We start from the raw sequence: 71553 nt of genomic DNA, 5'->3' as shown, positions 1-71553 counted from the left end.
GAAAGGAGAAAGTAAAGAAACAGTACTGTTGAGAAGGGGACATACATGGGCTTCTCATAGTCACGATAACTGCCAGCACCAACGACGCTTTCAATGTGCTTAAGATTGAGCTGTTGTTATCGTCTGTTTTGGATTCGTTTTCTTTCTCGGTAACGGTAGAGTAGTGGTGCTTTTGGTTCTGGTACTTGCAGTTGTTGTGGGAACTGGAACTGGAAGAGGCTTCGGATCAGTGTTGGATGGTGGAGATGGAGAGTTGTCATTGGAGGGAAGAAAAGCAAACACTCAAAGTGTTTTGGTCATGGAGTGGCAGGATAAGCAAGCCATGCCCATGCATTTTTGTGTCTCTGGCTGTTTTTCTCGTTTTTCTGTTAGAGATCAACAAAAAATTCTAAATAATTTTTTTAGTTATTTTTAATGTCATGATCATGCTACTTTAACATCTTCAGCTGTGCGTGCATTTAAATCATTTTCTACCTAAAACTTTCTTTATTTGTTTCTCTTACTCTTAATTTTTCTTTTATTTATTTGAACTTCAATAATACGTGATGATTAGTTCTTGTAGGGCTGCGGGCATGTCCATTTCTTTTTTCACTACAGTGTATATATCTTTCCATAAGCGAATATATCTTCTCCGGATAGAAATAAAAAGCTGAAGCACCAGATTTTATGTAAAGGTAAGCTGCAAAATTATGGCAGACCAGGAATGACAACGTGTGGAGAGACATTTAAAAATGGGAGTATAAGGTAATCAAGATACAGCTGTACTACGAATAAAGGCATAAAATCACCAAGGCCCAGCAAGCCGTTTAAGAAATCTTATCTTTGTAGATTCATAAATTTCATTAGGTGATTCTCTAAAGGGGTAAAATTTTATCAGCATTCATGTATACATTCATACAACTCTTGGCACCTGTCTCCAGGTAACTACTGACTTCAAGATTTTGCCTAATCATGTAGGTAAATTCCTCAGCAAACGCAAAGCTCGTTTCCATTGTGATCTTTCTGACAGGATAATTCTCCTCAGAGCTGGCACCGCCCCAGCAGCTAGAATTGCAGCATGATTTTCATTATCCATGCTTAGATTATATAGGATACATATGGCTGCTTCGACCGCCCTCTCACTTCCTCCCTCTATTAGCTTCACCAATGGAAATATTCCACCATCAGAAGCAACAGCTCGAGTGGCATCTACCATTCCCTCAGAAATTATCCTGTTGAGTTCTAAAACTGCAGTTTCTTGTGCGTCTAAAGAGAAAGAGGATCTCATTTGGTCTATTAGTCTTGGTATCTTCTCGTAAAGGGTAACTTCCATGTTGATTGGATTCTCAAATTCAAGGATGGGAGTAGGACCGTAGAGAGAGCCGAGTTTAACAAGGCAAGCAGCAGTCCAATCTTTGTACTGAAGAGGAATGTTTGATTTCAGGATTTTACGAAGCAACTTAGTGAAAAGGGAGGGGTTTATATTGTGTCGAAACAGTTCCAAATCAAGAAGCTTCGTGAGTAACCGGGAAGCTGAAGATATAGCAAGACCAACCTCTTCAACTTGAACGGCATGTATTTCTGTCTGCTGACTGTCATCATCAGATTCCAGTTCTGCCAAAAATATAAAAAACAGAAAAATAATCACATCTGAAACAGTACAATCAATAACAAATTATACTGCATACGGCAAAATAAAATACGAAATGTGATCCATAACAAAGACAATTCATCAATATAGAAAAAAATTTCAATTAAACACATTTTTTGTCACTAAAGAAATCAAGTTCGTTTTGTAAACTCCCCACAGCAGCCAAATTGTTAAGATCGGACAAAATTTGGAATGTTTCTGACATTATTTAAAAAAAGAAAGAAAGAAAGAAAAACAATTGAAGGTACATACAAGTTGTTCAAATACTTTTACAGTGATAAAAAAAAAACATTATTTTCAATGTCTCATTTGTGCCTAAAGCTAGAATTTGTGAAAAGTAGGCCATTTACATGCATGTAGTCACTAGTACTTCAGCAAATAGCAGTTAATTGTCAAAATGTTTTTAAAAACCTGCTAATATTTACGAAACTTTAAAATCAACAGAACACGATAAGAATAAAATTAATCAATAGTCAGTAATATAAAAATCGCATAGGTTGTATGGAGTTGCCTGGTGGATAAAAGCATTAAAACAAAAGCAACAGCCAACAACCAAAAGATGTTAAATTCAGTTTTAATATCTTGGAAAGTTTCAATCAAAGCAAGATACTAATTTACAAAGTTCCAACCATTGTTTAAGCACAAAAACATATCTCAAGATAACTTCATTTATTAAAAAAAAATTCTGTAGAGGCAATCATCTCACATACCGTTCAATTCTATTTGTTGGAAAATAGCAAGCAGACCAGATTCGATATTCGCTGAGATGACTGTGTCCATGCTTGAGTCACTAATTGCTACAAACTCAAGGACAGAAGCTGCTTTTCTTTGTAGCTCTGGGGATGGGTGCTTTAGCATATCAACTAGGCGAGCAACGACATCCAGGTCCAACACGTCTCGTCTGTGAGATTTGAAGGTCAACACAAGTGTCAGTAAAATGATTTGTCATGCATGTAGTTTCATAATCACATGATAGATCACTACACTTGGTTCAACAAATGCATAAATGGTAAATCATTCACAGAAATCAAAATCCTATTTCAAGATAACTAAAAAAAACTTATTTCCAGTTGGCATCCTGTCTAAATATCTCTAAGGCTGACCCATTATATAATCTGCCCATTTCTGTTAAATTGCCCTGGACAGATAAGGTGGCCCTGGGTATAAATAATTGAAAGGGATGCTCTTTTTTTTTGTAGGAGCTCCACCAAAGCATAGCTGTCAAGGACCATTATGGCCATTATACTATCAAACAACAATGCACTAAGTCAAGCATTTCAGGAGGCTGGAAATCATAATAATATGGGGCATTTTGTAAGGCATGGGGCTAGAGTTTTATAACTTCCCACAGAGAATGCCTGTGGATGGAAAAAAATTACAAGATCAATCTTATGACCACTTCAGGTTATAAAGAATGTTTTAATAACAATCTAGAACTTTTTTCCTTCTCAAGAATATTTTGTCAAGCAAGAAAAACATTAGAGTAAATTTCAACCAAAAAAGTTTTCATGTAGAACTAATATTTTCCAAAATCACTTGACAATGACTAAAGAGGAAAAGCTTGGATTTTGCATGCCACTTCCACCGAGAAATTTTTATACCAAGACACAAACTTCAATGACAACCATTACAACTTTGGGTACTCTGCATCAACAATCAGTGTTCAACACCTGAGTAAAACATTTTGTGTAAAGAGAAGAAAGAAATGAATGGTGAAGAAAAGACAAATCTGATTTTGGGAAGAAGAGAAAAAGAATTTTAAAAAAAGAGGATTACCTGGTATTTGTTTTTGACTTCAGCATTTCATCAACTTTTCTACTTAATCCAGTAGAAGCATCATCACCTCTTGCTGCATCCAATTCCTTTTTAAATCCATTAACCGGTCCATCATAAAACTGTAATGCATTAGAAAACCTGGTAAGCATATGGAGAATTCTAAGCTTTCACAATATGTTGCAAGAAGCAGGCAACTGACCTTCAATTTCATTTCCCTATTAGGGTCTAAGATTCGAGACAGTAAATTCAAGGCCTGCATTACATCATTTTTTTCAACCTCATAAGCAATTCATCATGATAAACAACAAATTTGATGGCAATATATAAGATTAATATATAACTACCTTTTCCATCATGCTTTCAGACATCTCTGAGTTCTTTAAGATGTTGATCAAGGGAGCCATAACACCTTCAGCTTCAATTGTCTCACAAACTGCATTGCTGAATCAAAAAGATGCATATTAAAAAAATACTAATGAGAAGTGCCATACATCAAGAATACGGCAACAGCATAAAAGGTATGGTATGAAAAAGAGAATAAAATTCGAACATGAAGTTGACGATTCACGACTCTCTCTCACTCTCTCTCCAGCAGCTTGAGAGTTACTTCCACCCAAAAGAGAGTTTGCTATGACCTCCTAATGCTTTTAGAAGGTAGTTATCCCATAAAAAGCAAGAGTATTAAACACCAGACTAGACTGGATGACCATGTTGTTCAGCCTAAACTGATCCTAATTATAGCTTTGTTGACCAACCTTTGGCATCAAGTTGTCTTACCAATTTTCAGTTTGGTCACATAAGTAAAATCGCTGTTTTCATTGTGATTCCAAAGAGCAGAAAACCCTAGTATGCGGCAACCTAACCAAGTGATTAGGGCATATCATGGTGTTAACATGTATTAAAGGCTTATAAAGATGGTTCAAAGAATATCTCAACTCTTTGGTTTCTTATGAAACAGCCACTGCCATATTCTCCCTGCCATAGTTTCAGATTCTTTCAAATGTGTAAGTTGCCCACATTCCTTCTATTTAATATACCTAGCACCAGAAATTTAGATGATAATGTCAAATCCAACAAGATATTGACCTTGCCACATGCAGAGACCTTTGACCTCATGATTCATATGGAGTGACCGCATTGCTAGAGAACAAAAGTGTTAGTTTCCAACGTTATCTGGGATGCAAAGACAGATTCAAAACAAGAAAGCTAAGAAACAGCACCTGATAGATAACTTCTCCAAAGCGCCAACAGCAGCAAGTCTGATAGCATCATTGTTATGGTCCAAGAGCTGAATTAAGTTCTTGACTGCTCCAGCTTCCTTAAATGAATTTCTCAAATGTTCATTGATAGATGCATCAGCAATTGACTCTGCAGCTCTGCAAATGGCTGACTCATCTTCAAGTTCAAGAATTAAAACCAATCTGGCCACCCCATCTATCCATGGCAAAACTGTAAATTGCCTAGTTTTAGATGATCCACTTTGAGACAATTTTGTGTCTTCCACTTCTATAGCCCCTGTACGAGCAAGGAATTGTTGCTTAGATCGTCCAATTATTGCTTTCATCTTAGCTTCCTCAAGGTTTGCATTCTTGTCATCAATATTTAATCCGAGGAGCAATTCAGAAGCACCAAACCTTGAAGGACCTTTAAAAGTATGTTCAATTTTTGAACCATCAGGTAGGCTTGGCCATGAATGCAAAGCTGGAATAAAGGACCTATATGCAGCTGCGCCGATTAATGGCACAAGAACTAGACCTTCCTCCATGACAAGGATTCTATAGTATTGATTCTTACAAAGTTCCACCAGAGCGTTTCTAGCTTCCTTCCTAATGACCTTGGATTCTTCATCAACCGCAGATTTTAAGAAATTCGCCTGCAGTCAATATCATAGGAGATTAGACTTCTTAATACTTAAAGCAAGCATCAAATGAAGCTCTTTTAAGGGTGGAAGTGCTCCGTAAAAGGCTTTATATTACAGGATTTCTTCATAAATTCACCCTTTACAGAAATAAGACACTAAATGCCAGATTGGGCAGCCCACTAATGCACATCAAACTTTGGAAAATTCAAATGTCTTCATTGCTGAAGGGAAAACAACTGCAACAGCAACATCAAACTTTTGACCAAAAGAAAATACATCAACTATTTCTTATTGTTGCCCCCTCCAACATCCATGTCGAGCCAAGAAAAAGAAAGGCATCAAAACCAATTGAGAAAGCCAGACACATCCATTTTCAGACTTTTTTCAGTCATAGAAGCTTTCCATTTAAAAAGTAAATCACCGCAAATCAATGACATTATCCTACACCAAATTCAACTTTCAAATTGCCTGGTTTTAAATGTAGACAGAACCCTCACCAACTTAGGAATAACCCCTGCTTCAACCATGATGTTGTGGTTGGAGTGGGTCAATGTCAAGTTTGCCAATACTCCTCCCGCTGCTTCCTTCACTCTAATGTCCTCATCTTTCAGGGACTTAATCAGTAAAGGTAGGACATCAGGGTTAGCAATTTTCACTCTGAGCTTCTCATCCACAGACAAGTTCCAAAGAATGCATATACTTTGCTCCATCACCTGAAATATGTTTACACTTTACTTCAACGAACCAATTTTCAACACCACAAGGTAAGAAGCGAATTTCATTTGATGAAATAATTTTCTATACCTGAGGAGTCAAAGAAGGTTGACTGAGCAAACGAGTTATCTCTTCAATCGCTCCACTTTCTGCTACTACATCTCTGTATACATTGACTGAAGATATTGATCGTAGGAGGCCAGCAGATGCTTCGCATGCAGAGCTCAACTCCGACTGAAGAAGGTTTACAATGAGATTGATGCATCCCTGAAACTGCATGATGTTATCAATGCACTTCTTTCCTCCAAGTGAATATTGCCACAGTGCCACTATTGCTTGTTCTCTATCAAGAGGATCGTTATCTAGCCCAAGCATCCGAACAAACAAGGCCACATAGTTATCACTGAAACTAGATGAGCTACATTTTGAGTCCTCAATATTCTGAAATTAGAGAAATGATGCATCAGTATTGAGCATAGAAAGAGGAACTTTTGCCATCGACAACAACATATATTGCATTAATAAGGAACCCTGAATTAGTATAGTTAAGTAGTAATTTATCACGTTCTCAATCTAGACCACAGGTTTCCTTAAGAAAATACAATAAAAACATAATATAAGAATTACTAATTCTAAAAAAATTACAAGAACCAAATTTAGCTTCTTCAAAAAACTTTAGCTGGTGAAAGGAATAGGTAAATGGCCAGCACTTTATCGGAAAACAATACTGATATGGGCTCCCTATTTTTTTCCCTTGGCTCCATGATTACACAAAACTGAGAGAATCAAAATGAAAAAAAAATAGAAATAGAAATTATAATTAAAAAATAAACACATAGAAACTTAAAAATTCTGGGCCAGAACTCAAAAGATACTGCCATCATTCATCGTAAACAAGAAAACCCATAAAGAGACACCATCAACATATCACCACATCATGAATCAAAATCAAGAAACCATTGCTTGGAAAATCATTTTCAATCATATATACATGTTACATTGGCAACAAGCAGACACCAAGAACCAAACTTGGAAAACAGCTAGCAGTTTAGGAATTACAGACTAGCCTTTTGTTGTGGATTGGCATCAACGGCACCACTTCCACCGCCATCAGCACTGGCCCTGGTAAGCACTGCGCTTTTGGAGCATAATTTGGGGTTGAAGTTGGAGTTTTTATTGTTAATATGAAAATGGGAAGAGGCTGATGGTTTTCTTCTTGTGGGTCTAATAACTTGCAAGAAGGTATTGCAGGGAGTGTATTGGAGAGAAGGGAGGTTGAGACTGGAGTGAGTTGGGATTGTTAAAGCCATCATTTCCTTTTAGCTAGAACTGTAAAAGAGAAAAGAAAAACAGAGAGAGATGATAGTTTTGGGAGAGGTTTAGGGGTTTATGGTGTCTGTATTATTTACTGGGTTTAGGGTTTCTCAAGTCGATCTTGAGAGAAGGAGGAGAATCTTGGGGGGTTTATCCTTTTTCTTCACAAAATTTTTGGGAATGTTTATTTATTTAATTGTGGATAACGGATATTTTAGATTAAGAAGTTGTTTTTCTAAATAAAAGGAAAAAAAAAAAAATTGTCCCAGGGCAGTATAGAGTGGCAAACAGATAAAAGAAAAACTGAAAGTGTTGTTCGTAGCTAAATCTTTGTCGTTGTGTTTTATGACTCTGTATGAACTATGAACAATAAATAAATTCCTATCAATGAGCTCATTTTCATGCGCTATTTTGGACTGTATTAAAAAAATTAACACAAAATAAATATTTAATTCTTGTTAATATTTTTTTAGTATAAAAAAAATAAAAATTGTACAGGGATTAATTCAATATAATTTGATCAACTTCAAGGATCTAAAAAACAACATTAGTAACCAATAAAAAATATAATTTGACTCAAAATAAATATTTAATATGATATTTTTTTATAAATATTAATACGAAAACATGTTAGATCAATTTAGTTCAACTCCGATTAATCTTTTAATCTGCATGTTAAGTCATAGGACTATAATAACCTTATAGAAAACAGATAAAACTAAATTATGATACTCAATTTTCAATAACTCGGTGTTAAATGATAAAAAAAAAAAGACAAGGAAGATAACATGAGTTAACTCGAGTTAACATGACAAACTCACGTCTTGAGTCATGAGACCGAGACAACCTTGTAGAAAGAAAATTAAAATAAATTGTGAAGTTTAATCCACAATCAATTCAGCGTTGATAGATAAAATTAAAAATAAATAAAAAAGATAAAAAAACAACTCGAATTAACCGAGGTTAATCCATCAAACTCGTGACAATATTGATGAAATGGTAATAACCTCAAAGAAAGTAAACCAGTCATAAATCATAATTCTCGATGAACTCAATGTTGAATGATTTAATTGAAAAAAAAAGATAAAAAAAGACCCGAGTCAAATCGGGCTAACCTAACAAACTTGCGACTCATGTTATGATACTATGATAATCTAATAGAAATTAAACTAAAATAAATTATAAAACTTAATTCACAATCAACACTGTGTTGAAATATGAAATTGAAAAACAAATCGATTAAAAATGACACGAAAAAATAACCTGAGTCAACCGGAGTTAATTCGTCAAACTCGCAACTCGAGTCATGAAACAAGAATAACCTTGTAAAAAAACAAATTAGAACAAATCATAAAGTTTAATTTTTAATCAACCCGGTAATGAAAGATAAAGTTGAGAGAAAAAAATTAATTAAGAAAAAAAACTAAAATTAACCGAGTTAGTTAATTAAACTTAAGGCATGAATCGGATAATTTTATAAAAATAAATTATGAATTTTAATTTTTAACAAACATAACGTTAAAGAGAAAAAATATATAAAAAGATATTATTAGGTGAAAGTGTTATGTGAGGAGGGGTTTAGTAAAACCCTTTTTTTGTTTTTTAAGTTAAATGATGAAATATAATTTTTTTTAAATTATAAATTATAAAAAAAACAAAAAAAAACATTATTATAACTAATTGTGTTTTATAAGGAGAGGCAAAGTAAAACCTTTTTATTTTTTAGTTTTTTTAAAAAAAAATTATGACAAGTTTAGAATGTAAAATTCCAGCCAAATCGTGCATGTGATGATTTTTAATATTCTATAGCATCACATTTAATTATTTATGAGATTGAAAAAAAATTGAGATGCTAAGCACTGTTATCTATAGATAAATCAATAAATTTTAAATTCGTACAAGTTTTACATGTTCCAAGATGATCTATTGCTTGCTAACTCAAAACGAAGAAAATCTGAGGTAACAACAAATTAAAAAAAATTAAATGTTTTTAATTTTTATATCAAGTTGTTTAGTATGTACTTCATTTTCAACAGTAATAACACAATAAATAAATTATATCAAAATAAATTATCAACAAACAATCGACTGACTAAAATAAATATTTCGGGTTTTATTCGTTTTTGTGCTATCGTATGTCAGTGTAATTGCAGCAGATGATAGCCCAGCTAGGAGTCCATTACTGGCCCAAACTCTAAAGACAGGATGTTCTTTCTTATTAGCCTGTTTGGATTAAAAGACTATACAGTGGAAGGACTAAATTGAAACAAAATTTAGAAAAAGAATCAAATGCATCGTTAACCCAACAAATGGCCTCTAATGATTTAGATGTTCAGGTCATTTGTACAACTTTGAATCATACATTATAATTTTGTATGAGTTTCAAATTTTAGTTATAAAAAAACTATAATTTATATTTTTTTCATCTATTTTTTCGAACTGCAATTACAAAAATTACTATAATCACAAACACATTATCAATCCTATCGCCAAGGCCAGATAACAGGCAAAGGGCCAACTACTATCTCAGTAGACGATCATAATCCAACTGAACTTCTTGTCGCCATGGATGAATAGAATACAGTACACTACTAATATTTGAAGTTGTGTCCGCTTGCTTTTTCTTTTTCTTGTTTTCTTGACTCCTTCTATCCCTGACTCCTCTAGGAGCCCCATGCATAGTATGCCATGACACTGGACGCTTAGAAAAGATAAGGAAACACGGATAGAGCTCTAATAGGAGCTGTTCCTTCAGCTTCCAAAGCTATAGGGCTTTGCCTACTCCCTCTCCTCGGTGCAAAAGAACTTCTCTCTGTATAGCCCAAGCACAAATCATTCCACAATGCCAGGCTTGATAATGTAGACGATATTCCTGGTCTTTTTTTCATATTTATATTTTTCACATCCACGTTTGAGATATTTCGTAGAAAACATGAAATATTGCACTTCTCCTTTGTCTGTAACAGAGAGCAACCAGCATTGGATGAAAGCCTGAAGACCACAATAAAGTAATGAAGTCTAGTTTGGCAACGCAGTTTGCTGCACTTTTAGCTGCTGGAAGCCTTTTCTGTTTAATTTTCTATATTTAGCCTTTTCCTTCCTTTTTTTATTGGTGAAGAAAACCCCATTTATATTTCGCGAGGTTGATTTCCACGAGAATAATTCCACCAGGTTGAGCAGACAGCATTTGCTGTTACTGGAGTGAATAATCCTGAAGATTTGACGTGGGTTCTTATACAATTGCTATTGTAACCTTTTAGTACTTTGTTTGATGCCAGTGAGTGAATCCCTCCATTTCCATGCTTTCCCTTGATCGATCTTATACTCTCTCCTTTTTTTTCCTGGGAATTGAATTATTAATTCTCATATTCTGATTTTCCTGCTTGGTGCCGAATAATATTGATGTGATTGTTTTTAATGGTAGATATATGGCAACCTATCATCTTGAATTGGGTTAGGATAAAGATGTACAGGAGAAAGCTCTTGGAGATGTATTTGCAATTCATGCCCATTTCATTTTCTTTCCAGGATTAGTTATAATTTTCTGTGTTAGGCTAGTACATTGTGGCAATTATCTAAATTTCAGTCATCTAGAATAATGTTTTTTTTTATTAATATGGGTGTCCGGGCCAACTTGCACGCATCTCGACTAATTCCACGAGCTCTGAAGTTAACGACCCTGTAAACCTCCAGTAACCTTGAAATTTATAAGACTTGAACCGGTGATCTTTAAGGAACAAACCTAGAACCTGATCAATTAAGTTACACCCTTCGTAGTTACATCTAGAATAATGTTAATTTGACACATGGGGCTCTTTTCTCCTATGTGCGAGATAAAACTTTGGGCACCATTTCTGAACTTCAGGAAATCCTCGGGATGCATCCTTGAAGTATCCATGGTGAAAACCTGAAGATCCTTCAAAAATAAAGAACGATTATCTTAAGCATCCTTGGGCTACACATGAAGATCATGATTGAAAATCTCAGAAACTTGTCGACTTAGGCCCTTGGCAAGCTTGCTTGTACCATATACGCTACAGAGATCTGTTATTTGCACAACTTAGTACAAACATTTAAACTCCAGTTGTTGTAGTAAACTTTCTCCTCCGTCCTGCCAGTTTTCTTCTCTCCTTTGTGGGAATTGCAAGAAAAAGGAAGAACCGAAATAACCATTGAGCATTGTTGCTGTGAAGATTCATCAGTTTTATTTCGACACCATTGGCCAGTACCATAATGGCAACTGCATCAACTTTGTTGAAGCAGATGAAAGTGAATTTGGAAGACATGTTAAAAGCACGAGTCATAAGTTTAAAGAAAATTAAAAATCACAAGACAGTCAAAAAGTGGATAAGGGAATGAAAACATCTAGTTATGTTGTTATACACTAACAAATTGTACAAACATCGATAAAATTTGACGCCATGAGAAGCAATAGAATGATCTCTCACCACAAACCAGCTTTGCGATCTGTATTTTTCTTCTCTGCAAAGCATTTTCCAACCAGAGGATCGTTCAATGCAAAGCTATCCCGCTAGCTCCAAGTTCTAGCAGCTAACGTAATTGGATCTCTTCCAGATACATTAAGGCGACTGACAAAATGCTTCCTATTGGTTATTTACTTGTTTGAACCTCATTCTCTTCGAGAACTTCAAATATTCTCAACATGTAATATGATTTCGTTCACAAAACCTCAAAGTCAAAATATCAAATAAAACTGGTTTTGATCAACTTATTTGAAGGGAACGAGACCTTTCAAAAGGTCTCCCACCCTCGAGCCATTGTGCTTTTCTCGATACTGCAACAGCCCAAGTTCTCATGCTGTATGTGTACCACCAAAAAGGGATCCTAAATGTCATCGAAATTTTTGCCCTTTCTCTATTATCAAGAGTGCAAAATTGAGGAAAGCTGGTATCCTAAAAACAAATCGATGCTTTGCACCAATGTTGGTTGACAATCATACAGCATCCTCCTCAGAAAGAGAATTGAGAGCTAATAAATACAGGCAGTTCCTTCCAATCCCAGGATTCCAAGTTTGAGGACATGACGGCAGCACCAGCAGCCAATGCAACAATAGCAACGGCCATACCTTTAAGGCAACCATGGCCATGTGATAATTTTCCTGATAGCGCCTTGCTGTACTTGTCTGCATCCCTGAAGAGTGCTTGGCGAGCAGCATCAGCTTCAGTTTCCATTCCTTTCTCGTTCTATATGCAAAAATCGTAAACCAAGAATTAGGAAAATTACTTCGCATACCATGAATAGCACTTTCATAGGTAAGGATTCAGTTAGAACATGAAGGGGAACAGCTTTTACATTGAAATTGTATTACAATCGCCAAATAATTTGAAAATGCTAATAGAGAACAAATAATAGAAAAGAGCAAGATACTACCTTCTGTCTGAAGTTCTTGATGGTTTCCCTCAAAGGATCCAGAGGAGCCATTTTCACTGAAAGCTCCTTCCATTCCTCCATAAGTCTTTTAAGAATAGCTACACTAGATTCTAGATTATCCTGGTAAACCTTATCCTGTTTCTCCAGTTCATGACAAAATTAGACATGGGTGGTGACAAAACAAGGATAGCCAGCATCTATGAACATAAAACTCATTATGGAAAAAACAAAACAAAGAAAGTAACTTACCCATTGCTTGTAACAATCAGCATTTTCAGTCAAACACCAGATGGAAATTCCAGCTGCTTCCTTAGATAACTCTGGAATGCCTGTTAAAGACAGTACATATATCATGTTGAACTTTATGATCATTTTCCCTAGATGGCAAAAAGATTACGTAACTGAAAATGCAATCAAATCAAGCTCTCATACTTTCTCCAGCTGCCTTTAGAGCAAAGCTCAGTATCTGCTGTGATACTTGTTTCATTGCTTTGCTTCCAGAAGCGCCAGCAAGAGCCACCTCCTTTAGGGAGGGATAGATAGCTGCAAATCTTTCAGTAGCCTGCATGAACACCACATACAAAAGAAATTAAGAGCACTGAACCTATAATATCTTCGAGCACCGATACAACAGATGCCCAGATCAAAATACTCACCTTTATTCTAGCTGAAGATGGAGGGAAGGTAGCTCGTAACAGTATTTCAAGTGCAGAAGGTGGCATCAAGCGCTCCCCCTTTCTAACAGCACCACTTACCAATATTGATCTAGCCTTCGGAGCAGACAAAATTCTGCAACCGAATAGAACAAATTTTTAAAAAAATTTGAGTTCAAAGCAAAGGGAGGAGAGCTGTGTGTGCTGTGCGTGTGTGCGGGAGGTGGGGGAGAAGAATGGCAGATTACAAAGCGTACATACTTCTCCACTAGCTGCAAAATTATATCCCTGGACTGTGGGTTAGAACTTTTGCCACTCATTATAGGCAGAAGGTTATGTGCCCAAGAGTACAACCCTACTGCCAAATCACCATGAGAGGCCTACACAATAAAATTTGCAAAGTTAAGGTAAACAAAACAATGGATACAGGTGCCCATCTTGCAGACTACTGAAGTCATACAACTGTTTCGTTACCTGTGCTATCATCCATACAATAAACACAAGTTTGTCCTGTCCTTGATACTTTGAACCTTCCCTGAGTGTTGGCAGTACATTAACCAAAGCATCAGGTTTTCGTCGCAACACCAATGCCAGAACTACAAACATTGCGACCTGTCATTTCATTTATACATCAACACTTAGACAAAGTAAAAAGTTTTCACAAGCAAGTCTATCCATAGTAAAGCATTTAGAGAAAAACAAAAACACAAAACTCAGTTTGCTAGAACAGCTATTACCACCAAGGTATAGAGATTAAAGAGAAGCTGTAATTCAGAGAGTAAAAGGAAGCATCTGGATTGGACTAATCCGATTGTTAATAGATAGAAGGGAGAGAAAGAAAGAGTTATTACAAAGAAGAAACTAGAAAATGGATCCTGAGACCAACCATGGGTTCATCATTAGCCAAGACATTCTGAGTGCTCACAATTTGTAAATGTGCCCTTTCATTAAACAGATAGCCATGCCCAAAATTAAAAGCACCAGATTAAACAGGCCACAAATGTGTCTGGGGTCTGTAAGTGTTCCTTGTTATTAGTAAGCAAAAAAAAATTTAACATATCAGGCCTTCTGGATTGCTGAAACCAGAATTCAGTAACAAAAGCACCAGTTGTTAGCCGTAGCTCATAGCTAAACTTTAATAATCAATATTAAAAAAAAATGGAGCAACCTACAACATGTTGGCTTATAGATGCTTGAACAAAGAAAAAGCATGATCTGTTTATATTAAATAAATCATACAGCAAGTGTTCAAATCTCTCAAGAGCAACGCACATCAAAGCCTCATCGAGGAGGAAGAAAAAAAGCCAGACTATTATGGAAGAAAATCTGGATTTATTTACTCCAAAACCTATTTTTTGGCATCCAAGAAGTACACCTGAAGTTATATGTGATGTATCAAAATGCATTTTGTCAGAAAGTCACTCTCCTAAATTCTTACAGAAACCACCTCCCAAACATTTTTGTGTGAGATGATTCTAAATATGGACTTCCTTAAGCAACCTATCATTATAAAAAGAAACCCAAACTGTATAAATCAAATGATTGATGAATGCACTCTACATCCCAACTGACAGGATAACAACGTACCATGTATAAAAAAGGGTTGCATGGCTTACTCACTCCAAACAGAGCTTTTCCTGACGCTTCATGAAAATTTCATCTAAGGAACCTGATTAGACCAAAATGGCTTTGATATGCATGTTCCAGACAGCAGCATTGATGGAACACCTAAAGTTTCTAACATAGCAACTCAGAGGGGAAAGTCAAACCTGACGTTTACAGCTAAAATAAACAATCCCACATAAAATTTAGCAATCTAAGTTCTTGATTTTCAAACCTAAATTTGACCTCCTCCAATATTATTTCAGGAGAAATGGTGGTTATGGAACAACAGAATTGGTCACCCACAAGATGACGGCCCGAATTCACCAGTGTTTGGTTTACAAAAGAGTTTATAGTATTTGGATTTCAATATACTATTTCAAGTGTATTGATTATCAAAACAGTAATGGAATGCTGAAAGGACATGTGCCACTTAAAAGAAAGAAACTAATTGCAACTCAAATTGAAAAATAGGTTGATGTTTACAAGTTGAACTTGTAAGCATCATGAACCAGGCATGAAGTTAGCACAAGGCTCATGTAAGGCCAATGACTCTAGATGTGAGGCTTGCGCATCATGGTTAACACTCAGAGGTGAGGCCAAGCTATCTATAAGAATATAATAAACCCAATATATTTCCATTAGGAAGTTGAGATCAGTAGGGCTAAGGAGTTCATAGTCCTGAAGCCTATGCATGTCATTGAGTAATATGCAAGAGTTTGGGACTGGTAGTAAATACGATGGGGTCAGGGCAGGTTGGGATCCATCCAATGGCACACACTTACTCTTCAAAGACTATGTTCTCATAGATGCCACGTGAATTAATTCAATGTGTCAAGGTTTCATTTTTTGCATGTCTACTTGCTGTTACTTGCTGCTTTCTAATGAATATATACTTTTGTGTTAAGCACACACAAATTACTACCTGCATTTACAGGAAAAGATGAATTAATTGATAAAATCAAAATGCAAAAGTTCTTATGTATTTCCATCTACTCAATCCTCGATCATAACATGACAAATGTACAAGTGTCTGTACCATATGTTGTTTTATGTCAAAATATATGCTTCAAGAACATTTTGACCACCCTGCATGTTTAAAAGCTCAACGCATCAAAGACATGACACTATTCTAATAAAGATAGTACCAAATATTAATATATCTCCAAGTTGAACCGAAAACTTTCTAATACACACAAATTAAACTCTATATTCATGCACCTGAGGAAATTAGCCACAGTGTTGGGAACCACTAAACATTCATGCAAATCAGGAAAAACCACAACTCAACAGTGCCATGCATCAGACCAATGTGCAGGCAAGTGAAAAAAACACAGCAATGTTTCCAGCAACTTACCTGAGACTTCGACGATGCTTGCTGAGCGCCCTTTTTAGAACCTTTAGAACCACCTTGCTGGCTTGCCAAGTCTGCAAGAATGCTATCTAAAGACCAGAGTACAAATGAACCAAGCGCTACAATGGAGCGTTGGTTAATCCAGTCAGCAGATGTTTTATAAACAGCTTCAGAAATATGAGACAGTGGAATCTGTTGAAGCATACAACAGCCAAAAATTATTTCATGAAAAATGGAAGAAAAAAAACTTCCTAAAATATCAGCAATGTAGAGGACATGATAATCAAAAGAATGCATGTGAGACAAGCGGTGAATATAATAAAAAAACATAACTGTACATCAAGTCATACATGATGATGAAATCAATTTCATAAAAATGCTATAAGTTTACAAATAAATGGAATTGTTCTCTACAAACTAACATAACGACAATGCAGTGCAGGTAGACGAAAAAACAATGCATACATGACAACTTAAATTCAATCAAATTAAAGATTTGAAATTTTCTATGCTGAACCTATGACAGAATTTAACATAAAATCTCTAAATAAACCAAAACAAACGTTTAAATTAGAACTCACATCGGCAAGTCTGGCCACAGTATTCTCCCTGAACATCTTAACCCAAGGAAACTGCGACGAATTCACTGCCGAAAACGCCCTCCCAAAATAATCCGCAAATCGCATCAGCTGAATCTCTTGCTGCCCCTCATATGACCCCTACAAAAACCAAAAAACTACATGTCAAAAATCAACCATATCATTCAAAATTACAGAAATAAATATATAATACACCTACCGATATGTCAGAGAGAAAGGTAGCAAGATCGGCGGCATCAATTTTAGCGGCGGCTTCAGTTACAGTCACTTTAGGTTTCTTAGGTTTCTTCTGCTTCACTTTCTTCTCATCGGCCTAGGCATTCTCCTCGAGAGATCCAGTATCATCGCCATCATAATCATCACCTTCGTCGCCATCAGATCGGTGGTGCTTCGATCTCGATCGAGTATCAGCAACAGCGACGGCATTTGCGGCGACTCTCTGAGATTCAATAATTTTAAGGCGGCGGTCTTCAGACTGAAGCTCGAGAGATCGGAAGACATTGTTTGGTTCGTTGTTGTCATTGGAATTATTGGCGGCGGAATGAGCAGCGGGTTTCTGCTTTCGCTGGCGCTTGGCGTAAGTGACTTTTTGCCAGCCGTGATCGTTGGTGTTTGAGTGAGTGTTGATGTTGCCGGCGATTTGGTGATTTTCGTTTGATTCAAAGGAATCCATGCTGTTGTTGTTCTTCCTCTTCAAATATAGGAGTTTTTTTTTATAAACAAAAAAATGTCTCTCTTTTTGACGGAGAGATGTAAAGAGAAACGAGGGGAAGAAAAGGAAATTTTTGGCTGGAGAGACGATTTGAACGTGTTGACTTTTTTTAATTTGACCTATTACCGTGTTGCCTTTCCTATTAATTTTATGTGTTTTTTTTTTTCCTTCTAAATAGTTCATTATCCTTAATGATCTTCGATTAATGGCCACTTAATAGAAGCTTTCGGGAATGTTTGTTTTTTTACCTTTAAATATGTTAATATCTAAAAATAAAATAAAAATCTTAAAAAAAAATTACTTTTAAAAAATAGTCATTTTGTTGGTGAAAAATGTAACTTGGGCTTTGGAGGGCAACGGTCGGATGTTAAGCCAAATTATCTTAAACAAAAATGCAAGACAAATCAAAAGGCAAACCTGGATCGAAGGATAGCTATTTGCTGGAGTATTTTTGTTACAAGGCCAGAGAGGTTAAGAATTGACCTGCAGATGGGTGTAAGCTGTAACAACCCACTGGCGTCGTTTTCCATTTTTCCAGTTCTTAAAAGTTTTGTGTGTTTGGTATTGCGGTAGCTGTTGTGGTTGTGGTTTGAAAAAAGTTGTTTTATAAAAAGTACTTTTAGTTGAGGTTGGTTTGAAAAAATAGGTGTTTGGTTAAAACTGTGGTTGAAATTGAGGTTGAATAAAAAGTAGTTTTAATGTGTTTGGTTAAAAATGCTTTTGAAATTGAGGTTATAAAATAATTTTAAAATATATATATTAATATTTATGGTTTTTAATTTAAATATTATAGATTAACTATTGCTATTACATCATAAAATAAATAATACTTAAATATTTTTTATTGTTCCATTAAACTATCTACAATTCCATCACGTATGAAATACATCCGACAAGAACTACAGTTTTCACAAATTTCTTAAGAGTGCAACAACATCAGGTAAAATATAATCAGAAACAAAATTAGGATTGCGATCAAATTCTGCAAATGTTACGTTTTAACACTAGTTAATGTAGTGTCATTGAATAATATTTAACACTAGTTTTTCGAATAAAACACAATATCTGTGAAATTTTATTGGATTTTTTTTATTTTACTGGGTCACACCCGGTTCAATGCATTTAGATTTGGAACGGACCCGAGTCAATGTATTTAGGTTTGGATCGGACCCGGTCTGACCCATTAGCCCAGCCAGCCCAGCCCGGTCACTGGCCCAAGCCAGTGACCCGGCTGGGCAAAGCAACACGTGTGTACTAAATTCACGCGTGTTGCTACACTGTTCAAGTGAATTAAAAAAAATTTCCAATGTCATTACGTACAAAATTTATTCGACAAGAACTATAGTTTTCATATTTTTTGAGTATGCAATAAAATTAGGTAAAATATTATCAGGAATAAAATTAGAATTACAGTACGAGTAAATTTAATTCATCTTAAACTATTTTTTTAACAAAAAAAAATATTATCCATGTTCACATGAATAGTGTGAGTGAAATCAATTAATTGGACTAATTTTTTTTTTTTTAAAAAAAAAAACCTAAACTTTTAACAGTGTAGCACACTGGTTTTTCAAAATTTAAAAAAAAAAAAAAAAAAAAAAAAAAAAAAAAAAAAACGCTGCTTCTCACTTTACAGTGAACAGCTACAGTGGAGCATGGCTCCACTGTTCACTGAACAGTGGAGCCATGCTCCACTGTTAGATGAGAAGCAGCAAAATGCTGCTTCTCATGAAACTTCGGTTTCATGTGGGTCCTACCCACCAAAAGCAATTTTTTTTGGGTTACCAAACGTTAATTAACGTGGCTGCGGGTGAACCTCGCCCGCAGCCACGTTCCCAAACAGCCACTTAGCTTTAACAACCCCAATGGCGTCGTTATCCAAGAGCAATGAGTTGTCATTATCTTAACGCAGATCTTCGAGTGCTGCCTAAATTTACCTAGAAAGGCACACCTCCAAGTCTTCAATCACTTCGCAAAATATACCTCAACCCCTCTTGTGTACGATCTCCAACCACATCTCGCAGCAGGCAGGGCACCACTCAGGCGGATTTTCCTACTGTGCAAACACGAGTTTACTGGAATTAAGATTATGTAAGAAGTATTTGTACTAAAAATATGCATAAAATATGTAAAATAAAATAAAATATGAATAAAAAGGATCCGAGTTTTGCCCGCAGCTGGGCTACACTGAGACCATATCCAGATACCTGGGCTGACCCGGGCAAGCTGGATCAGGCCTTTTGGGAATTTTATCTTTTTGTTTTTGTTTTTTCTTCGGCACATCACTTAGAGAGTGTGAACTGTGAAACACCCTCCAGAGCAACAATTTTTAATTACTCAGATTTAAGATTGCAATAATTATTGTTAATAATAAATTAAAAGAGGTAGTCGAGTGGTTTGTTAGTAATAAATTAAAAGAGAGAGACGTTTTATTCTGCATCCACCTATTGTGTGAATTGCATTGTGCTGGTGCTGTTTTACCCTTCATGGCTAGAAAAGTACGCTTCGGTATCCATAGTTTTTATTTTTACAATAATCTGGTCCATATAATTTTAACTATTTATATTTTAGTCATGAGATTTTATTTTCCTTGCATTTTAATTCCTAGAGGTTGAGAGATGAGAGAGAAAGGTTTTGATTATGTAATAATTTTTAAGTAAGATTAAAGCATTTTATGATATTATTAAGTTATTTTCTTTTTTATTTAGATTTGTTTTTCAGATCATGATAAGTGTTTTTTTTAAAAAAAACATGTTTATATCATAACAAAGAAGAAATGCACGAATAAAAAAATGGAGTTTTTATTTAAAAAAATATTTTTTTATTAATTTAAATCATTGGGATTTTTATGAATAATTAAAAGGGATGAATAAGAAATAGGAATTTTGACTATAAACATATATTTTTCCTCTGAAATTTAAATACTTAGATTTCTTATGAATATTTATTTTAATTATCAAATAATTAAATAAAAAATTGAAAAAAAGAAGAAGTCACCTAACATCTCATCTCGTGGGCAAATTAGCTAGTAAATACAATATTTGACATTCAAGGACTAAACCGTGAATGTTTTTTCGATTAAGAGATTAAAAGTATTTTCCATTAACATACGAGGGCAGAATAAGGACCTATTCGTTAAAAAATAAAAAGTGGGACTAAGATAAGTTTTACCAAAAACTCAATGACAAAGTGGCCCTTAAAAGCCTCATGTGGTGGCATTTTAGTCCCTTTCATCCACAGAGACCCCAAATGCTAACCCGTGACTATTGTCGACGGACTGCATGGTCAAGGAATCAGGGCAGGTAGATATGAGAGGTCTTTTGTACGAGACTAGCCTTTGGGAAACACAGCAATCTTGGGAATTTGAGGTCCCTAGGGAAGGAAACCAGGATTGCTCTCTTCATAATCAAGGAGAGGTGAGCATGGAGAAATATATCTGGAAATTTTCAAGGATTTGATTTTTGAAGCAAGACAGGAATCCATGAACTATTCTTACGCAACAGTCGACAATCAGATATCAGGCTGCCCAAGAAAAGAACTCTTGGGCGCTTGGGCTTTGGTTTGATATGGATAAGAAACAAGATTCGGCCTTTCCACTTTACATTTCCAGCCTAATACACTTAGCGCAAAACATGTTGGGCCCTGTTGAGACTTCAAGCAGGGCTTTCTCATTGTCTTGGAAGCTGATTACATCTCTTCGGAAATTCAGCAACTTGGAATTCGGCTCTCTTTGAAAACGTAGTTAAAATTTTGTTTTCTTAAGATTTTTAAAAAAGTCTTTTTTTATTAAAAATTATTTTTTTATATTTTAAATTATTTTAATATACTCATCTTAAAAATAAAATAAAAAAATATTATTTTAATATATTTCTAAATAAAAAAACACTTTAAACCATAATTATTATCATACTAAATGTGCCTTGAGATCCAACTAAAATTACGTCCTTTCATGGAAGTTTCGTACTAGATTTTTCAATAATAGCTAGACCTGCACAATTGTCAAGAACTTTTACCGTGAATATTATAAAGTTTTTTGTCTTAAAAAAATTTCTGCAAGGGTGTCACGCGTTTCTTAACTATGAAGGTGTTTGAAATTGTGATGTGAAGTGAATTTTAAAATAGTTTTTATTTTAAAATATATTATAATAATTTATTTTTATTTTTAATATTAATGTTTTAAAACCATCATAAGATATTAAAAATATTAAATTATATTTTTTAAAACTAAAAATATTTTTAAAAATCATATAAAAGCAAAATCTGAAATTATATCAAACATTTAATGAATGAAACTCTTTCGATTTTCAATTTGTTAAAGACCAGTAAGTAGTAACAACACGTGTGAAAATAAGAATATTATTTATTTATTTTTAAAGAATGTGAGAGGGTAAGCGACTGAGATTGGTTTGAAGATTGTACAATACCGGATTAATTTTTCTATCTTTCCTTTCTTACAAGTTTACGGGGCTTAATTTTTCTAGAGAAAAAATCAGTTCACCCACAAAGATTTGTATATATAATAAAAAAAAATTAAACAAAAATATTTTACTATATTCAAAAATAAATATTTTAAAAAACAAATATTATCAAAAACATCCAACTCCCCTGACATTTTGACAGGGTGGCTAACAGCGCACGATTAATCACGCTAAATGCAACCGTTAAAAACATAATTCACACTGTGGACAGGTCACATCCGCTGCTGTAGGAAAAAGGATTCAGTTCAGATTACACCTAGGGCTTGAAATAGTAAAGGAAAAAAAAGGTTTCAAACAATAAATCACTGAGAAAATAATAGCTGAAAAATGTGAGGCAGGATACCAGAATCGGGCATGAGAATTGTGCGCAAATAAAAAGTAAAAGGATGGATAAAAAATAAATAAAACGAGTGGCCATTGACCAGGTCTTCCGGTCCAAAAACGTGGAAGCGTATTAGAGCAGAGAATTTCCTTTGCAAGGGGGAAATATAGACCGACCCCTCATGCTAAGGAGATGACGCACCTAGAAATTTCCCGGGGAGAGATCAGAGATGCAGGAGATGGAATATGTGAGTGATCCTCCTTGTGAGATTTGTCGTCTCTTTTTGCCATTCTTGGCCAGCTGATTTGACACCATTTTCACGCCCAGTCAGCCATCGGACCCAGAGATAACACTACTAGTAGCTAGCACTCAATGGCAAGGTAGAAAGGTAGGCTTGAATTTGAAAGAGCATGTCTGTCAAGATGTGCTGTCGAATTTGCCCCATCATTTTTAGCATGCATGTCTCACTGTGCCGATGGGTGCAGAAGATAACCCGCATTGCACTGAAAAGTGTTTCGGCCGACACTCAATTAGAGGATTTTCAAATTTATTTTTTATTTAAAGAATATAGATATAAAAACATTCTGGAAGTGGGGCATGCAATCAATCTCACAGCCTGTAATTTCTAAGATGGATTGCGCTCCAGGTGTGCACGAGCATCTCCCAGGAAGATGAAATAGTTTTTGAATGATGTGAATTTGATTTTCTTTTATTTATGTATGCTCTAATGTTAAAAAATCATTTATAATAGTTAGTTAGATCTTAATACATTTTACATTAAACTAATTTTAATACAATTATATAACTAATTTAATTAATTTTTATATAATATAAGCATGTTACTGATTATTCAATTCATTTTTATTTTAATATATTTGATATATAACTATTTTAATAATGACTCGGTGGACTTAACAGATATAAGAGCAACTCGAATTATTCTTATCAATTTAATATTAAATAAAAAAATAAAAAAAATTAAACAACAAAAATAATTTAAATCAATTCGGGTAAAGTTAACAAACCTAATTTTTAAGATAGTTTGGATGATATGAAAAGAGAACAGATGTCCGTAAATAGAACTGCGTGGTTAACTAGAAAGGCTGATACATAGCACTGTTTCTCTGCTTTGCATGATTGTACCACCTTTGGGAAACATTATTTGATTAATTTCCATGTAAATCAAAACTATATTTTCTTAAAAGGATTTTATAGACACGTTATTTATTTTTTTATCGACTTTTAAATTTTAATTTTTTTAATATTAATTTCAAGGTTTAAATTCAAAAAATAAATCACAAATCCTTAATCGCCACGACAGTTATTTAAAGTTTATTACATTTAACTCTAATTTTATCGAGTAGGAAGATATTTTTTCCCTCCAGTTTCAAGGAAAAGAGAAGAGGGGGGAGGAGAGAGACTGAGATTATAGGGTAAAAAAAACATTAGACGACGATGCATTCCAAAATTTTAGAAATAAAAGGATAGTTTTATAGTTATTTTTTTCTCTTTTGAGATGACCATCGCGTGTGGGATGCCAGGTCTCCGTCTCCTTAAGTCAACCCCGCCGCATTGAGATAAAAATGCACATGGATTGTTAAAAAGAAAAAGGAAAGAAATATGCACATTAATTGACAAGATATACAATGCGCGGGAAAATAATGGAACACAAGACAAGCACGTAGACTACCGTGTATTGTGATAATGAGTTAACAATTTTTTTCATTCACCAAATCAAACTACAGGATTAAGCGCTCACGGGTAAAATGAAATTTTATATATGATTTATTTGTTATTTTTGTTTTTAATTGGGTGTAAAGGTTTTTTCATATTTTTTTGGGATATTAAAATATTTTTATTGCCCTTAAAAATAAAAATAAGATTATTGGCTGCTAGGGGTTTTTTTTAAATTCCAAATTTCACAACACAGTTCAATTACTAACTTACCCTTGAAATGAAAAATAATTTAGACTTGTTTCGAGGGAAATTTTAGATTTTCATGTTAGTTTTTGAGTTATAAAAACATCGGAGGAGGGGCAAGTTGGTATTTTACGTTAATAAAAAATTGTAAAATTTGTCTATCACATGCCTTGTTGATTCGTTAGATTTCTTGTGATGTCCTTTTCCATTTTTAACCGCGCTTGTTTGGTTTTTCTAGACGGATTGTTATCCAAACTTTTTTTTCCCTCTTTTACTTGAAATTCATGCATGGCGATTAAAATTTCTAATAGTCATCTTGATTAAGGATGTTTTAGTATAATAGTATTAATATTTATTCTTTTAATTTTTTATTTTTATCCTCCATCATTTTATAAGTTTTCATCTTGTTTTTCAATTTTATTGATCAATCTAAAAAATTTATTTTTTAAAATTTGATTTTGCTTCTTTTTTTCTCTTCATTTCTCTTTTATCTGTTTTATAAACTTTTAAATTTTTTTAATTACATCATTTAATCAAAGTATATAATTTGTTATTTTATTTTATATTTGGTCCTCGTTTTTTAGGGATCTCTTTGTTTATTTTTTTTGTAAAATTAATCTTTTTTTTCATTTTAGCCCTTCAATCCAAAATTACTCGGCCTTTCATGTTTTTTTCTTAAAAAAAAATTAATCATCATTTTTTTATTGCATTTTCATGTTTTTAATTTTTTTTTTCATGATAAATGTTTTTTATAATTTCAACATTTAACATTTGATTTTTTAAGGTTTGGGGTTCATGAGATGGCCCAGGTCATGAGTTTTCTAAGCTAGCTAACACATGTTTCTATTTTTTTTTATGGACTTGTTTTCTCTTTACACCTTGTTACTCGACATTGATTTTTTTGAAAAAAACAACCTTCATGGTTTTATTTGTTTTTCTTTATACGGGGTTATCATAATTTAATGACATAGCCCACGAGTCTAACGTGTTTATCTAGGTAGGCTCTTACCATTTTTTTTCATTTTAGTTACTTTTTTTCCTTTTGACCCTTTTATGTTATTGTTTTTTTTTTTAAAAAAAATTCACCATCCAATATTAAATTTGTTGAGATTTGGTCTTTATAGTTTTTTCATATCTTGTTCTTCCAATCAAATGGCCCGAGACACGAGTTTTGCAAGCAAATAAAGGTTAGCATAAGTTTTTCTTTTACTTATTTTTGTTTTCGTCTCATAATTCAACATTGTTTTTTAAATTAAAAATAAGTTTCATGATTTTTTCTATTTTCCTTTCTATCGAGTTTTCTCGGTTTCATAACCTGGTTCGAATATTTGGTGAGTTGACCCAATCAGGCTCAGGTTTTTTTTTTGCTTGTAATTATTGCTATTTTTTTATCCATTTATATATTGATTTTTTTAATTTTTATCATCTAATATCTGGTTTGTTGAGGATTGAGTTTCAAAATATTTTCAAATTTGTTGTTTTTTGTCAAATGACTCGTGTCGCGGACTTAATAGATTAACACGGGCTAACATTGTTTTTTTATATTGCTCGAAGGGTGTAGGCTCCTCTTACTCGCTTGCACGTGTAATGCAATCACAAATAACTTTTGTGCTTTAAATATACATTATATATCTAAAGACCCAGTTTCTCACAACTCTATTTGAAGATTAAAGAAAAGCTAAAGGGAAATGACAAGAACACGTTTTCTACCCAAGTTAAAGAAAAACAAAATTGCAATGGTAATTAAGTGATTACCATTAAAAAAAATAAAAAACCCTTTGCCCCCGTTTTATAATTCTTCTCTATAAAGGGTAAATTAATATTTTTAATGCGCAATAAAAATTTACGGAGACCAATCTATCCAAAAAAAAAATTAGTAATGATAATTAAACCCTGTGAAAATATCATTTTGCCTCTAAAAATACAATCATTTCCTTACAACCGCAGAGGGAGAAATCGTCTGAGTTCATCGTGTATCGAGTCTACTTTATAGTGAAAGTTTTATCATGCTCAATGTTTTTTTATTTAAAAAAAATAGTTTAATTTTAATATTAATAAACAAGGTACGAGCTGATACCTACACCTGGAAATTAAAACTTACATTAACTTGCATAAGTATGTATTTTTCTAGCTCATTATCAGCTTTAGCATGCCTAATGAATAAGTCGTGTTCGGCACTGTAGTTGGAAATATTTTTAAAAAAATTTAATTTAATTTAATTTAATTTTATATTTATTTTAAATTAATATATTTTAGATGTGTTGAATTAAAAAGATTTTAAATTATAAAAATATATTATTTTAATATATTTTAAAATAAAAAATACTTAAAAAATAATTATTACAACCTTTTCAAACACTTTATGAACTGGATCGGGCAATTATATCCGCTCTGTGTCCATAAATTGACATCGATCCTCATGGATAACCTCAAAATCAAATCATAGGAGGACAAGTGAACAGCAACGAGAAGTTCTTATATGTATTTATTAGTTTCCAAAAGGGCTGAAAAGGCCAAAACAGAGCATTTACTTCCGTCGTATGCACGTAACTTAGGATATTTTAATTAACGAGTGTTTTGATTATCCATCTAGCATGTCTGATCAGTTTCTATCGAGTCTCGGGTGCTAATTTCGTAATATGCATCCTGTAAAATGTCAATTTCCTTCTTATGCCGCCGGCGCGCCGGCGGCACTCTAGTCTAAATGTCTTTTCCTCCAGTCATTTTTATAATCACGTCATGCACCCCGACGGCGATCTTCTTTTTTTATATATATAATTATTCTAGTTAAATGCTATATCAAATTGTAATATAACGTCATGGAAACTTTATTCAATAGAATATTATCAGGTTACCTTTCAAACTGTCCTCGATCGGCAATGCCTTGTTAATTAAGATGGTGAAAGCATGGAAGCCTCCGTGACACGTGCGGAGAAAATCAATGCCCTGTTTTCTCAGTGGTTAATTGGCAAGGTTTCTGTTTTAATAAATAAATAAATAAATACAGAAGCAGTGTTATTTTATGCTAGCGGCCGTTCGATAACGCGTTCTACTCCAGTTGTTTTATATTTTTTTCTCGGAGAACGAATCCTTGTGTATTCGCATGTGCATTTTCACGTAAATAAGCTGGTCCGAGTCAAGTCTGAGTTTTTAAGCATCCATGCTCGACTTGTTTAGTTTTAACAAGGTTTGAACTCCTTTTTTTTTATTTTTTTATTGCGAATCTAAAATTTGAAGGCGAGCTTGCTTCATTTAAATTCTATCATGTTCGGGTTTGACTCGGATTCATTTCAAATTAATTCATTTAAATTATTAATGATCCTATAAATCGGACTGAGCTTAGATTTGCAGTAATCATTCGCATAAAAATATTGATTGTGATGAAAGATAAGCAAAATATCAAACTCATTTGGTTCTTGATCGTTATAAAGTTTTCATAACGTATAAATATGTTCTAATAGAGCCGAACCTATGTGGACAGTTCTTAAATTATTGGTCATTTGGATGAACATTTTTTTTTTGGGATTAAAATCTCTTTTATCTTGTTAAATTGTTGATAGACCTCTCATTATTATTTCTTTATTGGATTGACACCTTCTATATTTTTTTTCTGATTTTAATATATTAACCATGATATGTTCGAATTAAAACTCGTATTAATTGTCATCGTAACCAAATTAAACCAACCCAAAGATCCCAAAAATAGCTCTTTTAACCTTCCAATAATATCTTGAAATTAACTAAAACCATTTTTGTAACTCGGATTAAACTCATAAATATGATTTAGTTATCTTGTAACTCAAATTATACTCAGAAATATGAAATTTTAGTTTTTCAATCTGAAACTTCTAGATCTTATTTATAACAGTCAAATTTGATGGTGATTGGATTTAAAATTAATGCAAAGCATTTCATTTGGTGGTGTTATCATCGCTAATGTTAGCCAAAACATACTAAAGAACCCAATCGATCACAGCTCATGTACTAGCATGAAAATAAATAAATAAAAGAATACACGAGGAATCAGACAAAAAAAAGAAGATAAGGGAGTTATTAGTAGCTTAATATAGCATAGTGAATGTCAAACTAAAAAAAAAGGACGGGGTTGTTCCATTCAATCCACCAATAATTTAGAGGAAAAAATAATCAATTAATTATCTAGCTATACTTTATATTTAGTTACTACCTCGAAATAAAAAAGATAATGAAGATGAAGATAAGGGGATAATCTTCATATACTTTATATTTTGAACTTGTAAAAAATTACTCAAAAATCATCTTAAAAATAATTTTATTTTGTGTCTATATTTTTAATTTCCAATTAAATAAGTTTATGTTTTCATTGTCTCTGTATTTTTTATTTTAATATAACAACAAAACACTCCCTGGGATCTTATATTAGGATAATAAGAAAGTCATTGATCATGTCACATAAAATTGATTTATATTATAATAACTTCTTTTCAATGCTTAGAAACTCACTTATGACCTTATTTGATGGGATTTCAAATGAGTTTCTCATGACTACGAGTGATAAACCTATTAAATTTGCTTCGTTGATTTATAAATAAAGTTTTCAAATTGAGCTCAAATTAATTGTTTTTTAAAATTTAATAAACAAAGGTTAACTAGTTTTTAAATCTTGTTTTCAAATATTATTTTAATATATTTTAAAATAAAAAACATTTCAAAAAACAAATTATATCCATCTACCAAAAACAAAAAAAACCCATGTAAATCAGTCTCCACAGCACATAAGTGATTCCGCTTCCTCCTAGTCTTGATTGAGATGAGAGATAGAGCAGGAGTCAAACTTTCATGCTATTATAATAATTTGAGGGTTGACGCCATTATTAAAAGTATGCAAACCCTTTTTTTAGCCATGAATACTATAACCCCGAGTTAGACTATATTATAATAATTTTTTAGATCTTGATAAATGAACTTGTGTTCGATTCTTTTAAGAGGATGAATTTAATTTCTGGGGGTAAGAAATGTTTTGAAGGGTCACCGGCTGTAAAACAAAAATAAATAAATAAACGCAGTACTGCAGCTGAGAACAGGCGTCCGTGGTTAGATTCCCTGGAAACATAACCGTGAAAACGCCACCAAGGTAGGGGGCGGATTGTGGGCCTCTCGTGAAACTGGAATCCCAACACATGTTACAATCACATGGGCAGTGGGCCCCAGCACAAAGCTGCGTCCACGGTGATATCGAATGCCACTGCCACCTTGAAGCTGCTGTGGATCTATTGTCAGTTCGCATTGTTTTTAGCACGGACTTTTATCATGTGGTCCCATTTAAAGATAACAGCGTTATTATATTATAAAAAAAACTCTACAATATATCATCAGTCATCCTTCTTTTTTCTTTTTCTTTTTAAGTTTAACGCGGGTTTCCGGGCCAGCTTGTGCATATCTCGACTAATCCTACAGGCCCTGAAGTTAACTATCATATAAGCCCCCAGTGACCATCATATAAATAACTATAGGGCTCAAACCCGAGACCATAAAAAGAACAAATCTTTTAATTTCAAGTTTTTATTACTAGCTCACCATCTAAATGGTTGATATCATCGGTCTTTCATAGTAGAATGCCAGGTAATTCTCTGTGAATTTGTATACTATAATTACTGTTTTATTCTTATAAATACAGATTTTTTACCTTCCTCGAAGGGCAGAACTGTACTTTTCAGAGCACCCAGAGATGATTTGCAAATTAATTTGAGACGATTTAGTTGTTTATATTTTTTAAACAGTTCAATTACAATGATGTCTTTAGAAGACAAAAACATACAAAAGGCTAAAAGAATTTTCGCGTGATTTCATTTTTTTTACAAATAGTGCAATTTTTTTATTATCCTTAAAAAAAAAAAATGCACGAGTCAATTGTTATTTTAATATTTTCATCATGAATTTTTTTTTATAATCTAAGTAGATTAGGGGTAGTAAATTAGTATTTTCATAAGTAAAACAATAATGAAAAAGAAAAAATTGATGGGTTGTGCGGTGTTATATAACAACCAAATTTTCTCAACTGCTGTGTTGTCCAAAGCATGCACTGGAGGCAAAGCATCTTTGCTCAAATCACAGTGGTTAGGCGGTAATTGATTTTTTTCTCCTCCTGTTTTTTATCTCCTCTCCTTGAAATTCGTGTCGGTTAAGCTAAAAATCAAGGTTGTTTCCCCTCTGTTTCGTCTTTTAATTATGTTTTTTTTTATTATTATTGATATTTATCTGTTTTGGATTTTTTTAAAAATATTTTTTTTTTAATTTCATTATTTTTCATTTGATTTTGTTAAATTTTTATATATTTTTTTTATTATTATATTTTTATCCTTTTTCTGGTTGTATTCTTTTCTTTCAATTTTGTTCCTTGAAGTTTTATTTCAATTCTTTTTTTTTTCATGTTTTATTCTTGTTCTTTAACTGCTCATTTTTATAATTTTTTATAATTTGTTTTTCAATATTTCCTTTAATATTTTATTTTATTTTATCTAATCTTGTTTCTTGTTTTTTTAATTATTATTTTTTTCTATCATTTTCTTAATTTATTTTTTCTTTCAACTTATCTCTCGATATTTTATTTCATTTGTTTTTTTATCCAATCTTAGTCCTCGTTCTTTTAATTACTCTTTTTTATCATTTTTTAAATTTGTTTTTTCTTTCAATTTTGTCCCTCAATATTTTATTTTATTTTGTTTTTTTATTCAATTTTGGACATCATTCTTTTAATTGCTTTTTTTTATTGTTTTCTTAATCTGTTTTTTCTTTTAATATTGTCCCTCGATATTTTTTTTTTGTTTTTTTTATCTAATCCTGGTCCTCATTATTTTAATTATCATTTTCTATCCTTTTGTTTTTTGTTTTTTTATCAAGTCCGTCGTTATTTATTTCATTGATTTTTATACTAGATATGATCCTCGTTGTTTTTTATTACTATTTATTTTCTTTTATATTTTTTTTATAGTTAAGAATTTTGTTCAAGATTTTTCTTCTTCTGCAGGGTCATCTCAGTCTCATGATCAGGGTTGCGTTTTCTTTTTTCAAGGTTATCCGGGGTTGCAGGTTTGTTAGGTTAGCCCTGGATGACTCATGATTTTTTTTTCAATGTTTGATTTTTTTATTTAATTTTGATAATTTTTTCTAAGTTATTTTTAAAAAAATATCTAATGTTGCGGGTGATAGATAAGTAGAATAAACTTGGGTTTTTTTATCTCGTGTTTCTTTTTTTTTTAATTCATCATTTAAAATTAGTTTTGTTGAGCATTGAATTTTCTATTTTTTCTCTTTCCTCCCCTTGATGTTATCCCGAGTCACGAGTTAATTAAGTTGATATTGTAATTTTGCAGTCAGCACATGCTAATTTTCTCATTTACAGACATGTTGTACACGTAGGCTTTAATACACTTTCACAGGAAATGTTTCACTGGTGATTTTTGCTACCCCGTGCGCACTAAAAAATGATATAGAACAAATGCACCTTAACACCAGAGAAAGTTCATCTAAAAGGTTAAAAAGTTTCCTCCTTTTTTTTCTAAAAATAAAAAACAAAAAACACCACTGAGGGTATGTACGTATAAGTTGAATCTGATCATAATTTATTATTTATAAAACATATACATGGTTAGATTTGTTTTCATTTGAAATTCCAACCGACACACTGATTCAAATATTTCATTGATAATATATGTTCTGACAAAAATAAAAATAAAATGTTTGGACAGAATATGGTGAGAATTTCCTATTTATTTTTTTCATAATATATATTTTTTAAAAAAAAGTTTAGGAGTAGTTAGTGTGTTTTTGAAAATACGTGAGTGATAATTTTTAATTAAAAATATATTAAAATGTTATTTTTTATTTTTATACTAGTATATTAAAATCATAAAAAAATATAAATAATTTTTTACATTAAAAAGAAAGGGTTTAAAATGCCGGCAAGACGATAAAAACAAACACTACCTGGATCCCTTGATGTTGCCCTGTGAGGTTTTCAAAGCAAAACACAATAAGAAGGCTGTTGAGGGCTTCAATGCAGTCTAGCGCTTCTTTCTTTTTCATAGAGTTTGAAATGCGACGATAAACGGGTCGGACGTTAACGGCGGGGCCGTTCGAGTAAAATGGTCTCCATTAGGTAGGGCAGGCCTCTGACATTTGAGTTTTGATCATCGAAAGGGGATGTCTCTTCACGTGCCAGGCACGTTGTGGGATTTTTCAAAACGGGTCTACACTCTGCAAGCACTGCATTCTTATCCGCACGGTGTTTTCTTGTAGGGTTGTCAATTCTGTTGCCATAGATTATTATTATTTTTTTATTGAAATTATAAATTCTGATTCTAAAACATTTTGGTGCTTTGTTTTGAAATATTACACTGTACAGGTAAATAGCATAGTTTACAGTCTACAACGACCAGACAGTGGTGAGACCGCAAATGACAAAGAAGAAGTATTGCCTCTGCAGGACATGGACCCTGGACTCGGGATAAAAATCTCACTACTAGACATATGCTGCATCTGAATAGATTTCATTGTTAAATCCCATCTAGCTATGAAATGGTCATCAATTTCTATAAAGTTTGCCTGTATTCATAGAGGCATAGCAAACAAAGGGAAATTAGTGTTTGACTAAACTTGTAGCCTGGCCTATGCCGCTGGCTGGGCAGGTTTTTTTCAATGTAAAAATAAATAAATATTTAAGAGAAACGAAGACAGCAATAACAACAAGAATGAGTATCAAACTTAAAAAGAAAAGAAAAAAAAAGATACCAATAACAAGTAAATTCTCCTTCACTCTAGTTTTTCTTTTACCGAACGGGAGCTCGTGCTATGCCACAAGACTGCACTATTTTTCTCAGTAAAATACCTATGTGCCGCAAACATGTTTTAAATAAATAAGAGAAATCTAGTGACTTAAGTTATAGACCCAGCCAACCATATAAGCTAGTTATATTTGAATTAGATGGAAAAAGAATAGAGGTAGTGATAGAAAAAAGAGGAATATACATATATAAAAAAATCACAATAACTTATGAAAAAGACCTTTATTTAATAGCGGAAAAATAATATTGTTTTATTTTAATCAATTAAAATAGAAGGATGGACCAGGTAAAAAGGGAGAAAAAACAAAACAGTGAAAGTCAGCATAAGATAACATGATAAGCATATTAATTTGGCATTAAAGGGCAAGTCAGACCTGATTAACTTGCCAAGATCGTGCTCTACGTTACGAGGTTGTGATAATCTAATAGAAAAATAAATTGTAAAAAAACACAAAAGAGTTAAAAAAAAGGTCAAATGACAATATCGAAAAAAAATTAAGCAAAATAAATATCAACATCTATTCACTTTTCAAACTCATAACTTGGGTCGCTAGACTAGAAGCATTATATATGAAAAAAATGTGAATTCTAATTTTTATAAAATGAAATGTCGAATGATGAAATTAGAAAAATAATTACACTGATTCACAATAAAAAATAGCAATTAAAAAAATAATGGTTAAAGTAAAAAAAAACAACGAAAATTTTTCAATTTGAGAGTTAATTTAAAAAAAAACAATAACAAAAATAAATAAAAATAAAAAAATAAAAATCAAATTAAAAAATTTTACTTTATAAACTTAACCAAAGTCTATTAAGTTTCACTTAAATGGGATTCAAGTTACATTGCTATACATTCAAAAGTTAAAATATGCCCTTAACAAAATAACAAACAACAAAAACACAACATGAAAAGACAAAAAAAACCCTTAATCAAAGCTATTTTTTTTTACAATAAAGATATTTAAGTAATTTCACTTTACATTCAATAGGGGGAAAAAAAAAATACCCCTGGAGACCACATATATTCGTCACTTTAAATAGCATTCTAGTGTTTTCATTGTTAATAAAATGAAAAAGGACCTTTATCACTCCTACAAGTCAAGCCAATTTTTACTTGATTAATATACAAAACTGTAATTATATAATTAAAATTTACAGTGCTGTTGAATCTGAAACCACAGTAAAAAACCCGGTGAACATCACTCCTTCATTGTAGTGTATTTTGTTATCAGCAACCAATCCCAAAACTCACATTCGAGGTTTTTCAATCACAATTTGCTTTCTTTGCTCTCTACAGTCCTCAACTATTCATGTACTTTCCACCAAGAAACGTCAACAGGATTCGATTTTGAGCGCTGTACTTTTCTAGGTCAGGCCAACTATGAAACAGTCCCTGGTCTATACATTCATTTGCACATCAGCCCTCGCCCCCCGGCCTACATATTCAATGCTAGAAAGGGGCATCCACGTTAAATTTATTTATTCTCTATGCTTAACCACCACGGCCGAGCCTCGTAATTAATTTCTTTAAATAATAGAAAAAATTAACTAATTAAACATGACACCAGACTCGATGAACACATTCCAAGGGATTAAAACGAAGAGAATTAACTAATTAAACTCTACGGTAATTTAAATCGACAAATGAATGAATATTTCGAACCAAAATAAAAATTGAGAAGAAGTATGCAAGACCCGAGGGTTAGCTACGGCCGCTTTGTTATCTAGTGGGAATTTTCGACAGTGAATTGAAGATGTTTTTAAAAGTATATTTTATTTGAAAAATATAAAAATAATATTTTTTATTTTATAAAAATTATTTTTGAAACACTAAAAAAATATTAATTTAAAATAAATAAATTAATTAATTTTTTTTAAAATGCTTTTAAAAAATAAAAACAAACAAGACCAATATGTTATTTTTTCGTGGTATAATTCTCCTGTTAAAACTCCATCCAGGCATAGAGAATCTTTGATCCTTTGTTTTTTCTCGAGAATATAGAGACAACAGCTTTGAGATCTGAAGTTAATACGTCTTTAGTCTCTCAGACACAGCAATATTACAGCCCGAAATTGCCATGGTAATTGGCTCTGTGATATGATATGATTGAAAAATAACATTTTTCTTTTTAGGATTTCACGTTTAATATAATTCTGTCGTCAACAGGAAACGTTCCGTGGAAATTAAATGAACGGGAGGGATTACCTTACACGTACGCCACCGCAAATTGCGCAAGTTTATTGCATGTTTCCACATGAACTGTAAATCTAATTTAATTTTTACGGAACACTCTATTGCACGCGTCTAATAACAAATTTCAAATTGCTCAGATGTTGTAAATTCAACCATGCAACTGTTCTTTACTAGTTTTTCTACTGACTGATTAATCAAATTTAAAACACTTATTGGAAATTTGTTTTGATTAACGTGATTGAGGGTGTAATGTAAATCAATTTTAGAAAATTCTTGATTTTCACACTCAAATAACAATCCATTTTTTAAAATTTAATTATTAATTTACAATGACTAATTAAATATTAATAGAGGTGAGAATTAATTCTTCAACTTTTTAATTTACAGAATTCATTATAGAAAAGAGGTTGATGGAGTGTTCCTCATCCTCGCTTTATTTTCCAGTGTTTTTCTTCTTCTTCTTATACTTTGACTTTTCATAAAAAAATCTAAAGTTTAAATTTACCTCGTTGAAAGATATTTGAGTGTTGTATTATATAGTTGAAGGATTTTATTTAAAAATAAATATAAATCAAGTTGATATTGTTGAAATCTCGTGAGACATATTACAAACATACTGGATGTAAAAGTAAGGAACAATAAAATTTTAAAAATAAAAAATTCATCATTAATAACAATAAAAATCACATTATCGTAAAGCGCCTTAACAAGTAAATATCGTATTTGTTTTAATCTACACGGAGATATCTTGATTACTAGTATATATACCAGGGCATTAAATAAATAACAATTGTAAGTTTGTGTGTGCACTTAGTGTGCATGCTAGTGTTTAATTATTATAAGTTATTATTTTGCATGCTTATAGATTTAAATTTAAATAAATTTTAGATTTTTTTAAAAAAATATCTTTATATTCAACTTGTAATAAATCAAACATCACTACTACTAGTATAATACATCTGCAATCTTGAAATCCACTATTGTATGATTCAAGAATCGGGAGTCATGGATTGAATGACGCAGGATATTTAAGTCACATGTTGTATGTTTTGATAATGGTAAACTGCTCATCCTTGAAAATGACATTTTATTCCTAATTGTTGATAAATTGCCATGCCATGGTGAGAAACGTTTCTTCAAATATCTCGATGACTTGAAATTCGGCATGAATTCTTATGTGATTTTCGATGATCGGTCGATTTTATAAACTCGGGTATAAATCTGTGAAGGTCAGGAGTCTATCAGAGGATCGCGAAGTTCAAACATCTCGATTTTTATGTGTTATGTTCATCGCAATCATGCCATTGATTAAATCGGTAGTTTTTTTAATGGCAAAGAACATCATCGATCCAACTTTCGTACGTTAGATTCAACTCTTCTTTGATCATTTCTTAAAAAGCCCATCCACGTCAAGTAATTAAAATATACTATCATGTTTTTTCTTCTTCGACCAAATGGTTTTTTTTAAAATGATCGTTTTTTTTCTCAAGTAAATGATTTCTTATAATAATAGTTAAAAATCTTCTCAATACAATAATTTAATTTAATTAATTAGAATTTCAAGATATAATTTATGTTATTATCTTATACATCTTCTTAAATAAAAATCTTTTTAACTTGAAACTCGTACGTTTACACACTACATTATGTTTAATTTTTATGAAATAAATAAGAATGATGAAATTTGAATTCGTGACCGCTTAATCATTGAAGCCCCGATATTATATAAAAGAGTTAATTCAATCCAAAAACTTAAATTATTAGATGAAATCTAATAATATAATTTCTACATCAATCTAATAGTAATAAATAGAAATCCACAGCCTAGTCTATAATTTAGTGACTTTTCTTGATTGTTAATCTATGAAAGGAATACATCAATCCTTTTTCGTTCTTCTAAATCTCCAAATATGAATTATTTGAGAATAATAAAAAAAAGAACACCTAAAAGATCTCTCGTTCCTTTACTCTTTTCAACGAGAGTACAGTACACGTGATTTTAGAGATTAGTGTGAACGAATTCAACACAATTCCCATGCAATCCAAAAGATCGCAGGATGAGATTGACAGTTAATTTCTAAAGAAAAGGCAACTCCAAAATTCTCTAGTCTACGCATAGAATGGATTATAGCCATCACATACCTTTCTCAAACTGAATCCTATATAGCCTAAGGCTCTCCAACCCTAGAGCACTAAAAAGTTGCTGTTTCACACCGCGGTACAACTGCGTTCTTGAAAAACAATATGAATTTTTTCTGTTGTTTGAAATGAATCTGTATCGTGATTTTGATAGGGTGGAATTAAAAATAAATTTAAAAAAATAAAAAAATATTATTTTTGTATATTAAAAAAAATAAGTATTTCCCCTTCCTAATTTACACCAACCACAGCCCCTATTTACTGGCACAAAACTAAGTTCCTTGTAATAAACACGATGAATCACCGCTTGCATTAATGAAAGCCCACATATTTCCCCTTCCTACAACACGGCATGGATTTTCAGTGAGCCTAGTAACTAAATTAAATACAGCATTGACTTAAATTCAGCTCTTAAACTTCAAAAATAAATGGTACCCTGAATAAAACTTCGTCGCCCTTTCAGGGAAGAAGAAGAAGAAGAAGAAGTTCAATTAAATTGTTGCTATACAACAACTTCTCCCACTGCTGTGACTAGTTTCCTTCTGTTTTTATTTTTGGAAAATAAGTTTCCCTTCTTCTTATCTGTTTGAGTAGTAGTTGTCGTCTTGATAGTTTCATGGGAGCTTGCGCCGCATCACGAGCCTTATTTTTACCTCCCTAATTATTTGTGTATTATTTAATATTAAAAGAAATGTCCTTTTTTACCCTGATCTTGAAGTGGTAAGTACCCAGCTAAAAAAACCCCCAATCCCCAATGCTCAGATTCCTCTACCCATTGTCACACCCGTCTTTGGTTTTTGAGCACACCACCCCCACACCCAAAAATCTCACTCTCATAATAGAAATTCCCTAGAAAGAAGAATGAAAAGAGAACACCCAAATCTCCATCCCCAACAAATCTCAGACCCATCTACTCTTGCTGCAGCTGGGTATTCTACTTCTACCAGTGCCATGGCACCTCATAACGGGAAAGCTAAGATATGGGAGGAAGGAGAGGGGCATCAAGCAGATGGGGGGATGGACGAGCTTTTAGCTGTTTTGGGTTACAAAGTAAGATCGTCAGACATGGCTGAGGTTGCCCAAAAACTCGAACAACTTGAAGAAGTCATGGGTCACGCGCAAGAAGATGGTCTTTCCCACCTCGCATCTGATTCTGTTCATTACAATCCTTCCGATCTGTCTACCTGGCTTGAAAGCATGATTTCGGAGTTGAACCCAAATCTCAATTTCGACCCCTCTGCTGATTCTTTACTTGCTCCTGCTGAATCTTCCACCATCACTTCTATCGATTTCTCCGACCACAAACATCATCAGCAACAAAAGCTGTTCGAGGAATCATCATCATCGGATTATGATCTGAAAGTCATACCAGGTAAGGCTGTCTTTTCTCAGACCCAAATAGACTCTAGAGAATCTAAACGCTTAAAAACAGACCTATACCAGACATCCTCTTCGTCATCATTGTCTTCCGCTACTACCCTTGGTTCTTTTGGGATTTCGACCGAGTCGACTCGTCCGGTGGTCCTAGTTGACTCGCAAGAAAACGGTATTCGTCTCGTCCATCTCTTAATGGCCTGTGCCGAAGCCGTTCAAGAAAGTAACTTTACCCTGGCAGAAGCGCTCGTCAAACAAATCGGCTTTTTAGCTGTTTCCCAGGCCGGAGTCATGCGTAAGGTAGCCACCTACTTCGCCGAGGCATTAGCTCGGAGAATTTACAAATTATGCCCTCAAAACTCAACTGACCACTCTCTCTCAGATATTCTTCAGATACACTTCTATGAGACCTGCCCTTATCTGAAATTCGCTCACTTCACGGCCAATCAAGCAATTCTTGAGGCCTTTGAAGGGAAAAAACGTGTCCATGTTATTGATTTTTCTATGAATCAAGGGATGCAGTGGCCTGCTTTGATGCAAGCTCTTGCTCTTAGGCCTGGTGGGCCGCCTGCTTTTCGGTTAACCGGTATTGGACCACCGGCTCATGATAACACGGACCACCTTCAAGAGGTGGGGTGGAAGTTGGCCCAGTTGGCGGAGACTATTCATGTGGAATTTGAGTATAGAGGTTTTGTTGCTAACAGTTTGGCTGATCTTGATGCTTCTATGCTTGAACTCAGACCCACCGAGTCTGTGGCTGTTAACTCGGTTTTTGAGTTGCATAAATTGTTGTCTAGGCCGGGTGCTATTGAGAAGGTGTTATCAGTCGTGAAACAAATGAAACCGGAAATTGTTACTGTTGTTGAGCAAGAAGCGAACCATAATGGCCCGATTTTCTTGGACCGGTTCACTGAGTCATTACATTATTATTCGACTCTGTTTGATTCGCTGGAGGGATCTGTGAGTACCCAAGATAAGATAATGTCAGAGGTGTACTTGGGGAAGCAGATTTGCAATGTTGTGGCATGCGAAGGGCCTGACCGAGTTGAGAGGCATGAGACCCTGACACAGTGGCGAACTCGGTTGGGTTCGGTTGGGTTTGCTCCGGTTCATCTCGGTTCCAACGCGTTTAAGCAAGCCAGCATGTTGTTGGCCCTGTTTGCTGGTGGAGACGGGTACAGAGTGGAGGAGAATAATGGGTGTTTGATGTTGGGCTGGCACACACGCCCGCTCATAGCCACCTCTGCTTGGCGGCTCAACACCAACCAACCGGTAGTTGGTGCTGCTTAGAGAGTCAAAACACACTGAGTCTACTCGTCCGAGTTAGGTCAACTCCTTTTCGAACCCCACACAATCCAAACCCTAGTGCGGTTCTGTGTGATATGCTGAGCTGCTCCGGAGTTAAAGTGAGACCCCATCACTTACCCCGCTTGTCTCTGGATCACCTTTTGTTAATTAGTAGCAGTATTCTTTTCTTTTCCTTTGTCATTTTTTTTTCTTAAAAAAAAAATCGCCAGCTGTTCCCTTAGGTATTTTCATTTCAAGTCTTTTTTTCCTCTTGTTTTTTGGGTGGAATCTTCTGCGTTTTTCAGGATGAATCAAAAGTTGTATTTATTTATATATATATATATTGTCTTTAATAAAAGATTGGTAGAACTCTTTTGGAAGCAGGACCTGAACTGCCCGTCATCTCGTGGATCCACCTAAACGATAAAAACTATCCAGCTTTTCTTCATTTTTCACCCTTGTCATATATTCCACATAGAGAGGCAAGCTAATCAAGGTATGAGAAAAGTGATGAAGACTGGCATTAATTTTCAAGTTGAACTACAGCTACTGCTTTTTTTTTCTTTTTTTTTTGGTTGCAGAGGACTACTGAGAATCTTCTTTTATGTCAGGAAAGCAGACTCGTATATACAAAAGCGTAAAAAGTCTCTCTTTTACTCCTACTTCTTTGCTGTGAATCTGCCATTCAGCTTATTGGAAAGGTTAACTTTTGGTCTGTTCTTTATTACTATCACATCCTTTCTCCAAACCTGCTCATCCATCATGTTCTACCAAAATTACAACCTTTTTAGGAATACTTTCGTGGTCATATGTGTGTGTGTGTGTGTGTTACCTTTAGTTAAAATTTTGAACTTCTGCAAATTGTTGATCCCAGTTCGTTTGAGATTGGGTTTTGTTGTTTAGTGTTGATGATAATCTTACAAATTGGATGGCCGCTTCTTTAGACTCAAATTTCATATGGGTCAAATCAAGAATGTCCATCCTATTTCCCTCTAACCAGATGATCGACATGCCCACAGCTTTAGTGGATCCCAGATCATAAAAGACAGCTCGAACTTGCAGTTCATGTGATTACTAACCATTAAAATCTAAGAAATCTTCCTTTATAGGAAGCAAGCAAGAGTAAATGGAAAACTAAAAGCAGAAATCAAATATGCGGGGGTAATCCTTGATCAATTCTTCTCTCTGGCAAAATAATGTGCCCGTTTATCTTATCTACAATGCCGCCCATGATTAAATTGGTCAGCGTACTGCGTCATAAAGTAGCAGAAAAGGAACCATGCCCCTCCTCCTGCATGCTTTATCATCTAGGAAAATTTAAAAACAAGCAAATCACCACCAAAGAGATTGCTCGGGATTTGTCAACACTGTAGGGGGCCAATAATTTAGTGTACACAGGCCAGTAGGTGTCTGTATGAATGGACGGAAGGAAGCACCATGCCCATGTTAGCCTCTACGGATTGGACCAACTTTACATTTAGGTACACTACAAGCGATGATATATTGCTTGTTTATGGCATTTCTGCGGTCTAAAACAACATTTAATTCAACCATGCAATTCCTTTAAAATGCAACTTGCCAATTTGCCACCATGCGTTTGAAAATTCACTAATCTTTGGACATCACATCAAATCTCGTTTTCAAAAGCTCGCAGCCTCTTTTTATTGCATTTTCTATTAATTTCCCTTTTTACTTTTCTAAAATGTATTTATTATTTTTTAAAGAGAGAGAACACGCATGACTTTAATTTCCCCCCATTTAATCATTACTTATTCATTCTATTTATAGAGAGGTCAGGAAAGTGGTCCGTCTTCTTTAGTCTTCGCATTGTTTACTACACGAAACAATCAGGAAGCCAAGTCAAACTGAAACTGTGAGATATTTTTTTTATTATTATTGAGAAGCTAGACGGAACTCGAAAAAAAAAACGAGTGGAAGGGAAGGCTAGCCAGGGCAGTTTAAGGGGGCAGTTTACGGGCGTGTTTGGAATTGAATTTTATCTTTTTTTTTATTAAATTTTAATTTTTTTAATGTAAATTATTATTTTTTAGTATTTTTGTATTTTGACATGGTGATGTTAAAAATAAATTTTAAAAAATAAATAAATATTTTTTAATATTTTTTTCATAATTAAAAATACTCTTTGAAAGAACCCCTAGCACAAACTGGTTGGCGTGCTTTAATTTTCTTCTTCCCAATTTTAGACACACTACAAAAAACATTCTTGTGGATTTTAGAAATGGGTCAGTGTTTAAAAGAGTCAGAATCCCTCACTCGTGAGTTTGATACTGTTTAAGATGTCGGGTAGGCTTGTGACTGTGACATGATGTCTTAAATAGTGTAAGCTTTGTGTGTGTGTGTGAACAGATATATATATATATATATATAACAAATCCAGAAGCTACTATGCAATATTTTCACGTTTTGTTGATCATATCGGGTTAGAAAATCTGAAGGGGTGTGGATATAAATACAGGAGCTTGCCAATTGACTCACCGCTACCTTTCTTAGCAGTCCTACTCTCTCAATCAGATGCTGTATCTATCAATTAAAAGTTGTCTTTATTACAAATAATATTTTATAAAAATTTAATTTTTTTTCTTGTTTAATTTTTTTTTTTAAAAATAGTTTTAATACGCTTATATCCAAAATAATTTAAAAAAATAATATTTTTATATATTTTTAAATAGAAAATATTTTTAAAATATCAACTCAAAAGTTATTCATCAGCAGCAGAAGTAAATCATAACAAATTTTGTATACATGAAATTTACTTTAAAGCAGTGGCAAAATGACAATGGCGTTGGGATTACTAGATGTGAAGAAAATAATAAAATGGTTGTCCAATGTCAACACCACACCAATAATTTGTATATCTAAAATATCATCTCCCCCTATTATAAAGTAATTATTATTGAATTTTTAAAAAATATATATTCTCAATATTGATACAAGGATAAGAAAGAGTTTTATATAGCAAAGCAAGAAACTCTAATGATAACACTCAAATAACTGGTTTAATTTTTTATAAAAGAAAGAACTAAATAACTTATATATCTATATCATTGAGCGAAAAATAACTAATATTTTACCATTATTTGTATAGAAAGTACAGAATTTTTATTGATTGATGCATTATTAACTATATCATCTCATAATTATACATGATTTTTCTATTAATAATGAAATAATTCAAGTTGCAAGTCTTATTCATTAAAATCGATGATCTTCTGTAAAAGAAGAAATCGTAGCATTAGTTTCTAGTTGTTTTTTAAAAAACTTATCTGTGTAATTATAAATGATCGAGTAGAATTTTACCTTCGGAATATAACTCTTGAAATCTTTATTTCCATCTACCCTCTTGAGCAACAAAATCTATTACTTACTGGGCCGTAAGAACCCATGCTATCAAAGTAATTGAGCATTTGTCGCTCACTTAACAATAGCAGTACAAGCATGGCTCGATTTCAAGTGAAAGAGGTACTGGGTAGAAGGCTACGCAAGTACAGAACGAGCCCAAATTTTACCACACACCAAATTAAAGACGGGCCAAGCAAAGACTAATGACTGATTCTCAAACATCTCTCGTGTCAGGCTGTCAGCGTCTTAGTACTGATAAGGCTAAGAGACCCCTTGGTTTTGGGAAGTAAAAAATTGGTAAATTTTGGATGGCCGCAGCCATCGAAACAGCACTCGGTCAAAACTCTCTTAAATTTTGATGGGCTCTTAAACTTTCGGTATCTGACACAGTGATCCATGGGTATTGAAAAGAACAGAAATTAAATTTAACTAAAAGAATTTTTTGCGGGGGGCTGGTTGCACAATCACACAAAACAGTTTGCATTCATTCAATAAAATTGTAAGGAAATATAAATCTATTTTAGCTCTCACAAAACAGGTGGCTGTGACAATTTCTAGATTGTTTTGGTTTTAGAACAAAAGAGCAAATTGAACTAAATGTCCCACTCTGTTTAAATGATTGTGACCAAGCAGACACTTGCTCGGAGTCTTGATACATCAAGTTAAGGAGATTGACTGACTGTCACCACGTAATACAGGTCTGTTCGGAACCTTCGGGGCTTGAAGAGTTGAGTTTCTATGCCCCACCAGTTTATAACAGGAAGCAGCCAAGACCTTACAACTATATGCAGACCTAACACCATTTTAAATTACTGGTTGGGCTTATTAAGGAATTAGTTAGGCCTCAGTTTGCTCCAAAACGGAAGAGACAGTACTTTTCTAGTGCCGTGAAGAACAAAAATGTTAATTGAATGACAGGAAACTATGCATCGGAAAAATACAGCTGTTTCCACAAACCTCATGTTATGATCGCTGGCAAAAGCCTGACCTACATACATCTCCTTCCCTCTCCCTCAAAACCTTACTATCAGATACATACCTCTGAATGTGGACGGGCCTCCTGTCAAACAGACCCTTCCTGGCATTGACAGGATGAGGAAATATTCCTTCAGAACTTGCTATAATTGAATTTGAGGAGGTTGCTTCAGGACCTAAAATATGGTTGAAAGCAACAGATGCCTGCCTTGAGAGGCTTGATTTCAAAGTTCCAGTTTCAGTGGCCAAGAGTCACAACACTTCCCTAGCAACTGCTATTAAACAAAGAAACTTGAAGGGGTAAGTTCGTCTCTCTTGCGTGTTCAGAGAGGGTAGTGTTGTGTTTATCCTTTCCTCCCCCTGTATTACAAATCAGTTTTAAGGGATTGAATTTATTGGAACAAGCCGTCCAGGAGTTTTTAGGCCCGTGGTCCCCGTGAGAGAAAAAAAATGAAAGTGCACAATTCTTTGGGATTCTCCAGCCTCTTTTGGTATGGCAACCATTAACTAGAATAACAAAAGTAGTCAAATACCAAACGATTTACTTCCATTTCAAGATGCAAACCAAAATTGATAAGAAGAAAGGAAATTACTAAAGACAACCAGAGATGACTGTCTATTTTATCCAAAGAAAAATAGGAGAACAATTTGATTGATTCCCTGAACAATCAGGAATTATTCGCAGTTCTCCCAACTCAAACCGGAACAGAAACCCCAAGGGGACATAACCAAGAAAACAAACAACCACACCAACTAATAAGATGACCAAATCCAACAACTTGGCAAAACTTAAATGAAATTGGAATCAAATTCCATTACTTCGAAAAGTTACTTGATGAGAATATATGATATCCAACGAGGGGATATCTTAAGATTGAGAGACTTGTTAATCCATGCCTTCCAGCTCCCACTCCCCCCCTTCTGGGCAAATGCTGCAGTGGATCTTCCATCATCCGCCGCTTTCAAGTGCTGTGGTTTCTTGCATAGCATAAAATTGCGAGCTCCCAGTGATCCAATTGTTTCCCAGGGGCTTATAGCTGCAATCAAATTCCACACAGATTACAAATACTGAACCTAAATCATGGAAACATGCAAGAAACAGACATAAATTGCTATCTTTCTCCGAAAATAAAATGGGTTCACAAGTTTCAAGCAGAATCGGAATAATTTCTTATAAATTAAATACAAAACGAACAAAATGACACAAAAAAATTGGGGTTTTGGAACAAGCAGCTTACCATCAGAAGCAGCATTGCGGCAGTAAAGCAAGAAATCATTGAGGTCAGAGCCTAGAATTGGAAGGCGACCCTCACGCGCATAAGACTTCAAGGCAGTATCAATAACAGCAGCCACTAGCTCCTCCTCGTTAACAACAAACCGGATCGGTCCTGCACTCCCCAACACCGTCACGCTAAGCAAGAACCTTTTGCCCTTGGCTACCTGGTTCTTCTTCTGCTTGTAAAGCAACATTGTTTTTCCTTTTGTTTTTCTCTCGAACAACCGACAAAAAAAATAGAAAAATCTGAACAAAAAAGTTTTGAATTGGCTTTTTTTTTTTTTTTGCTTTCTTTGAACAAAAACAAATAATCAAGAACTGGGTAGTTGTTGTTATTAAAAATCAGCAAGAACAAGTTCCTTTTTTCCTGGTTTTTCTCTGTTTACGGGTCGACACCGATGCAACGATAGTACCAGCCTTCCTTGCAAGATCCGAAAGCAAAAGCAGAGGCCACAGAGACAACGCCCGCCCTTGATCGACAAAGGGAGAGCATGTAATTACTACTACTTAAGATTTCCACCATTCACAACGATAACAATTGGATCTTCTTCTTTGATGATCTATTTCTACAGAACACAAAAAAACACCGCCTAAATTAAATTAAATTGCTTTGCTTCTGCTTTCGTTGGTGACAGACGATAAAGGGGTATTGAGATCTGAGAGAAAATTGTGGGGTGCCTTTTTTTCGGGGTTCCGGATATATATGAGGACGAGGGAAGGAAAGGGGCTTTGGAGGAGATGAGGGTTTGGGTTTTGATTGTTGTTTGTTTCAATGAGGTGGGCTAATTAAACAGAGGGATTTTGTTCTAATTTTGCTGGCGTCCGTTACTTAGCGCCGACCTCACCTGACAGCAAGGAGAAACCTTTTGCACAGGCAAACACGTTTTTTTGTTTCTTTGAAAGTTTGTTTCTTCTCATACGCTTTTTCTTTCCTCCGTGAAACAGCATGTTTGTTTTTAAAAAGTTTTAAAAAATATTTTTTTACATTAATATTTTTTTAATATATTAATATCAAAAATAAATTTTAAAAAATAAAAAAATATATTATTTTAATTTATTTCTAAACAAAAAATACTTTTAAAAAAATCACTACCACAATATCAAATAGATTTTAAAATTATAATTTTTAACAGTATCTTATTAAATGTTTGGAATTTCATTCTAAATCCAGGTTAGATAAAATATATTTTTTAAAATTATTTATTTTTTAAAATTTTTTATGTATTGATGTTAAAAATAAATTTAAAAAATAAAAAATATATTATTTTGATACATTTATGAATAAAAAATATTTTGAAGAGCAACTCTAACACATTCCTAAACACCCTTTTTGCAATTATTATAAATATTATAATAGTTATTAAACCTGATTTGAAATGACTAAAAATTTAATCTGAATCACATAGATTAAAAAATATATATGTTTAAGGTTAATTAACCGATACTTTAACTTTTTTATTTTTTTAAATTAATATGAGTGTTCGGGCCAGCTTGCGTGTATCTCAACTAATTTCATGGGTCTTGAAGTTAACGACCATATAAGTTTTTAATAGCTCTGAGATTTGTGAGACTCGAATTGATGATATTTAGAAAGCAAATCTAAGATATAAATAGTTAAACTACATCCTTAAAGTTCACTTTAACTTTTTATATTCTGTCATGGCAAGATCCCACCACCGGCTTAAAAAAAAAAAAAAACCTCCTTATCGTACCAAAAAAATCTATCGTGCGCCTACACCTAGGAAAGAAACACAAAGTTTTTTTGGTTTTCTAATCAAAACTTGGGCCAAAAAACAGTTGAGATCTCTCTTCATTTTTTTTTTTATTTCTTCTCTACCCAGATTGAGATATAATCCATTAAGTTAGAAGATCAAAGTGTAAAAAACAAGAAAATTAACCATTTAGATGGTGGTGTAGTGGTAAGAGTTTGAGATCAAGAAGTTTGCTTCCTCTATAGTCTCAGATTCGAGCCCTATGGTTGCTCATATGATGGTCACTGGAGGCTTACATGGTCGTTAATTTCAGGGCCCGTGGGATTGGTCAAGGTGCGCGCAAGCTAGCCCGGACACCCATGTTAAACTAAAAAAAATAAAATAAAAAAACAAGAAAATTTCATCGTAAATCTAAGTTTTGATTCATGAATTCATTTTTAACCTTCTACTTTCTCTTGTCAACCTTGAAAGTCTTTATAATTTCCAAATAACTGATTTTGATTTAAAAGTTTTTTTTTTTTTTAGTTTTTGGTTTTCATATCATAGTTATTAAAATCAGGTAAACTCGGAAAAAATAAAAATATGGCTTGACAAATAATATAGATGGTTGTTTGGCAATGACCAGAAGGCTATCTGAAAAACCCAACCTTCATCGTGACGAAGAAATTTAATAATGCTTGACAAGTCAAATGCCGGATCATCTGCATAACTACATATATAATTTGTAATATTCAGAGACCCTTGCGCTATCGACAGAATTTGGCTTCAGATAATTTACCACCATGTCGGCAGATAAGTAGCCTTGCAGTAGGTGGTCGATATGTACGGTCGTTTATTAGAATATCCATCAATGGTCAGCCATAAGTCTCAAGAGCCATCCATACTGATTTCAAAATGAGCATACCGCCAGCTAATTTCGATTTCTTTTACAATTTTTTTTTCTTTAGCTATTTTGTTGATTTTATGCAAGAGAGTGATGGTTGAACCACCAGTGTGCCTGAGGAGTGAGATCAGTATTTGGATACTTGTGGAGGAGGTGTTGGTCTCTCCAATTAATGTCTTCTTGCTGACTTGAATTCAAAGAAGAGATTGTAGCTGTTTACTTTCGGAGGATTTCCCTGTCGTCCAGCAAACCTAACACCAAGGAAAAAGTTCAATGAATTGGATTTCCGACTCGGGCTAAATGTCGAGGTAACCTCTAATTGATTAACACAAGGACAAAATTGTTTTCAGGGAAAATGCAGAGCTGATTTCAGCATTCTGAAATGGATGCATGCTTTTTTGTGCTAAAGGAGGAGCTACTGTTCGGTGCTCCGTGAAAATAAGGAGAACCTGCACGGCAGTCGATCAGCTCCTCAATCCTCCTCTTCATTACATTCCCTGGATACGGCGCCGAGTAATGGCTTGTCTTGCTCGTTTCCCGAATCAGCTCATGCCTGCACTTTGGAGTGTTTAATTTCGCTTTGACTTCCTTTCAGATAGCAAAATTTTCAGTAATTTATGTGTATCTGTACAACTTTTTGGCTTTTTTAAAGAATTGTATTTTGGAGGCTTCGATAATATAATTGTTTAAATGTATATTTTTTTGGTGAAAAAGAAAAAATCATCGCAATTTCTAATACTATACCCTACTACGTATCATGCTTGCCTGGATTCTAGCCGGCACTGTAGAAAATGATGCATGAATGAGTGTTTGAGTGGGCTTAGACCCGAGCCTAGGTGCTCCAGGACAAAGCCCAAATGGTCTTGGCTACAAGGCCGGATTTTTTTTTGTTATTTTGTATTTTTTACTTTTTTAATAATTTCTTTATTGAATTTCTGAATTTTTTGTTTGTATTTTACATAAAGTATAATATATAATTTTTTTAATGTATTTTTATGATTCTTCTCGTGTTGTTTTATGTCTATACTATCAAATTATTAAATTAATAGGAATTTAAATGTTATTTTGTTTCCATGTTATCTTGTTATCAGATTAACATTGAAGAAGATTATTTACTAAAAGTAAGGTATATATTTTATTGGTTTATTTTTTATAATTCATACATGTATAATGTAGTGAAAATTAAGAAAAAGATAAATCTCTAAATTTATATTTTAAGTATATCAGGCACGAGACTACATATAACTCTATAAACTATTAAACTATATTTTAAGTATATCAGGAGAAATTGAATTACATTCTTACATTGTACATGTAAGATTATAAATGAATCAGGGTGACATAATTCGAACCGACCCCACAACAAGAAGTTTTGTTCACTCAATCCCGACTGTGGTAAACCCAGAGAAGTTTTGTTCTTTGAAAGAAGAAGAAGAAGAAGAAGAAGAAGCCGAATCAACGTGTGGATAAAAGCAAGAAGCTTGATTTGACCCATCAGCCCGATAGCCAGAACCTTTTTCAGACAACCACGTGCAAAACGCAAAATCGGGTTGAAGAATCTTTCTCCTCCAGGTTGTTGTTGTACCTGGGATCATTAATTATCTGATAATTTCATGATTGTACAATATAAATGGTCCACAGTTTTCTGGTCTTTTAGCTCATACTCTATTTCAGGATGGGGTCGGGGTGGCGCGATGCCCCCCAAGTGCATTGATGGACCATGTGAGAGCAAAAACAGCGAAGTGATGTTTTTGCTGCTGTGTTTACAATGATTTGTTTTTTAAAATATTTATTATTTAAAAATATATTAAAATAATATTTTTTTTTTATTTTTAAAAATTATTTTGATATTAGTGCATCAAAATGATATAAAAATACAAAAAAATATTAATTTTAAAAAAATATTAATTTTAAAAAAATTAAAATAATTTTTTTAAATGTTTTTTTAAAATACTTTTAAAACACAAAAATAAACAGAGTCTTAATGATGAAGCTCATCACTACTAAAAACAAACACATCAACAAAAATAAAAATATTAAGTTACTATTTGTTTTTCAGTGTAAAAGTGTATTTGAAAAAAAAAAATTAAAAAATACTTTTAGATCATTTTGATATAAAACTGAATTTTTAAAAATAAATAAAATATTATTTTAATATATTTTTAAGTAAAAAATACTTTAAAAAACAACCACTACCACAATATCAAATAGACTCTAATAAATGAAAGCTATGCTAAGAATAAAATTCTAGATTAATTAAAAGAGATCAATGTTATGAATACTTTTTTCTTAAATCATTATTTTTTTTATTTTTAAATGGGACATGAAAATGAATATATATATATATTGATAAATTAAAAAAAAATTAACCATGGTAAGAGACCAAAGCGAAAATCCTGATCTTTCTTAAAAAAATTGAAAAGATAAATGCATGTGCAGATATCTTATTCTGGCTATCATTTTTATTTTCTAAGTAATATACTTTGGTCACTACTTACAAATGATTTTTATTCACATAAATGCATCATGTAAATATAACTTATTTATTTAAAATTTATGGTAATTTTTTTAACATAACTTATAACTAACTTTTTAAAATATTATGAAATATAAAAATAATTCAAAAAATGAACTATAATTGTTTTAAAATAAACTAAACAGTTTAAAAGACTAGTGGGGTATTAGTTAAAAATTAAATTCAAAAAATAAATGAAAGGTTAGGCATGCACGCTAACAAAAAATTAAAAAGTTCAGGCATACCCTGTTTACATTTTTTGTTATTAAAAAAAAGGATAACAATTATTTTTTCATTTAAATGGATGGCACTATGTCCATCTTGCAATCTGACTTATTGCTATTTCCTAATAAAATGATAATAATGCCGTATCATATTCTGGGTGGACAGAAGCAAATTAGAACAAAAATGGCATCTTATATTTATTATCTCAATACCTGTAATTCACAAGCACAAGTGTTTTTTCCCCCCTCCAGAAACAACATTAATGGTTAGAGCGAGCATAGCGGTGGGCCACAAAGGCTTGTCTAATATGAGGCTTTTACTGTTTATAGTTTTTGATCGGCCAATCTCTTACTGTTTAAAGCCCGTTGCAGCAGGTTGCTTGTAGATTTCCAGGTTGGGTTCCACCGAGAAACAGGTGCCTGTGGAATTTTTGTCCTTAGCGACATTTATGAAGTCTTTTTTCTAGGCCATAAAAAATCTAGTATTCTGTATCTGTTTGACCTGAAAAATAATCAGTAGGAGTTTTTCGAAAATGGACAGCTTTCTTGGCCTTCTCAGAATCCGGGTGAAACGCGGCGTAAATCTTGCCGTTCGCGACCTTGGCTCCAGTGATCCTTATGTTGTCATCACCATGGGAAACCAGGCTTGCTACTGTTTCTTGATCTCCTCAAATTTTGTTACATGAACTGTTAATTTTGCCTTGGTCTTTTTTAGTTGAATTTTCGGTATCGTACATGGTTCTATCTTTTTGAGTTGTCTGTCTGAGACCTCTATAGAAATGAATATGGGAAGCGGAGATGAAGTTATGTACGAGAGCGAATTAAGGACCGCAAAGAAAAGGGTTTTCACAATTGTATTTTGTGCAAGGATATATTATTGTTATACACATGGGAAATAAACAAGAAGAGGGTGAAATTTGTTCATCTAATTGAAGCTGTAGTTGATATCGATGGGAGTGGAGTTCATGAATTCATCTTGATTTACCATAAATGCCTTCTCTGATGAGAGGAAATAGTCTTCTCACTTCTGGTTAGCTTCACATAATCACAAATATGGAGGACGGGGCCTTCTTTTTTTTTGGTAGAATTGTTTGGTAACTTGGTTGTTGATTGATTTTTGCTTGAAATTTATGGTCAATGTTGGACTGCTGATGTGTTGTCATTATTTTTTGAGAGAATCGCGTTAGGGCCTTAGGGGTCTCTGTACTTGCTTGTTATGAAGCTTTGTCTTCAATCATTTATCATGATCTAGAACTAGACAGCATACATCCTTTTAAAGTACGTCATAATTATATAAAATTAGATCTGCACACATATTCACTTCACAAGATAAAGTTCAACCACACGTTAGTTTTCTTTTTTTTCTTCTTGTCTGTTCCTTTTCCAGTATGTTATCTCTGCGCTGAAATCACCCGAACGTTGGTGCAGAAATTGAAGACTCGAGTGGTGAAAAAAAACTGCAATCCAGTGTGGAATGAGGAGCTTACTCTTTCAATTACAGATCTCAATGTTCCAATCAATTTAGTAAGTAATAGCCCACCATATGCGAGTCTGTTTATGACTCGCTATAATGTCAATCACTCAGCAATTGATTTGTTCGGTGCTATAATTACATACAGATAGTTGATGGTTGTTTCGGCAAGACACCGTTTTCCTCACTTTAATATTTTGATGAAACATGATAATCCATATCATGCAGTCTATCCAGATTCCAATTGTTTTGGCTTCCTTTGCAGACAGTTTTTGACAAAGACACGTTCACTGTGGATGACAAAATGGGTGAAGCAGGCATAGACCTCCAACCATATATCGCAAGTCTAAAGATGGGCCTGCAAAATCTCCCGAAAGGTTGTGTGGTCTCAAGAGTTCAGCCAAGCCAGAACAACTGCCTTGCTGATGAGAGCTGCATTGTTTGGGATGATGGAAAACTCCACCAAGACATGATTCTCAGATTAAGAAATGTAGAGTCTGGTGAAGTTACGATTCAAATCGAGTGGATTGATGTTCCAGGTTGTCGAGGATTGAAAACTGAAGGTACGGGCTAATGTGCTTGCAAGATGTATTGTTATATGTAATGTAAATTTCAAGCAGCCTGAACTGGGTTTAAATTATTGTACTATCTGTAGCAAGCAACAAGAGTTAAACTATGCTGATATTGAGGTGGGCTTGGCTATGATCGTGCGGAATGATGTAAAAGGATTTATATAACCGACCCCAACTAGTTTGGGATTAAGGTTTTGTTACTGTGGCAGTAGTTGTTGTTGTTGAATAAGCAACAAGTGATCTGTAGTGACATGATATATGTGCTTCAATGTGATAATTAGTGAGAACTGTCAAAGACATGATGGGCTACAGTGCCTCTAGTTTCTCAAAACTGCTTGCCATATCAATTTTTCTTACCACAGACAAACAACTTTCTTGATTCGCTCAAGCATGTCTGCATAAACTAACTGGATTACCCATCAATTTTTATCATTTTTGAAACACAGACAGGGAAGCACCATGGAACCGGGTGAAGAACCGCAACTGATCAAATGATTTTCGTAATTTTACTGCTCACTGTAACCTCTCTGGGTAAGATGCGACTGCTCATTAATTTACCGCGTCCTAACTGGGAGTTTGATGACTGCATTTGACCTTCTTCAATTCTTTGGTTTTGTAACAATTAATCCCAGGGAGAACTTCTCGGAGTGCCTTCTATTTCTGGCATAGAGATATCAATCAAGAATTACTTGAATATTTTTCTCTGTTAATTTATTGTCTTCTGTCTTTCTTCTTTTGGTTTTATTTTAAACAACTCTTTCGATCCTAGTTCCTGACGTTTTATGAGGCACACATACCGATAACCTGAGTGAAAATCAATCTTACGACGTCCCACCCAGGGAGCTCAGAGGCCATAATATCGAGACTGCCAGATAACAGCCGGCATGAAGGCTAGCTTTCTGATGTTACGGTAGTGGTAACAGATAATGGGGGTAATAAACTAATCATTACCTTAAGAATTACTCCCATGGAGTTCTCGTCTACCCTTCGACCTCATCAGTAACACAACCAAGTAGTATAACTTTCAGACTTTGTTTCTATGGAGAAAGCTATTTTTCCGATTTTCTTGCGTTTGGCTAACCTTGAGAACTTGATCAATAGAAAATATATTCGGGTCAAGGCCAAAAGAATTTTTAAATTAGACCCGTATTTCACCACCAACTAACCCTTTTCATTTCTTCCCAACACTTATTTTTCCACACACACCAAATATCACATTTCAAACTACAAACTAGTTATAATGAGGCAATTATTTGACATTATGGTTCAGGTTTTTTAAAAAATACTTTTAAAATGTTTTTTTAAAATGTTTTTAGATGTTTTTTTTAAATGATTTTGATACAAGATTTCTAAAAACTTACAAGTTTTATCTTTTGATTCTCAAAAATCTCTTTAAACTGGAAATAGTCTACTATGTTTACTAACCACTGCATAAAATCCTTGAACGAGAATTCTTTATCAAAGCAAGGAATTTATTAAAAACTAGAGCACCCCTTCCAAATAGTTTGACTGTAAGCGGCATCTCAACACTTGAAAGCGTTTGCCTCGACCTTCATAAAATGCAGTATGACTTGGTTTGACGCGAGACGAGAGCAGTATCAATGGACAAATTCGAACAATTAGACCATGATGATAATATTGGAGTCCACCAGACACTAAAATAATTCTCGATACTCAGGAAATAAAATAAAATATCATGTTATAAATAATTACCTAATTACTCAAAATAAAACTTATTTTAGCTAAATTTTAAAATATAAAAGTAAATTGAAATTGAAATTATCATGTAATAAACCAACAATTGAAGTTGTGAATTGTGATCATAGTTGGCACGTGCTGGAAACTCTCTGCAAATAACGCGTCGTTGGAGGAATTTAGAAGAGATAAACAATCGGCCTTGGGCTCTCTCGATGATGGGCTTGGACTGTTCATAGTTCAAAATCTTAAAAAATGTTAAACCGATCGAGGTGTGATGGAATTAAAATTCTTGTTTGTAAGATGAATAATTTTTAAGATTAATTTCGAGAAAAAAAAGAAAAAGAAGAAAATTTAATTAGAAGAACAATCCTCAAACCATACATGGAAGCCTAATCTTATATATCAATAAGAGTTATTAGAAGCCTGCAAGCTTAATCCAACACTGAGATTAATTTGAAAGGAACAAACTTATTGTGTTTCAATAGGATATTTAAACATCTATCTGATTTTTTTTTGGACAGCATTACAAATGCATGGTGGATTTTCTTTTTTCTCGTTCAACTGGACAATATTCATTTTTGGGTCTAGCAAGAAAAACTCAGTTTTTATGGACTCAACTACATTTGACATCTTAGACCCTAGCCTCTCTATACCTTTTAAAAGTATAAAAATCTTTCAAAGAGCCATCATATTTCCATCAAATATTAACATAGATATAAAATATATTTATCAATTATTAAATGTTATTAGGGTAAAATTACACTTCAGACTATTATTTTCATAAAAAAAACTCATGAGCTATAAATATACCATGAGATATTCAGAACAAAGGTTCATAATTTTCATTCTCTATTGTATATATTTTTAAGGCATGCATCTTTCTTTAGAATATTATTATATTTTCTCTATCTAAAACGATCTTTATTTAAGTATCGGAGAGTCTCCACTCCATCGATAGGGATCTTTTACAGGTACTAACCTCAAGTTACCTTGGTCTATCAAACACCAAATATAAGTTATCAACTACCTTGACTAGAAATAATAGATGAAATTGCTATGACTAATTAATTAATTGATTATTCAATCCATAAATTTTATTTTTAGACTAGTTGAATTTTTTAGAATATCATTACCATAGTTTTGAAACCCGGCTTGACGGGTCGACCCAGGACTCGAGGCTAGAACCAGGCCGGGTTGAAGAAAAAATAGAAAAAGGAAAAACTCGGTGTGACCCGGCAAGACCCGGTAAAAAACCCGTTGACTTTTGGTTTTATTTTTTTTACTAAAATGATGTCGTTTTGATTTTTAAAATTTTTTTTATTACTCGGGCAACTCGGTGACTCAGTCAAAACTTGAAACCCGGACCTTAAACCGGGCCGAGTTTAAAAACTATTATCATTAGATAGAAAAGAATAAGATTTGGCTATTTATTTTTACGGAATGTGCTTTATATATTTAGACAATCTGTAGTACCATGCAAGGATATCCAATTGTTCTCGTCCTGAAGAAATATCAATTGCGTTATCATGGAAAACAAAAATAGAGACATCTCATACATAAAACAAGAAAAAATCTACAGGGATGTTTGGAAGTTTGTATATAGATATTTTCATTTTCTGAGATAGCTATCGATTGAATTGTAGGGATATCATTTACTTGGTTAATCTTACTTCTAGTTCCTCATCTTCTCAACTTGCTTTCTTGATTCAAATATCTTCCCTCAAAAACTTTCAAAACATTCGACGAGCGCCAACTTGAGCAAGGAATCCATGGCTTCTACCTCGACATCCTCGATATCATTGCGAAACAATGCTCCAGGAACAAGGTTCCCCTCATCTACAACATCAAAACTACTGCACTCTAATCTCAAATTTCCACTTTTAATGCCTGCAACAAAAGCTACAGGCATAAAATCTTCAAGTGCCACAAGGTACAATGAAGCTGTAATTGATGAAGAAATGGACAAGATTAGGAGGCTCCAAAATGGGTCCGATGTTCGTGGGGTGGCATTGCAAGGGGAGAAGGGTAGAACAGTGGATCTTTCTCCTCCGGCCGTGGAAGCCATTGCAGAGAGTTTTGGCGAATGGGTTATCAATGGCTTGGAAAAGGAAAAAGGTCGTGTTGTTGAGAATGTTAGGGTGTCACTAGGCAGAGACCCACGACTATCAGGAGCTTCTTTGAGTGTAGCTGTGTTTTCAGGTCTTGTTCGTGCTGGTTGTTTGGCGTTTGATATGGGACTTGCCACCACTCCAGCTTGTTTTATGAGTACTTTGTTAACTCCATTTGCCTATGATGCATCCATAATGGTAAGTTTTCCCTTTCAATTAGCATATACGACATGCGTGCACGATCGATTTGGGGCTAGCTTGTTTAGCTGCTGAATCTGATTGCTTTGCAGATGACAGCATCACACTTGCCATACACTCGTAATGGACTCAAATTTTTCACCAGGAGAGGGGGGCTAACCTCGCCCGAGGTGGAGGAGATTTGCGGTAAAGCTGCGCGTAAGTATGCAAATAGGCTTGCAAAAGTTTCTACCATGCTTAAGACTCCACCAGAAAGAGTTGATTTCATGAGCACCTATGCAAAGCATCTCCGGAATATAATCAAGGAGAGAGTGAACCATCCCTTTCACTACGACACTCCCCTCAAAGAATTTCAGGTTTCCCTCTCTCATAAGTTCCCTCCTCCCTATCTTTGTATATGTGCATGAGGCTGTACATGTTATCTTGTTAAGTTATAACACAACCCACTCATCTTTTGTTATCCTTAGGCAGCCTTTGGTATGAGTCCAAAAGATAAATATGAATTAATGTATTGAGTAATTATTACAAGAGAGATTTAATTTTAAAAGTGTAAAAAATATTAGTTTTTAATCAAAGAAGTTTTTAGTATGTTTATAAATTAAAGTGTTAAATGTTAGGACGTGATTAGTAGGAGGGTAAAAGGGGGTGAAAATTACTCTTGTAATTTTTCATTATCTGTACTTATGTTCGGTGCAAATTTGGAGGGAGGAGAAATTCTAATATAGGTTAAAAACATTTACCCCAAAAAGGAATTAAATATTAACATTGTAAGGGGAAGGGTAAAGAAATTTTGAAAGAGGAAAAATCTGGGGTTTTGTACTGTTCCTGTTTTCTTTTAAAAAAATAACACTATTATATTTTTTTTATTTCCTTCCATTTTATAGCACAAAATATAAGTTAATTAATTTTTTTTATAATTATATTTAATTCCTCTACCTCCTGCAAAACATCCTTAACACTCCATCCTTTAACTTTTTACATTTCTTAACATTTCATCCTTAAATTTTACCCCTTTAACATTTCTCTTTTAATTTTTTTAGCACACACCAAACATAACCTTAATATAAATAGAGAAAATAATTAAATTATCAGTGTTGATCGATAAGAAGGAAACAAAAATTATTTGAGAATAATGGTTTTATTTATTTATAATATAATATTTGAAAATTTAAATACGTAGTTAATTGTAATATATATATATCCTCAAATGTATAATTTATTCTTTTGCATGCTGTAAAAAGTAAAAGTAAAAAAATTTGGTTCTCGGATACAACGAGAGAGAGAAACCCCTCTTTAATTATAACAGCAATTCTCATATATATATATATATATAGCAAAAATCCTTGCCAACCGAACAATCGAATTAAAACAAGAAGATTAGAAATAAAGGAGAAACCTGCCGAGCCAGGGAGAAAAAAGTAATAAAGAACTCTGATTAAACCAGGAACTTCTATTTGGCATCCACTTAACGACTATTAAGTACTCTTACAATTGTTTTCAAGCCTATTTTTTTTTCTTCTTTTAATAGTTAGCGATGGCCATGTATTTTATTTTAATTTTTTAATCACAACTAGAGAAGGATTCTTTTATTCTCCATAAACCAAAAACTCTTTTTATAGGTGAAACTTTAACCTAGACATGAATTGGAGAAGCATCGAATCTTAATTATCCAAGTACGGAAAAAATAAATGAAAAAGGGGGCAAGTAGGTTACGGAGTGGACTTCTTTGCTCGATCAGATAGGTTTTAGGCCCAGGCCTCACCTATAGACTATAGTCCAAGAAATTGAATATAGCCCAACTTGTTTTTGTGATTGATTAAGGCTACCTCCTAATGTACAGATAATTGTAAACGCCGGAAATGGATCAGGAGGTTTCTTCACATGGGATGTGCTTGACAAGCTTGGTGCAGAAACCTTTGGCTCGCTACACTTAAACCCAGATGGAATGTTCCCAAACCACATCCCGAACCCCGAGGACAAGATTGCCATGGCACTAACTAGAGCTGCTGTGCTAGAAAATTCAGCTGATCTTGGAATTGTTTTCGACACTGATGTGGACCGAAGTGGGGTAGTTGACAAGGAAGGAAACCCGATTAATGGTGACAGGCTTATAGCACTCATGTCTGCTATCGTATTGAGGGAACATCCTGGAACTACTATAGTTACCGATGCGCGTACAAGCATGGCACTGACAAGGTTTATTATTGATAGAGGAGGTCAACATTGCTTGTATCGAGTTGGTTACCGGAATGTTATTGATAAGGGTGTCCAACTTAATAAAAATGGAATTGAAACACATCTGATGATGGAAACTTCTGGACATGGTGCTCTTAAAGAGAATTATTTCCTAGACGATGGTAAGCCCTAGCAATTTGAATAGCATTTTGAGTGTTCCCCACTAGTAGTGCTGATGGAGATGTAGTTCAAGTTCTGTTCTTGTCACCTTCTAATGCAGTTTTTAATCTTATGTTTAGGGGCTTATATGGTGGTAAAAATCATCATCGAAATGGTACGTATGAAACTAGCTGGATCAGATGAAGGAATCGGTAGCCTCATAAAAGATCTTGAAGAACCATTAGAATCTGTAGAGCTAAGGATGAACATCATCTCTGAGCCTAGGCATGCTAAGGCAAGAGGTATTGATGCAATCGAGACATTCCGAAGCTATGTTGAGGTATTTATCTCCAAATATTCATATTTAAAACACAATTCATTTCATCAGAAGATCACAATCATTTATGGTAAATTGACATCACTTCACCTGTAATGTATCCACTTTCAGGAGGGACGAATTGAAGGCTGGGAATTGGATTCCTGTGGAGACTGTTGGGTAGCCGATGGATGCCTCGTCGACTCAAATGACGATCCAGCAGCTGTTGATGCTCATATGTACAGGTTCGGTGCTATAAACCACAATGATTACTCTGACATTAAACAGTTTTATGTGATGATTAACAACCTTCTGATGTGAAATTTCTTTAAATTTGAAATTTTATGCTTAATTTTTATTAATTTAAATAGAGTGAAGGGAGTTTATGGGATTCAGACTACTAACTTTTCAAATCAAAAAAACATTTTAATTAAATTTTTAGATGAGGCTTAATGATTTGTTTTATTCTCTAATAAATGATAAGATAACATAATCTGAATTTATCTGATGCAAGCAGTTCTATTTCATAAAAAAGATTATCAGTTATCTACACATGATTTTTTCTATATATAAAAAGTCATAGATTATTTTGTGAGTACAGGGCCAAAGTTTCTGATGAAAAACTTGGACAACATGGTTGGATACACCTGCGTCAGAGTATTCACAATCCAAATATTGCAGTGAATATGCAATCAATGGCGCCTGGGGGTTGTCTATCTATGACAAAAACTCTGAGAGACAAGTATGTCGCCTGACCTTAGCAGTTAGATCAATTCAAAACAATTTCTGTTAATGTTGCATGAACGCCTCGTAAGACTGAGATTTATTATTGATTAATTATTCTGTTCCCAGGTTTCTCGTGGCAAGTGGAATGGACAAGATCCTCGATGTTACTCAGATCGACAAGTACGCTAGAACTGGACTTGTAAAATAATGGGGGATCTTCAAGAAATTAGATATAAGCACCTTATATTACAATTAATAAAGAATAAAGACCAAGGCCGTAATGTACAGGGAGAACTGGACTTGAATTCTTTTCTGCTTATCCTCTTGTTATTGTTATTTTTACTTAGATCAATTTAATCAAAATAATCGATAACTAATTATCAAAAAGAAAAAAAAAATGATAAACTGCCATCCTCGAGGCAATTACTGAGAACTGAGAAGCTAAGAGACACCCCCCAGCATCGGGCACTGCTTCTTTATTACGATCCACGAAGTATGAATTAATTAGAAATAAACAAATATCTTTAGACTCTTTAATTTCCTATTACAATAAGAAATTCTGATCTATTTCATTAATTTTCTCACTGATATCTTTGAAATTAATATAAGATTATTTTTGAAGTCTGGTTTAATTATTTAAATTTGAGTTGAAATGGTTCAATATCAAAGTTTTGATGATTATATTGTCATGAATTTGAATTTTACTATCTAATTCTCTTTATTTAAAATATTTAACAAAAAACTGTGCCAGTTTCAATTTAAAATATTATTATGTTTTTACTTAATAATTTAAACTTTTGAATTTGAATAAATTTTTTATTTGGTATTAGTTTCTTCTAATCAAATGAATTACAAATAGTGGCAAATTAATTTCCCAATTGCAGTTTTAGGGTCGGTCTATTTTTTTCCCCTTCTTTTTGTTGGTTGTCTCGTAAGACATCAATTCATAAGTAGTTTAAAATCCCAATTGATTTTCCAGCCAGGATTTTGAAAAGAATAAAAAATGATTGCAGGGGAGAGGAAGAGGGCCGATGTATGTTAAACACTTCTGAATCACACATAAGAGCACACATTAATTTCACACAAAGCCCTTGCACACATATCACACAGCAGTGCCCTAAAACCTAATAATAATACTGTTGTGTTTTTAAAAATTTTAAAAAATATTATATTGATGTTTTTTTATATATGTTTTCTAATTATTTTAATGGTGTAAAAAATAAAAATAAATATTCTTCATGACTCATAAAAATATAAGGAATGGATACCCGTTGATATGAAGGAAATATATATAAAAAAAAGATAAAAGAAAACCTCGAGTAAACCTAATAGCCAATCCAGTGAATAAATCAAATACATGACTTAGAACATGAAATTGAGATGATCCAATAAATAGTAAAGCGAAAAAAATACCAGCAATTGTTTTTTTGAAAAAAATACTTTGAAAAATGCGAAAGTCAACCTGAGCTTATTTTTTAGATTTATGACCCGAATCATGAGACTTGGATGACCCCATTAAAGGTAAACCTTAAAAAAAAACAAAAAATACAAGATTTTTAACCAAACAAATATTGAGAGTTTAAATTGAGGAAAAAAATCAATTAGAAAAACAATACAAAACAAAACAAGTAGCATTTAAAAAAAATAGGACTAAATTCAACATAAAAACCAACTGAAATTAAATGTTAAGGGAAAATTTAAATGAAATTGAAAAAAAATCAACTAAAAATAATTAAAAAATAATAATTAAAAAAATTGACACCAAACTTGACATAAAAATTCAATGAAAAGAAATGCTCAGAGATGGAATTTAAGAAAAGCAAATAAATCAAGGAAATGATTGAAAAAAAAAATAATTAAAAGAATGATAACCAAATTTGATAAAAAAAAACCTAACAAAATAACCAGGGACAAAATAAAAAATAAAATCCAATTATAAACCATCAATGTAAATAAAAACAATAACAATTAAGAGAAAAAGGACTGGATCAAAAGAAAGAAAAAAAAAATTAAAGGGCTGATATAATTCTTTGCATGGTCAACACGCATTAGTAAGGGTACTTGCCTTATTCATCTATCCATGACAAAAAGGTTCTTATTGTCATTTCATCACGTCTCTTGGACCAAAGGTTCTAATTATTTGCTCTGTAAAGGTAATACAATAATTGCACTGTTATTAAAAAAATAAAAAGATAGTGCTACCCCTGAACAAATTAAGAATGAAAAATTGATCGTGTGCAAAAATCATTGTACACTCTCAAGTAAACCTTTAAAAATTAAAGGATAAAGGGTAAAAAAATAATTTTACTGTAGCCCTAAACGCATTTCACTGTGTATGAGTTACAGTGTAAAACCCACACGATTTAGTATTTTACTTAAATAGAAAAACTATATAGTTTGAATACAACTGTTGTGGAGAATAACAGTTGAACATAATCGCTATTGGGAATAATGGTTGTTCCAAAAACCCTGTGTTCCTCAATTTAATTAAAACACATAAAAACTCAACCTAAAAATTTATGAAGATCCAATGGCCAAAAAACGAAATTCAAGATCCAATGATCAAGAAAGAGTGGGTCACTAGGGACACATCAGAGCTCCGTTTTCGACTCGGTACCGTAAGAAAGATCTTATCATAATGAATCTAACGACACATTGAAAGACCACCAAACATGATCGTAACTTATTAAAAGTTTTGTTTAAGATTAATTTTGGGTTTATTACGATTTCATTTGGTGTTATTCCAAGATATATTTAGAATCATCTTGTCGAGATTATTTTAACAGTTATAAACATATAAAAAACAAAGTCTTGGCATGTACGCGGTAATCTATTCTTTTTTTTTTCTTTTTTTTTCTCTCATTCAACATCACCTGATTTTCTCTTCTTTTTTTTTATTATCTATTGGATTTTGAATCCTATCTATTCAATCTTCATAAAGTTTTCAGTTGATTTTTATTTAGCTTAATTAATTAGCAAAAAAGAGATGTTTTGAAATATTCACTAAACAATTACCATTGGCGATTGTAGAAAAACATATTCTAAGATGCTATTACTAATTTAAATAATAATAATTTATAAAAATAATATTATAAAACGTGATTATATTCTAACTATTTTATTTTTCAAATATATTTTCAAACTATATTATTCGTACATAAATTTTTTTGTCCTTGTGCAATAATTTCCTGACCACCTACCGGCGTATATAGCGCCCCACAAGTTTGTGTTTCCTTGTGCAATAATTTCCCGAGCGTCCACAAGTTTGTGTTGTCCTTGTGCCATAATTTCCTGACCACTCAACAGCTTTAAATTTTATTTTTTTATTTTTAATATTAATATATTAAAATTTTAAAAAAATATTTATTTAATATTTTTTCATACTAAATATAATTTTAAAACATACTCAAATACATGTTTTTTAATTTTTTTAATTGAAATGCAATAATATTTTTATCTAAAAAAACTAGTTTTTCATTTTTTTGAATTTATATTAAATTTGGAAAACATATTTTAAAGATTTTTTTTATAATTTCTTATATAGTTTTTCACTATTTTTCAAATAATAAAATATAAACAATACAATTTTTGTACAGACAGTTCTGCACGTGCCTATCATTATCTAATATAATATAAAAAAAAACGTATTCAAATTTTACTACTGTTTAATTTTCAAAATTCAGCGTCTAATAAGGCAATTGTTAAATATGCCAGTACCCAACTATATCCTTTCATTAATGTCTTGGTTGGTACGCAAACAAGCAACTGAAAATTGCATCGCTCGTAATTCTGCCACTATATAAATGAGGCATTGGCTAGAAGGAAATCAACGATTTAATTTAGCTTCCAAAAGATGGCTCTAGCGGGAAAGCTTGAGATCAATTTTGAGCTCAAGTGCTCTGCTGATAAGTTCTTTGAAATTTTAAGCTGCCAAGCTCACCAAATTCCCAATGCCTCCTCTGGTGAAATCCATGCCATTGAGGTACATGAAGGTGACTGGGTGGCTACTGGATCTGTCAAGCTCTGGACATATACAATAGGTATATAATACAAAATTTTAAATTTTTTCAAAAATATTTTTAAAATGCAAAAATAAATATTACCTTATTGTATTTATTGTATGTAGCGATGCTAATAATTAAGTTTTTGTCTAAAGACCATTTTGGGTTCATTAGGAGGTGCGATAGATCATGATTTGTATAAGCGGAGGCGTCCCTTCCCCATTTCTCACCCTGGCTACTACTTGAAGAATAATTTCAATTTGAAACTCTCTAATATAAATCCTAAATCTTAACACGTTATTTCATGTGGAACGACAGATGGAAAGCCAGAAGTTTTCAAAGAGAAGGTTGAAGTCGACGAGGTGAACAAGTCAGTGTCTCTGATTGCCGTGGGAGGACATGTCCTGGAACAATACAAGAGCTACAAGATTACACTCAAGACTGTTTCCATGGCCGAGGGGGGCGTCGTTAAAATTCTTCTGGATTATGAAAAACTCAAACCAGACGACCCACCTCCTAACAAGTACTTGGACTTTGTCATTAATGTTGTCAAGGATATCGATGAACACCTTGTCAAGGCCTGACCAGGGACACCTATACATTTGCCTTCATGGAATCTGTAATGTTAAATAAAACTGGGATTTCCTGCCGTTGCTGCTTCCTCTGTGTCTGAATAGTCTCTATGTAAGTGCCATTCACGGGCTTGGATGTTGCTCCATGTCGATGTATGTCTTGTTGTATGTGCATGACGGGAACTTGGAAATCCCAAGAGTAATTAATGGGTATGGTTATGTTATAAACAATTAACTCATTATGGTGTTTGTTCTCTAATATATATATATATATAATTAATTAGATATCGAAGTGTTCCCCATCTCTAAACTATATAAGTATATACTGAGTGAATAATATTGTATTGAGATTGTATTGGATAAGTTGTTTGTTTGTTGAAAAATATTTTTTAAAAAATAATTTATATAGAAAATAGATTTTTAAAAAGTGAATTACTTTACAATGCTTGATAATATCATTAAAAATGAGTTAAAAAATACTTTTCATGTTTAGCTATACCATGAGAAATAAGTTGTAAAATTACTTATTAATATGTTTTTTTTTTAATTTATCTAATATATATAGAATATTAAATGTAATTATCTGAACATTTACAAGAAAATAATGAGATCAAAGAAGTTTAATGGTGAATTTTTTTTTTTATCATATATATTTATATATAGTCTATTATATAAAATGTAACTATACATATAATATAAATATTTCAAATATAATATTATAGACATATAACTATTTTTTGGTGTTTGGAGAATATTGAAAATAATTTTTTTTATGGTATCCTAATTTTATTACACAATTTATATGATTTAAAATGTATGATTATTGTATAATATAACATGTTTTGTATTTGAATGTATTTTCTAGAAATATTATGTATATTAAAGTATTTTGTACACTAATATATCAAATTAATATAGTTTTATATTGTATATTAATATATTCTAATCTATTATTTCCTATATAAATATATTGGTAATTTATTTTATATATATATATTTATATATATAAGAATAATAAAGTATTGTATCACTTTAGTTTTTAATTGTGTCATTTATAAAAAGAGTTTCTCAATCTTTTAAACAAAAAAAAAAGTTTTTTCTATCTAAAATTTATATTTTTCTTTGACTGGAAAATAAATTTCGTTGATTAGTTTTTCACAATGTAACTAAACATGAGAAGAAAACACTTTTCATCAAACAAATAAGATCTTAATGTAAAACCATATCATATGTAGACTTATTTAATAATTTAATTTTTTTAATTGAGTATTATTTTAGTAGAATGCAAAAGCTTTTTAATCCTTTTATTTTTATTTTTTTAATTAAAAATTTAATGAATTTCATTAAAGGGTTATAGTTACAATTCCTCAAATAAAGAGGGGGGAAAATAAAGTATAGTGTGCATTGCTTGTTTGTTTTCACAAATATAGTATATGCTATTTTGTTGATACATATATACAATATGGTGTTGTGTTATCTTATTCGTACAATATCAGTATATAACATTAACAAAAAAATATAAAACTGTTGCTATTATCCTATAGCATTCACTGTGGATATAAATATATTATACTATGGATTATGACAATGTAATGTTAATTTTGTCATTTCAAGAGGATTTTGGATGCCCTGGTTACGGGGATAGTGGAGTCATTTTCAAGACATCAATTGATCATTAAAGGATTCCCGGGGGTTGCTATCTTCTTTTTCTTTTTTAAAAGATAGTGTAATTACTTGCCATTGAGCTCAAAAAAATGAATAGCTAGCAAATGGTGTTTATCTCTTTGCATTTTTTTTAAAGATTATAAAATGATATTTTCACCATTTCAATAAAAAAAAAAAAGGAAAGAGCCGGGGGTGATTTTGTCTTTTCATGTGGGTTTTTTGGTTAAATGTTGGGATGACAAGGGCTGTTTTGGACATTTCGCTCTAATTAAATGATTTTTTAATCAAAAAGTAGAAGGCGCGTCAGACGTTGACGCGTGGGATACATTCGTGTTATTTGGGCGGCACCTGCAATATATTCTCGTGGCCAAATATGTTGTTCTGTCGTGTCATTAGAAGTGTCGCCTCACCCCCTTCCTCATGGTGCCATGTGTTGTGGTTCTTGGTGGACGGTTTGTCGTCGGTGATCGTTTCTTTATTTTTCTTCTTGCTTTTCTCTCTCTCCTAGCAAAAGTATGGATCAATTCTCTTATATGTTTGTTTCTTGATTTATGTCCTTAGGTTTTTAATTGCATATTTGAGTCCCTGACCCTTTTAGAAAAGTTTTTGATGTTTTCAATTTCGTCCTTTAATTACAATTTATCACGTGTCATTGTTTGAGATTTGATCCTTATTCTTTTAATTTCTGATTTCTTTCCCTGACTCTTTTACTAAAGTTTTGTTGTTTTTAATTCTATCATTCAATCAAAGTTTATGTTATGTTATTTTTTCAATTTAATTCTCACTCTTTTGCTTTTTTTTTTTTTTTCATTTTGTTAAAGTTTTTTTCTTTTCAATTTACCAATCTAATGTTAGCTTTTTTTATGGGCTCTATTTTTTTTTTATTCTCAGTCTTATTCTTTTAATTATAATTTTTTGTGTTACAAATTTTTTTTATGAGGTTAGTGTGATTCATCTATATTATTTTATATTTTATATAGATTGGACTTATTTTTAAAAATAAAATTATTTTTTAATAATATTTTTAATATATACGGCCTTGCATATAAATTTTTTTCCTTTAATTTTTTTCAATAAATTTTATGTGTGTGTTGATTTTTGATATAGATTAATTTTCATAAATAAATTTATTAAACACAGTTGGTAAATGATCTATATTGCAATATTAAATATTTTGGACTATATTTATCTATCAATTTTTCCAGTTTTTTTTATGGTTATGGTTAGCGATTTTCTTTTTATTTATTTATATAAATAATTATCGATTTATTTGATTAGATATTTACATGACGAACTTTAATTTTTTTTATTTTGAAATTAACCTGCACGCTTAGGGTTTTCTTAGGAAAAATTTACGATTTGTAATAACGCGTGGTTAAAATAGCTAGTATTACCCTCATGGTGCGTCTAGATATGAAAGAATAATAATAATAATATATATATACACACACACATAGCGACAAAACGTGTTATTTACCCTTCTTGGAAGGACCCCATGTCACTACCAGTAGCACAGTATTCTTTGCAAACCTAACCAACGTAAAAATATAAAGATTTTAGGAAGAAAATAAATGCAGGATGTATACTCAGATAGCGCCCCCACACCCCGTGATTTCACCCTGTAAAGGGGTATTCAATGTAAACCTGACAAGTTTGCTCCCTCACTTTATCAAGATCATTTTAAACAAGCTGCAATAATTTATTGTGGCAATTTGGCATTGCCATCAATTATGCAACTACCCTCACTACATCCACATTTAATTTCTTATAGAAAATATTATCCTATTAATTATGACAGCTTCCATATCCAAGGCCTTTCCGTTTTTGTCGATCCAGAGATAAGGTAAACAAATGCCAAATGGCCAACGCTTCTGCAATCAATTAGAAACTTTACGTGGCATTCTCATCCTCCATCAATTATCGAGTCATATCAATAAAATCACTCCTTCGAGCAAATTACATGATGGATGTGGGACAAATCGAACGCATGACGTTAAAAATATCATTAGAGATCGAAGAGCTACATGTAACCATTTCATTATCAAAAAATTCATCATTTTCCATGATTTAATATTTTTTATAATACCTTGCTTTAAATATTAGATTTTGCTTTTATTTTAAGGTAGAATTTGCCCTTGTTTGCCAACCATACCGCTATCTCTTATTCTTTTTATGGGCTGTATATTTGTTCTTAGTAATTCATTCTCATTTTAGTATTTGAGAGATCGTTGTGGTTTTCCATTGTCATTATGCTTTTTATAATAGTTTAGTGATAGAAAAAGAAGTAAAAGAGGCCATCAAAGCTTATTGGTTGATGGTGCTAGCTATATGATAATTATATTTATAATAAAATAGTGATTGTGATGATCAACATCCACAATGATAAGAAGTAAGGTTGTTAAAATCATGTTTTGACTCGTAAAATCGTACGATTTTACGAGCCAAAACATGATTTGCGTGCTGAATAGTTTGAAAAACTAAAAAATGGTTGGAATCAGGTGAAAATGCAAAAAATCACGATTTCAGGATCGATTTTGCGATTTCACCAAAACACATAAACTGAAGAAAAATGTTCCCCTCATGCTCCAGCTGCCCGGCACCTATTGGCTGTGTAAATGCACAGTCACGCCAATTCTTCAAAGTCTTCACTCCAGTCATCGCGAGGAACAAATCTCTTTCTTTCTTTTCACCGAACAAATCCATAATCTCTTTCTCTAATTAACCAACCGACAACCACAAAAGCGGCGACGTTCACAGTCACGGTCATGGTCACGGTCCAGTCTTCACTCCTTCTCTTTCTTCACTCCAGTCATCAGTCTAGTCTTCACTTCGGTCATTAGTGCTCATGGTCGCGACTTCTTTTTCATCAACAGCGGTGACGATCTTCTCAACAGCTCACGGCTTCCTCCTCAATCTTCATCAACAGCGGCAAGCGGCAACAATCTCCTTTCTTTCCCATCACCAACAGCTCACGACTTTCTCTTCATCAACAGCAGCAGGCGACATCGCTCTCCTCTTCAGCCTTCATAATCAACGACTCCTTTTCACCGTAAGTTGTTCCCTTGTAATTGTATCTTCAGCCTTCAAAATGTAAAACTGCAATAGTTGATTTTGCCTGTAATTGTATATTCCCCTCATCCTGTAATTACAGATTTTGAATGTTGATTTTGCAGGTCCTGATAATGATTTTGAATAACAATTGATGAAATGATTTTGCCGGTCCTGTAATTTGTCCATTTATAATGTTTTTCTGTTCCTTGAATTGAATTGATGGAATGTTTTTCTGTTCCTCATCAGTATACTGTGGACTGTTGAATTGAATTGAATTGAATTAATTAGTTGTTGTTGCCTGTTGCTCTGTGTCTGTGTGGTGTGGACTGTGGAGTTTATAGACTGTGGAATGATGAAATAATTTTAGGATGCCATTTCAGTATATGATGGAATGATGGAATTGATTTTATTAATGGAATGATGGAATGATTTTATGAAAAATTTAATTGTATGAATTTTTATTTGAAACATGAATTTTTTTGTTAATATATTTTAAAATTCATTGTAATTTTATGATTTTACGATCTAATTTTATAATTTAAATTTATTTTATATTTTCTATACCGTGTTAAAATCACAATTTTAACGACCTTAATAAAAAGTGTTGTAATTTGGTATATAGTTGCGGTGGTCTTTACAAGCTATAATGAAATGATGATTAGTTAATAAAAATATGATAGTAGTTATTGTATAATGCTAAACAATGATGGTACTGGTGGCGACACAGTTATTAAACCCGGCCCGGCCCGGCGGGTCGACCCGGGACCCGGTCGACCCGGTGGCTGGACCGGTCCGGGTTTAACAAAAGACCGGCTGTGGCAACAGCCCGGCCAAACCCGGGTGACCCGGTGGGTCGACCCGGGACCCGGGCGAACCCGAATGAGACCCGGTTTGTTTGTTTGTTTTTTTTTTTTTTTTTCAAATGTGGGATTTGAAACATATTAGTATATATACTCTATGTTCCCAAGAAAAAAGTCATGTTTTTTCAATGTGGGATAAAAAACCTTTTGGTTTAAATACTTCAACTTAAAAGGATAACATAGTATCTTTTCAATGTGGGATTTGAAGCCTTTTCATATATATACTCCATGTTCCCATAAAAAAAGTTATGTTTTTTTAATGTGGGATTTGAAACCCATTAATATATATACTCTATGTTTCCAAGGAAAAAGTTATGTTTTTTCAATGTGGGATAAAAAACTTTTTTAGTTTAAATACTTTAACTTAAAAGCTTAACATAATATCTTTTTAATGTGGGATAAAAAACTTTTTAAAATATTCTTTTAAACTTCATAATATGTATAATCTATATTTATATGGATTTTTTCATATGAAATATTAAATTTCTTTTTTTTTAATTTTTCCGGGTTAACTCGAGTTGACCCGGGTTGACCCCTGAAACCCGAGACCCGGTCCCTTGACCGGGTCAACCCCGGACCGGGTTTAATATGGCGAAGTGGTTGCGATGAAATGGCAATAATTATGTGATAGGGTGGCCAAGTGGTTGCGGTGGGATGACAATAATCACGTGACAGTGATTGGATACTGATAGTGATGTGATGTGATGTGATGTGATGTTGTTGGTAAATATTAAAGGTTGATAGTACTTTAAAAAATATTTTCTACTCTATAAAATTAAAAGATTTTTTTTTCAAACCGATACCTTTCAGGATATGATGGAAAGTATTTATGTTGATTTATTTTTTTAGTATTTATTTCGCATTAAAAAATAGGGGAAAACAACTTGGTTT

The 71553-nt window shown here is 33.1% G+C and overlaps 6 protein-coding genes, 1 long non-coding RNA gene and 2 pseudogenes across 10 annotated transcripts in view; 5 read left to right on the top strand and 4 right to left on the bottom strand.

The window, feature by feature from the left end:
* Nucleotides 1-440, bottom strand: part of LOC127905622 (uncharacterized) — a 2710-nt gene extending 2270 nt beyond the window's left edge. The window contains exon 1 of one of the 2 annotated variants that reach the window (XR_008059814.1): nucleotides 46-440. This is a non-coding gene — a long non-coding RNA (uncharacterized LOC127905622). The remainder of the gene's footprint in view (nucleotides 1-45) is intronic. The other variant, XR_008059815.1, reaches the window with a different exon arrangement.
* Nucleotides 441-704: 264 nt separating this feature from the next.
* On the bottom strand, nucleotides 705-7621 carry LOC7482892 (uncharacterized). The gene is made up of 9 exons (XM_024607491.2): nucleotides 7049-7621; nucleotides 6072-6422; nucleotides 5765-5980; nucleotides 4627-5279; nucleotides 3751-3847; nucleotides 3606-3659; nucleotides 3407-3525; nucleotides 2341-2531; nucleotides 705-1593 (listed from the first exon to the last, which is right to left on the bottom strand). The coding sequence occupies exons 1-9, from the start codon at nucleotides 7292-7294 to the stop codon at nucleotides 950-952; spliced, it is 2571 nt and encodes an 856-aa protein (XP_024463259.2). The 5' UTR covers nucleotides 7295-7621; the 3' UTR covers nucleotides 705-949.
* A 2715-nt stretch (nucleotides 7622-10336) lies between these two features.
* LOC127905666 (NAD(P)H-quinone oxidoreductase subunit L, chloroplastic-like) lies at nucleotides 10337-11273 on the top strand (annotated as a pseudogene).
* A 296-nt stretch (nucleotides 11274-11569) lies between these two features.
* LOC7471904 (uncharacterized) lies at nucleotides 11570-17712 on the bottom strand (annotated as a pseudogene).
* Nucleotides 17713-37926: 20214 nt separating this feature from the next.
* On the top strand, nucleotides 37927-40528 carry LOC7482891 (DELLA protein GAIP-B). Its single transcript, XM_002312414.4, has one exon. The coding sequence runs from the start codon at nucleotides 38346-38348 to the stop codon at nucleotides 40146-40148; it is 1803 nt and encodes a 600-aa protein (XP_002312450.4). The 5' UTR covers nucleotides 37927-38345; the 3' UTR covers nucleotides 40149-40528.
* A 4482-nt stretch (nucleotides 40529-45010) lies between these two features.
* LOC7488410 (uncharacterized protein At4g22758) lies at nucleotides 45011-46658 on the bottom strand. The gene is made up of 2 exons (XM_002311473.4): nucleotides 45719-46658; nucleotides 45011-45517 (listed from the first exon to the last, which is right to left on the bottom strand). Exons 1-2 carry the CDS (start codon nucleotides 45948-45950, stop codon nucleotides 45309-45311), a joined length of 441 nt encoding a protein of 146 aa, XP_002311509.2. The 5' UTR covers nucleotides 45951-46658; the 3' UTR covers nucleotides 45011-45308.
* A 4815-nt stretch (nucleotides 46659-51473) lies between these two features.
* On the top strand, nucleotides 51474-53843 carry LOC7488409 (protein C2-DOMAIN ABA-RELATED 7). Of its 3 annotated transcripts, none has more exons than XM_024606109.2 (4): nucleotides 51474-51734; nucleotides 52519-52614; nucleotides 52827-53124; nucleotides 53584-53843. In XM_024606109.2, exons 1-4 carry the CDS (start codon nucleotides 51624-51626, stop codon nucleotides 53604-53606), a joined length of 528 nt encoding a protein of 175 aa, XP_024461877.1. In that variant the 5' UTR covers nucleotides 51474-51623; the 3' UTR covers nucleotides 53607-53843. The 3 variants fall into 3 exon arrangements, with proteins under 3 accessions (XP_024461877.1, XP_024461876.1, XP_006379768.1); XM_024606108.2 differs by having other exon boundaries at nucleotides 53580-53843; XM_006379706.3 differs by lacking the exon at nucleotides 53584-53843 and adding an exon at nucleotides 53217-53464 and having other exon boundaries at nucleotides 51475-51734.
* Nucleotides 53844-56482: 2639 nt separating this feature from the next.
* Nucleotides 56483-60865, top strand: LOC7488408 (uncharacterized). Its single transcript, XM_002312412.4, has 7 exons — nucleotides 56483-57137; nucleotides 57230-57493; nucleotides 58978-59494; nucleotides 59612-59811; nucleotides 59920-60032; nucleotides 60389-60529; nucleotides 60640-60865. The coding sequence occupies exons 1-7, from the start codon at nucleotides 56601-56603 to the stop codon at nucleotides 60719-60721; spliced, it is 1854 nt and encodes a 617-aa protein (XP_002312448.4). The 5' UTR covers nucleotides 56483-56600; the 3' UTR covers nucleotides 60722-60865.
* A 3458-nt stretch (nucleotides 60866-64323) lies between these two features.
* LOC7488407 (MLP-like protein 328) lies at nucleotides 64324-65325 on the top strand. Its single transcript, XM_002312411.4, has 2 exons — nucleotides 64324-64553; nucleotides 64833-65325. Exons 1-2 carry the CDS (start codon nucleotides 64367-64369, stop codon nucleotides 65096-65098), a joined length of 453 nt encoding a protein of 150 aa, XP_002312447.1. The 5' UTR covers nucleotides 64324-64366; the 3' UTR covers nucleotides 65099-65325.
* The last annotated feature ends 6228 nt before the right edge of the window (nucleotides 65326-71553 follow it).

The sequence above is a fragment of the Populus trichocarpa genome, chromosome 8, assembly GCF_000002775.5.
Source record: "Populus trichocarpa isolate Nisqually-1 chromosome 8, P.trichocarpa_v4.1, whole genome shotgun sequence".
Lineage (NCBI taxonomy): Eukaryota > Viridiplantae > Streptophyta > Magnoliopsida > Malpighiales > Salicaceae > Populus > Populus trichocarpa.
This window is presented reverse-complemented; position numbering and strand designations above follow the sequence as displayed.

Coding starts and splice junctions, on each gene's coding strand:
- LOC7488410 (XM_002311473.4), bottom strand. CDS start 45,950: ATGTTGCTTTACAAGCAGAAGAAGAACCAGGTAGCCAAGGGCAAAAGG. Junction 45,518..45,718: donor CCGCAATGCTGCTTCTGATG/GTAAGCTGCTTG, acceptor ATTTGATTGCAG/CTATAAGCCCCTGGGAAACA.
- LOC7488409 (XM_024606108.2), top strand. CDS start 51,624: ATGGACAGCTTTCTTGGCCTTCTCAGAATCCGGGTGAAACGCGGCGTA. Junction 52,615..52,826: donor TCAATGTTCCAATCAATTTA/GTAAGTAATAGC, acceptor CTTCCTTTGCAG/ACAGTTTTTGACAAAGACAC. Junction 53,125..53,579: donor TCGAGGATTGAAAACTGAAG/GTACGGGCTAAT, acceptor TTTGAAACACAG/ACAGGGAAGCACCATGGAAC.
- LOC7488408 (XM_002312412.4), top strand. CDS start 56,601: ATGGCTTCTACCTCGACATCCTCGATATCATTGCGAAACAATGCTCCA. Junction 57,494..58,977: donor CTCCCCTCAAAGAATTTCAG/GTTTCCCTCTCT, acceptor CCTAATGTACAG/ATAATTGTAAACGCCGGAAA. Junction 59,812..59,919: donor CATTCCGAAGCTATGTTGAG/GTATTTATCTCC, acceptor ATCCACTTTCAG/GAGGGACGAATTGAAGGCTG.
- LOC7488407 (XM_002312411.4), top strand. CDS start 64,367: ATGGCTCTAGCGGGAAAGCTTGAGATCAATTTTGAGCTCAAGTGCTCT. Junction 64,554..64,832: donor GCTCTGGACATATACAATAG/GTATATAATACA, acceptor GTGGAACGACAG/ATGGAAAGCCAGAAGTTTTC.
- LOC7482892 (XM_024607491.2), bottom strand. CDS start 7,294: ATGATGGCTTTAACAATCCCAACTCACTCCAGTCTCAACCTCCCTTCT. Junction 5,280..5,764: donor CAGGGGTTATTCCTAAGTTG/GTGAGGGTTCTG, acceptor TATTGACTGCAG/GCGAATTTCTTAAAATCTGC. Junction 3,848..4,626: donor TTGGAGAAGTTATCTATCAG/GTGCTGTTTCTT, acceptor TTTTTGATTCAG/CAATGCAGTTTGTGAGACAA.
- LOC7482891 (XM_002312414.4), top strand. CDS start 38,346: ATGAAAAGAGAACACCCAAATCTCCATCCCCAACAAATCTCAGACCCA.